The following is a 72,089-nucleotide window of genomic DNA, read 5'->3' on the forward strand; positions in this document are numbered from 1 at the left end:
GAATTACAGAAAAATTATAGATTCAAGATTAGATGTGAACTTAGTATTTTTTAAAATTTATTCATTTCTACCAAAAACAAATTATTTCTTTATCAGCTGCCGGGGTCCTGCCCTAGCGGGGTCCAGGGAGTCCTGAAGGATGAGTGGCATCGGCGAAAAGATGAGACAGGAGTCGTTCCGTTGGAGCAATCTCCAGAGAGAGAGCTCTAATGCAGCTTTCTCTGGGTCATCTTTTATTGCAATTTTTCTCATCATTATAGATTCAGAATACGTCATTGATTATACAATTTAAAACTTTTACCAAGACATGACATTTCCTTAACCATGATTAGGGGTACAAAAAATGTAACATTAATTTACATTTTTCCAGGATATGACCTTTAGTTATTTAATTATTAAAAGTACAGAATCATTAATAAAATGCATCACTAATTTACATTTTTCAGATTTCCCAAGATTTACTATTTTCCCCAAGATATGCTATTTTCTTATTAACTAATGCCAAACTACGTAACCAGACTCTATGTCTCCTAACCTATCATTAACCTTTAAGTTTAAAGTACACCTTTACTTTATTTCTAATCTAAAATTCCGATCTAAAAAAGTCCCCTTAAATCTTATACTTAAAATATCCTAAAGTTTATAAATCATTCTTAAAACATATCAGAAACCCATACAACTAGAAACTTAAGAATTTCTAAACCCAAAAATCGAAATAGGATAATATTTCTAACATGATTCTAAAAATATATCTTATAAAGCTACTTTAATTAATTCCTAAATTTATTCTCATAAAACTGGTTGATCTGCTTTCTCAAAGAGTTTCTTTGTTTCTCAGTCAAGGTGCACTAGTTCTCATATCTTTATAATCTTTCTCAATAGAAAGTAAGTTCTAAACATCAGTCCACTTTCCGCCAATATTAATTATAGTCATCATAAATCCCTATGTAAAGTAAAAAAGGGCTTATAAAAAGAGAAGAATATATCTTTATATGTTTTAACTTTCCTAAGTGTATAATATAACTTTCCTCAATCAAGAATGAGACTACATATGGTGGGCTTTGTAAAATAAGCGTAATGATTAGGTTTTCTAAGAGGCTGGAAATATGGGCTTGGGTTCTAGTTGATATAATCAATGTGGTGCCTAAAATTCTCGTGACCTTTCAGAGGATGATTGTTGTCCATTATCAGATTTGTCCTCAATGTACTGAGATAGAAGAACAGCCTTCTACTTTGTCCTTGATATGCTGAGGGGTAGTAGAACAGCCTCCAAGGCATGAACTACCTATTATGTTCTAGCCATCTGAAATTTAATTTGTTTGGCATTTAACATGTTCATGCCTCCTGTCAGAAACATAAGCATGAAAATGAAAAGTCCCAATTACATAAAAAAGGGTCTCATGGTTTCGGTTTCCCACCAACCAGCACGGCTTTGCCAGCATTCATCCTCACTGTGACCCTGTCAAGACAGCGGGAGAGCGGCTTTGCCAGCACTTATTTTCACTGTGACCCTGTCAAGACAGTGAGTGGGGGATTGCCTTCACCAATAAGCTAATAGATTCCTGGTTTGGGGCAGATCTTGAACCCAGTTAGGCCTTAAATTTGAAATCGGATGCCTCCATCCATGGTAGTGATACAAAGCATAAAAAGCATCTAAGGCCTAGGTAACATGTTTAGCTCTTGCTATGTTTTCTGTCGCTGAAACATAGTTCCAAGCTGCTTCTGGTTGTTGAAATAACTTAATTCAGCTACATGATCTGGAAAGCTATAAATGACTGATGTTTAAGGAGCTATGGAGTCATGTTCAAATGGATTATATGCTGGATTGTCTGGGCTCCAACTTAGAAACATAGGGAAATAGAAAGAGATCTCATGGGATAAAATGCAATCTGGTTATGAGAGCATTGATCAGGAATTTGTTTTAATGTGTCTTACATTGGCAAGGAAAAGAAACAAGTATGTCTATTGGAAATTTCGGGATTTTCAGATAACATATCTTATACTACCCACAAAGGAACACATTTGAAAACGCATATGAAATTCTCTTGCTCTAGACATTTCGTTCAGGATGTGTCCCCATATCCATATTCCCAGTAAAGAGACGAGAAATGGCTCTTAATGGAAGAAATATAAGGATATGGCACATGGAGAACTGTCCTTAGCCTTGGCTAATAGCATACAGTTGTAATTAATTAGAGAAATCAGTGAATCACAGAGGACCACAGTAACATATCAGCCCTTGGGGTGATGGGATGAAGAATGAGGTCATAACTCTTCCAGGAGTTGGGGGAATTTATTTCTTGGGCCTAATTAAGAGAAACCCATCCTAAAAAGAAAGGATTGCATGGTCTAACGTGGAGAGTTTTAACAATAGGGCATATGGTATTCTTGTGATATTAATATGTTGAAGCAGCAAACAAAGCAGAAATGAAATAAGGAATACAGTAGTGGAAAATTATGAATGAGACCCCTCTTATGGAAGAAACTTTTAGGAAAACACTTATAAAAGGTAGGTAGATGTCATGAGGGTGAAATGTTGATCAGAAAGAGAACCCAGGGAGGGGCATGCTGGGTTACCCAAAAAAAAAAAAAGAGTTATGTTACCAAAAGGAAGAGAAATTGTTTAAGTGAACCAGACCTTGGGGTGGAAGGGAAATAAAAGAGAAGAGAATGGATAACACTTTGGCTACAAGAGAATAATTGGATAGTGTTAAGGACTTGATATATGTTCTGTTTCTAGTTGCCATAAACTTGGATCTTGGTTTCATGGAAATAGCATTAAAATGGAAAAATGCAAATAAAGTTACTTTTAAAAGCAAGATCACATGGTTTCCCTTTGGAAGAAGGTCTGAAAAAGTTTTATGCTCTAAGACAAACAATGTCCAAATGGGAAAGATGTGAATGTGGTTGTGGAAAGGGTCACTTGCATCTAGGAACAGAAGAGCTTCCAGGTCCTACACAACTTTTCATCTATAGACTACTGGCCTCCATTTGTTGGTTTCAGATGCAAGAAACACCATCTATAGTGTTCTGGTTACAGGAACAAACACATTCATTTGGTTCCTGCAACCAGAACTGGGGCCATTCCTCTGGAATTTTTATCATCCTGGAGGTCTAGGCTTACCTAGACGGAAAACTACAGGGGAAGGTCAACAACTTCTGCATACACTTACTCAGAGACCAGTTTTACCTAAGATTGCTCCTTAGTCTTTGGTAAAATGAGATGATCAAGGGAGTCTCTGAGGCAAACACTCCCCATCACAATCCATCAACTACCTTGCTCAAGTCTCCTCCATCTTAAGTAAGCAAAATAAAATCATCTCTAATGAGTACAGTACACCTGAGTACATCCTGACCCCAGAAAGGAGTATATCCAAATACTGCAGACACTTCAAGTGATGGTGTAAAGGACCTGGCAACCAGGGCTACAAAGAGTATACCCACGTGGGACATTCATATCTCTGCCTGGCTGTATGTAGATATTTTTAGTAATAAAAGTTGGCAGACTTATAGCTTTCACCTCCATTGACTCTCATCCTTCTTTCTTGGTTCTCACCTTACTCAAGGAACACCTCTATCTCTAACACCAGCAGTAGGTCTCTATCCATGTTTAGATGACAGCCATGAAAGTACTAGAATCTTATGACTATCATGACCAGTTCCAGAAAAGAGGTCAATTGAAGGACAAGAGCGGAAAACTGACCTGTAACTTCAGAAGACCCAATAATGCTTTAAGTTCCTTAAGACCTTTCATTAAGCAGACTTTGGAAAATTTTTGACCCCAGCTCCCATCAAAGAATGAACTCCAATCCGTAAATGGCTCTAATTCTTTCACTATGCCATTTAGGTATGTTTAGACCTAGTTTAGATCTCCATCCCAAACTCCCATCTCTACCTTCTGCTTCCTAATCTACAGTGAGCTCTTCAGTTCTCTACAGTCACCCCACATTTTCCATATACATGTGTGTGTATCTGCACCTTCTTTCCTTATCTGACCTAACATACTCTCATAGATATGCCACAGTATACAGTTGCACTGACTATGCATTTACGTAGTGTTCTTTGATATTATTGACACAGATTCTCTGGATTCCCACATTCATGGCTACAGAGAAGATGAAGTCTGACTTTTCACATTGTTTCTGTGAGAACTATCCAATCGGAGCTTTCCCCAACAAGGAGGAGAGGCTCAAGCTGAGTTCAGAGAGGTAAAGAAGAAGCCAATGAGACATAATCACCCCATTGCCTGCAGGTTACATGCAGCCTCAAAATGAGACTTGGGATCTAACTTCAGAATCAAAGATTTGAAATCTGCCTTTGGGCTGTTACTTCTCAAATATTAACATTTTCTTAACTCAGAAAGCAAGCCAGTTTTCAATTTTCTCAGTTCTTTTATCTTTCAGGATTCAAATTTACAAATTCAGTTGAATTATGTCTGTGATTCTATCTAGATTTACTTCCCTCTCCATTCCCCCACCATAACACTCTTCTGAAGTAGATGAGTAGCCATTACAAACATGCACTGTGCTTTCAAGTTATATGTTAATCATATAAACAATACATTGGGGTTTTCAGTTATTTTTAATTTTACATAGATGGTATTATAAGGTATCTTTCTGTACCTTCTCCTTTTTTAAAACTCGAAACCATATTTTGAAATTTATCCACAAGATTAGCATCTTATGCCAAGTTTTGTTTGGTTGAATTCATTTTTTTAATTAATTGTAAGAATTTTTTTATACATTCTGGAAGTTTCATTTTTCAAATATATTTTCACTCCTTCTGGTCTAGTGTTCATTCTCAAATTTGTTCACGGTGGGTGTTCTTTGTCATACAGATTTTTTTTTTTATTTTAGTTTAGTCAAATTTAGCAAATATTTTCCTTTCCAACTTTTCTTTAATTTCTGTCTAAAAACTACTATTAACATTGTAATAAAAAAATGTTCTCCATTTTAAACATCACTTAATATATTTATTAATCTGCTTCACTTCACACAATATAGCATACAGGTTGTTTTTTTTTTTTTTTGCATGTAACATGCAATAACTTCTCTCTCACTACCAAATTCAAATTCCCATACGTGTATATTTATGTTTCTTGACTTGTGTTTCATCCACTCATCTATTTTATTAACATGTCATCAATACCTTATTGTCTTAACTACAAAATCATTTTAAAGCTTTAATATTTGATATATCAATATGCCTTTTGTTTCTAATAACATTCTTCATAGAACTAAATAAACCTAAAATTTCCATAGAACCATAAAGGAAACTGAGTAACCAAAGCCATCTTGAGCAAAGGTAAAATTCAGGAAGCATTATGCTACCTGATTCAAAATACACTACAAAGCTCCAGTATTCAAAACAGCATGGCACTGGCATAAAAACAGACATGTGGACCAATGGAATAGAATAGAAAGCCTAGAAGTGAACTCGCACATCTACAGCCAAGTAATCTTCAGTAAAGATACTAAGAACCTGCACTGGTGAGAGGACAGTTCCTGTATATATCCACACACAGAAGAATGAATCTAGACCCCTATCTCACATGTCTACAATAACTGATTCAAAATAGATTAAAGAAACTATGAAACTATTTAAACACACACACACACACACACACATACACACAAAGTGAAACACTTCAGGACATTGAATTAAGCAAGGATTTGGGGGGGGGGCATTATGAAAAATAGTATGAAGATTCTTCAGAAAAATTAAAAATAGAATTACCATATGATTAATCCGCTACTAAATATGTATTAAAAAGAAACCAAATCACATCTGCACTCATGTGTTTTATTACCTTATTTACAAAAGCCAAGAAATGGAAAAACTGAAGCATTCATTAGCTGATAAATAATGGATGAATGAAGAAAAGGTGATACACACCCATACTAACACATACACATAAACAAACACATGATGGAATATTATTCAGCCATAAAAAAGGATAAAATCCTGTCATTTTTGACAACACAGATGGAACTAAAGGTTACTATGTTAAGCAAGCCAGGTACAGAAAGATATATAATGCATGATCACACTCACACGTGAAATCTTAAAATGTTGATCTCATAGTAGTAATCATATCAACCTTTGTAGCTAGAAAATATTTGCCATCAATATGAAATGTTAATTTAGCTAGGTATAGAGTTCTAGACAAGCATTCTCTCTCAAACTCAGGAGTTATTTTATGGTATATATTTTGGAGATCAGTATTTATTTTTAGGCCAACTTGGGGGATTTCTTTGCAAAATTTGTATAAATTTCTCTGTTCTTTAAGTTTTACATTTTCATTATGATATGTCTGGTAGTGAGGTTGTTTTGATTTTCTAGTTCAAGAATTACGTACCCCTCATCTCAATATTTATTTCTTTCAATTCTGAGAGGTCTGGTACTATTAAGTCTTCAAATATTGTCTGTTTCACATTCTTTCTGCACTGTCTTTATGAGGTTATCATATAAAAGTGTCTCATTTTACCTTTAATATCTCTGAGCTTTATTTTTATATTTTTCATTTATTTACCTCTCTGTATGCACCTTCCAAATGATTTCCAAGGTGCCTTCTATTTCTTTTTCTTTCTTTTTTTTTTTTTTTTTTGAGTTGTAGATGGTCTTCTATGTCAACTATCCATGGAGGTCATTTCAAAGTGTATATTATCCATTTCTAAAAATTTCCATTTGTTTTTTTCCAAATTATTTTATTTTTTTGAGAATATCAATTTTTTGTTTGTAATATCTGCTTTATTATTCTTGAGCTTGTAGTTAATGAGGTGTGAATTTTGCAGTTTATTTGACTGGGTGCACTTCATAGCTTTTAACATTCAAACACTCAAGTAGAAGTTATTTTCCAAGAGGTTTCCACATAATTTGGGCTAGGATGAGTTTGTGCTGAAGTTTTCTGTTTGTATCTACCATTGTACGACAGACTCCCTAACCATTTGATAAGCTATTCAGTTATTACCACACCACACAAGGAATGGGGCACTGGGCCCTCACATCTATAATGGATGAAGTCTTTATGTTCTATTTCCCCTGTGTCTCAAGCATTGGCTGACTTCCTAATCACACCACCTCTCAAGCTGTTAATTGTGTGGACTTAACTCTCCCCACTGCACAAATGGTAATATCACAACAGACACTGCAGATAATTAGAAATTATCATGAAAACTTATACTCCAATGAAATAGAAGACATTGAAGGCATCGACAAATTTCTTAAGTCATACGATGTGCCTAGGTTGAACCAGGAAGATATACACAATTTAAGCAGACCAATATTAAGTGATGAAATAGAAGATGCCATCAGAAGCCTACCAACCAAGAAAAGCCCTTGGATACACAGCCAACTCTGCAAGATGTTTAAAGAAGAACTAATATCAATATTCTTCAATTTATTTCAGGAAATAGAAAAAGAGGCAGCACTTCCAAACTCATTCTATGAGGCCAATATCACTCTGATTCCAAAACCAGGCAAAGACACATCAAAAAAGAAAACTTCAGACCAAAATCTTTAATGAACATAGATGCAAAAATTCTCAATGAAATTGTGGCAAATTGAATACAAAAAGATATCAAAAAGATAGTGCACCATGATCAAGTGGGATTCATCCCAGGGATGCAAGTTTGGTTCAACATACGGAAATCAATAAATGTAATTCATCACATCAATAGACTCAAAGATAAGAATCATATGATCATCTCAATAGATGCAGAAAAAACATTTGACAAAATGCAGCACCTCTTCATGTTCAAAACACTAGAAAAACTAGGGATAACAGGAACATATCTCAACATTGTAAAGGCTATCCATGCTAAGCCCCAGGCCAACCTCATTCTAAATGGAGAAAAATTGAAGGCATTCCCTCTAAAAACTGGAACAAGACAGGGATGCCCTCTTTCCCCACTTGTATTTAACATAGTTCTTGAAACATTGGCCAGAGCAATTAGACAGACGAAAGAAATTAAAGGGATACGGATAGGTAAAGAAGAACTCAAATTAGCACTATTTGCTGATGATATGATTCTATACCTAGAAGACTTTGAAAGTTCCACCAGAAAACTTCTAGAACTAGTAAATGAATTCAGCAAAGTAGCGGATATAAAATCAACACCCATAAATCAAAGGCATTTCTGTATAGCAGTGACAAATCATCAGAAAGAGAAACAAGGAAAACTGCCCCATTTATGATAGCCTCAAAAAAAATAAAATAAAATACTTGGGAATCAACTTTAACAGCAGAGGTGAAAGATCTATACAATGAAAACTATGGAACCCTAAAGAAAGAAATCAAAGAATACCTTCGAGGATGGAAAGATCTACCTTGCTCTTTAGGAATAAATGAAGCAGTCTTGAGTCACTCCCAGCCTTGCTCTAATGCTCTGGATTCTAATTCTTCACTTTTATCAAGCTTTATTGAGATCTTTGCATTTTAAAAAACATTCCTCCATCATTATTTACATCTAAAAGAAAGAAAAAAAATCATTTTTGATGACTAGTACAACCAGAAATTAGAAAATTGAGGCTTTTTAAAAATACAGGAAATAGTAATATAGGAAGTAGAGTTTGACTTCACATTTTTTTCTGAGCAAAATTCTATTTCTAGGAGTATTCAGACAAAACAGGGAGATGGACTAAAAACCAGCAGCTGAATGAGAGGTAGGGAAAGCTGGTGGGCTATGGAGCCAGGAACTCCAAAATTTAGGTCTGAGACTCTTTGGGCTGTGAAAATTTACACACTAATTGGTTTCACAGTTTTTCAGCTTTCTATGTGCCAAGTCAAAAAGGTTAAAAAAAAAAAAAGCCATTCGGTTTCAGATTCTTCTATGAAGGTGAATTCCTTCAGGATAATGCATACAGCAATAATACAGTTTTTTTTTTTTTCATTCATACTTATTAATGCAGCAGGAAAGGTTCTGGGGACACTCAGATCATAAAATTCAGCCATGTAAAATGAAGCTGCTTTAGGCCATCTGTCCCCTACAGACTTTTTGTTCCTAAACTGCCACTTATGTAACTGGATTTAGTCAGAGAAGAAAAACATCATTTTCTCAACTTTGGGGACTGCAGTCTTCTGCCATTATTAATACCTTTCAAAGACATACTATTACCATGCCATTTATAAGCTATTGTCTTGCTTCCTCTGGTCACAGAGTAAAAACTGGTCTAAATGTGTCCTTTTGGGTCAGCCTTAAAGGACAGATTACCTACACACTTTCCTCTTTCTGGAAGACCAGCTTCCTCGTGGGAAAAAAATGGCTTTGAGATTTTAGAAGGTATTTCTTATTTGATGGAAAAACCGCAAATCAAATGTAGGTTCATTGTATCAAAGCAAAAAAACACTAATGAGCATATAGAACCAAAGAAACATCAACAGCCTAGGAACATGTGAAGCTCAAAGATAGTAAATGTTTCTTCTGTTGAAAGGCGGCTAGGACTCATCTGATGCCATAAGTTATCCTAGAGTAAGGGCTTAGTTTGGGACAGACTTCCATTCTGCCTACCTTTCCTTCTCCCAATTTAGCAACCAAATATGAAAGTCAGCAAAGCTAAGCCTTCCAAGTGAAATGGCTCACATTTCTGACCTTTCTGCCTTATTTACAGGGTATTTTAATATAATAAGACACACGTCTTTGAAAGAAAAGCAGATAAGGTCTTCCAGCGAGTCCATGGCTGCAGACCCTCACTGAAACCTTATATCTTAACAGCATTTTCTTTCTAAGAATGCAGTCACCTTAAAAAGGCTTTTCAGGAGCTGGGGTTGTGGCTCAGTGGTAGAGTGCTTACCTAGCACACAGGAGGCACTGGGTTCGATCCTCAGAACCACATAAAAAAAAATGAGTAAACAAAATAAAGGCATTGTGTCCATCTACAACTAAAAAAAAAAAAAATTAAAAGGCTTTTCAGGCAGACACTCTGATTTGAGACCTACCAAAAGGGTCTAGCACCGAGCCTAACTCTCATTTCCAGTAGATGGAAGGAATCCAAAGATCCTGTATGTACAGAGAGGAAAGATAATATCTGCTGACTGGATGGTAAACACAGCAGAAATGAAGGCATAATTTGAAATGAGCAACTTGGACAGTTTTTAAATGTTTTCACAATTACCCCTGTTGTCAGCTGGATTTTCAGCTCCAGATGTTGTTTCTTGATAGTCCCATCTGCCTCGAGTGTAAGTGCATTATTGTTTTCCGTGGTCAGGCCCATTTTCCAGATGTTTCCGCCTCCCGAACAGTTGTTGGAGTGAGGAGAGGGAATGAATACAACCAGGCACAGAGAAGGCATCTGGCCCATCAGCAGCTGAACTGGGAGACTGGCCTTCTAAAACATGATGTTCTACTTTCCTTCCTCTGCAGTAGAGGAGGAGTTATACCCTCAGTCAAAAGAATGCCATTCTGCATCACATGGAAACAGGTAGGACAGCAGTCCTCCTCAGATGTACATTCCAGTGGGAGAAAGATGGAGAACAAACAGGTGAACAGATAACGAGTGGTAAATAACAAGTAGGTAAACACGTGTTATTGTTCGAATCTGAATTGTTCCCCAAAAGCTTTTGTGTTGAAGGCATGGTTCCCAATGCACCAGTGTTCAGAAGTGGACATCCATGGACTAAGCCATTGGTAGATTCATAGCTTAATAGGCTATTGGAAGGTAGTAGAAATTTTAGGAGGTGGAACCGAGATGGAGAAAGTAAGTCACTGAAGGATGCCCTTAAAGTAGTTTGTCCCTGACTCCTTCCTTACACCCCTCCTCTCCTGTTTTCCAGTCATCAAGAAGTAAGTGGCTTTGCTCCACATGCTTGTTCCCTACTATGGTGTTCTGCCTCACAACTGAATAAGAAACTACAAAGCCAAGTGACTACAGACTGAATCCCCTGAAACCTTGAAAACTTTTTCTTCCTTTAAGTTGAAATTTTTCTCAGATATTTTGTCATAGCAACAGAAAGCTGACTGATACATTATGTTGGGAATAAGTGTTATGGAAAAAAGAAAATAGGGTAATGAGGCACATTAAAGTAAATGAGGTAGGTGGCTATTTTAGACAGGGTGATCAAGAAAATCCTCTTACGAGAGGCAACATTTGAGATGGAACCTGGAAGATACATAGTAATTCTTTTTAACACTTTAGAAAGTTTTTATCCTTTTAGCTATATGGGTTTTATAACATGATATTTATTGTCTATGATGTATTTCTATTTTTAAATAGTATAAAAAGTATTATCATAATATAATAATTATAACAAAATAGAAATGCTCCCAAAGCATACTTTTATTACAGTAAATGAACCCACCAAGAAATTAGATGTCACCCATAATCCCACCACTTTAAAACAATCAAGCAATGAAATCAAAGTTCTCCATTCTTCTGCCTCTTCCATTTTTCCAATCCCTCTGTCTCTCTCCCTAACCCCCACAGTTGTAGTACCAGAAGGAATCATTAGTAACAATGTGGTCGATGGCAGAATTACTCACATGCATTCTGTATTAGCGTCTTCATACTTAATTCAAGTGTGGTCGATAATTTTCAAAGCCTTAGGAATTCTCTCAGTCGTTTGCCTGGACATGACTTTACCTGACCTGTGCAAAAGCCAGTTCAAATCCCAGTAAATACAGCTCCCTTCTAATTGCTTGAGTCAGATGTAAGCACTGACAGGTCCTCCCTCAGTGACAGAATCAGTGACAAATGATAGACCATGAACCATGTGCCCAATAGTCAGCAAAAGATTTTACCTATGTTCTTATTTTATCTTTACAACCACCCTATTCTACAGTGCTGATATAAATCTCCCCTTTTTAAATGAGGCTCAGAGAGAGTAAATAGATTGCCCAACACCACATAGTAATTGGCATGCAAAGTTTACCTTCAGATCTGGCTAATTCTGTCAGCCCTGCTCCAGATTAGGGTTTTAGTAATCGATAGCCCACTACTTATTTTTTTACAACCTTGTTTTTGTACAGAAAATGGATTCTGGGAGACATTGGCCCAACCTTAGAAGACAGTGGTGATTATGTGTAAATCTAACAACATAACTTAGCATAGGGCCCAAGAATGACTTTTAGATTTTTTTAATGGTAGGAAAAAAAAATAATAGTCTTTCATGCCACATAAAACTACATGGAATTCAATTTTCAAAGTTCATAAATAAAGTTTTATTGGATCACAGCCACACGCATTCATTATGGTTATGCATGGCCACTCTCACACTATAACAGCATAGTTGAGTAGCTAAATGATTTCAACAGAGATCAAATGTCCCAATTAAAATATTTCGTATCATTTAGGAAAAAATGTTCCAATCCCTCCTCTAGATAATCAAGTACCATCTTGGCAGCAATGAGTAATAGGTGGAATCATTCTCACTTTGATCAGAAAAACAAACCTACTGCAACCTTGTGGTATTAGAGAGTTTGATATAGGAATCGGCTTACAGAAAGGTGGAAGGAGCTACCAGACTGTAGATAGCACACCAGGAAAACAGCATGCTAACCTCAGCTTGAAGCACGACAGTGGGTGGAACAGGCAGAATCTGCAGGCAACTACAAGAAACCACTACCTCTGGCTGCATAACCTCAAAAAGGGAACTCATGGACAGCTCTGCAAAGCCACTGTGTCTGGTAGTCATGATCTCCCAAGAATGATGGTGTCTCCTTTACTTCTACTTTTCAAATCTCTGCCAGTTCCTCCCAATGGTAAACTCTTAAAGAAAAGAAAAACTGTAGAGGAAAATGGATTCTGGGAGACATTGGCCCACCCTTAGAAGAGGTTAGAAGAAAATAGCAATGTGTAAATCTAACAAGATAACTCAGCATAGGGCCCAGCCAATGCTTGGTAATACCATAGGCAATATATCTCCAGTGGTAACTGGTACCTACAGAGTCTGCCATCTTGCCCATGGTGATGGGTTGTGGATTGGTATCCTAGGGTGCCATGGGAGGTGAGCATGCATTCCTAACCCATGCCCACTAGGTGTGACAGGTTTTGCTGCTTAGCTTTCTACCATACCCCTTATTTATATCACCTACTCTGCTTCTTTTGGGGGTTTGGGATCCAGACTTGAACCTCCAAGCAGTCAACTAGGGATACAGTGTTATATCATGAGGATTCTCTTCATGGACATGAAAAGGCACCGTGATTTGAAAAATGCTTAATTCCTGCTTTTAGCTGTACTGGGTGCTTTAAAAACTTTATCTCATTTAATCTACTTAATAAATAACCCTTTCAGGTAGAGCCGTTAGCTTCTTTTTACAGATGAAGAAACTAACATTTGAAGAGGTTAGGAAACTTGCCCAGTTTCACAGTCCAAATGGCTGAGTCTGGGCCAGAAACCATTCTGTGTGATTGCTAAACCAAACAGGCTGAATCTCTTCCTTCCACAGCCAAGTCCTTCTCTGGCCCTGCTTTTGATACCCTTTAATTCACTCTGGCCTACCACCTAAAGAGACCTGTTTGCTGGTGATCTAATGACCCACCATCATGTTGCCATTCTTTCTCCCTCTGATTAGACCCTTGAAAAGTCCCAGATTCAACTTGATTTCACTAAACCTCTTAGATCATAATATGAACTACTGACTTCACCCTGGTCAGAGCTAAGGATCAGATATATTGTCCTTCTGCTTCTTTTTACCACCCCTCCACAGTATAACATCAGTCAACTGCTCTGCACAACCAGAGGTTATCAACACCGATAGTCCAGGCATTCCCGACTATGACAACAAAGATCTGTCTTAAGAAGTAGCCTCCTCTCCTAAGAGCACAGGGTAAGAGCTCCAGTGTGTGCTCTGGTGCGAACTGCTTGTTTTAACCTAGGTTCTATTACTTATAGTCTGTGCTTGACCTGACCTGTGTGTCTCAGTTTTTTTTTATCTATAAAATAGAGATAGTGTTCATAACTCCTTCATAGAGTTACTATGCGGAATAAGTAATTAAGACATACCAATAACTTACTACAGTGGGATGCTTAATATAAGCATTCAGTAGTGACTATACTTATTATGATTATCTTCATAAAACAAAGAGATCAGAAAACACTTGCCTTTCAACATGATACACAATATACTTTTCTACTCAAGTCAGCCAATCTGAACAATCGTTTCTGGTATGATGAAATGATTTCTCAATATGATGATGATAAAAATAATTAATAGTGGTTAGCCAGTATGGTGCCTTGTGATTTTTGAAGTAGCTTTCTCATTAATCATGAGCATGCACAATCATTTTTGTTCATGGCCTAAATCTCCAGTTAATGGATTCTGAACTGGGGCTGTGTCAGAGCAGCCAGAAGGTGTGCGAATTTGCAGAGAAGCAGAGAAGGGCTTGGAAAGCTAGTATTCAATTGCTAATGCATGCAAGACCCTGTGCAGCTGATCTGCATGCTAATTGCCTTGTCAGACACCAGATTATGCAGGGCAGACACAAACAGTGTTAGTGACATCTCTCCTCCTCCCTCTCTCCCTTTCCCCTTGTCTCATTTCCTCCCTCTCTCCCTACCCCCACCCCTTCTCTCTCTCCATCATTCAATTTCTTTGTCACTGAAAAATAGAAACACTCTACACTGTCCTCAAAATGATGCAAGAAAATCTGGAAACAATGATTTTTTTTTTTAATAGAGTTTGCACAGCTTGAAAGTAATTGTCAAAATGACCCTTGAGATTCGGGCACACTAAATGGCTATAAGCATGAGGGTGACATGGTCAGATTTGCATTTAGGAAGATCCACTTGGAAATTAAAAAAAAAAAAAATTAAGAAAGACTAGCCAGAAAGCAGGGCAGATCTATTACAGAAATCAAGAGTGATTATTACATTGGCTTGAATAAGGCACTGTGAATAGAGAGAGAGATTTGGGAGACATGTAAGAATTATAACTAAACACTGTTTGGATAAGGGTTTGATAGAAAAGTACAAGTCAAGGATTTCCCCCAAGTTCCTCTTTAGACAACTGGATCCTCTGGGACTAGAGATAATCAGTAATTCAGATTGTCATTTGACTAAATGACCTAACATGTTCATTAACACAATAGGTCAATATACTCATATTAATGTTGAGAATATTTACCCATCAAACATTCCAAAATAAGGAAATCATTGCAGGGGTATTTAGGTAACAATCGCATACTATATACACACCAATACATGCATGCATACACACACACACACACACACATGCACACACATGTTATGCAAGGCACCAGGAAAAATAATATAGGGATGAGTAAGACATGCAACACATCATGTCCAAAGAAGTATTAGTAAAAATTATAATAAGGTCAAAATTTAATTCCATATCAAAATATAGGGAAACAGAAAATTAATTCTAACCTGCCAGAATGGTAACTTCAGAAAAAAAAAAAAGACATTTAAACTGGTCTTTGAAGAATAAGCAAAATTCCAAAAGGCATTTTGAATTTCAATTGAAAAGATATTTCATATTGAAATGGTTAGAGCAAAAACCCACAGGTGCGTGAATGTGCTCACTATATTCCAGGAATAAACTATGTTATAAGATACACTAACAACATAAAAGGAATTGAGAGGTATTGCAGAGAGATGCTCATTAAATGTACAGATAAATTTTGCAATAAACTGTCAAACATCTCTTGAAATTGATTACAGAAAGCCAAAACAGAATGATTGTATATTTTTATACCACCATGAAATAAAAACATCATAGCATGTAGTAGTAGATAGTATGTCCCATCATAAGTTGGGAGCCATCTATACACACAAACATACACACACAGGTACTCACATATATACAAAAATATATATGTATACTACATATACACATATAAATGTACATATATATATATTAAATATAGTATATATACACTATGCACTATGGATAGATACATATATACATTATATATACATACACATATAGGTACATATGCACTTATACTGTAGTGTATACATATATGCTATAATATACACACATATACATATATCCATACACACACATATGCCTATACTATCTATCTAGCTGTAGCTATATCTACATCCATATTTGTATTCGGTTTATTTACAAGGCCAAAGAAATAAGTCTGGTATGATTTCAAACTGCCAATTAATAAATCAATTTATGGTTCCTACATTTTTTCTAATATTACCTGGTTGCGAGAGAAAGTGATGCTTCAATCCATTTAATCCACTGGAAATAAAAACGCCTGCATGAGGTCACTTTTTAGACAGAACACATTTCCCAGAAGAAAAAAAAAATCCATTAAATTGATCAAACGATTGGTTTTCAGATAATTTCATATTCTTGTGAAAAAAACAAGTGAGCAAGAGGGCCTCATAATGGATTCATTGGCACTTGGCCTTAAGTGAAATTATATTGTACCTGATATTCAGAAATTATGCTGGGTTTCATTATATCTGGACCTTTTGAGTCTCCAACCAGGACCTTGGCATTTGCATGCTTGACAACCTCCCCAAGGCAGTTTGATAGTCACCAAAATTGCAATCACTGTTGAGTGCATTGCCTTTAGAATGACCCCCCCCCCCCAAAGAAACTGGTTGTTCAGGTGACAGAAATGAAAAACAGAAATGGGAAATAATGCATTCGCCTCAGAGTGGATTCAAGTACTCGTCTTCAAAAGGCAAGTGTCTTTATGTTCAATGGACCACTTGAAGCCTGAGAGCAGAAATGTTTGCAGGGTACACGGTGCTGGACTTCGGTGCATGAGACATGAAGGAAGCTTATTTGGATCCTGTATGGGTGGGACAGAAAGGAAAAGAGGAAACAGAGGAGGAGGGAGAAAGAAGAGCAGAAGGAGGAGGAAGAGGAAAAGGGGAAGGGGGAAGAGGAGGAGAGGGAAGTTAATTTGTGATGTTCAACTTGTTTGTATTGCTGAAAAAAATAAACTTCAATTCTGAATCCCCAACGCGATCTCCACTCCCAAATCTTCAGTTAAACCTACTGGGCAGAGAAATCACCTAGTGAAAAAAAGCCTTTGTGGAAATTAAGAAAGTCACAAAGATTTGTGTCTGTGTTCACATGCTAGAGAGAATGGCACTGGTAGGACCTTGCACTGGTCCATGAAAAGAGGGTTGGAAACTTTGAAAGCCAAGATTTCTAGATAACAAAAGAGCCTCTGGAAAGTCACCAAGCTCCAGAGATTGCCATAGGCTGACCTATTTAAGAATGTATTTAAGGTTTGGAACAATTTTTTTCTAGATCTGAAGGAGGAGGAAGACTACAGCCAATAACTGACAGCTACAACAGACCAGCACCCTGATCCATAGACGCTAAGGAACCTGTTGAGATGCCGTAGCTTACAGGATTGTTTTGAATCTGGATTTTGCTGGCATAAATTGCCTTTTGGACCATCTGAAGGACAAACTACAAAAAATATCTGTAATAAATGTGCTGGCTACTCGTATGCACAAAAATCTACTGCCTGACTGTTTAACAGATGACATGAAGAGGGATAAAGGCACCAGCAAGGCATCAATTTATAGAATAAGATTTTTAAAATAAATACAGTTGTGAAGATTGACAAAATAACCGAAGAAAAGGGTAGGGAAAATAGCCCTCAACACTCCTTTGGGTTGAGCACTTCTGTTCCCCAGAGTGTTTGGCTTTTCTTTTCCCTTTTTTATGTGTCATTTGGACAGCCCTTAGGTGCAGCTATTTTAAACTGACGTATTTCATGATCGGCTGAAGCAACCCTCCTCATGCAGAGCATATCCCTAGAGCAGATTCATACCACAGTACATGACCCCGAAGCATTTAGCAACTGCAGCTTCCTACAAAGGAAAACATGTAGCACAGCGGATTTTGTAAAGGTTAAAGATATTAAACTCCGTTGAATAATGGTGAGAAAATCAAGCACCACTGATCAATCCACTTTAATCAATGTTTCAAGTTCCCCCAATGTTTAATTATGTGAAGACTTTCCCGTAGATCCATATTCCTTCTGATACTATTTTAGAGTTGGCAAGGAACCAGGGTAAATCAGTATCAAAAAATGGACTTAAAAATAGTTATAAGTACTTGAAAAGATTCGTGCAAAAACTTCACCACCCACTTACAGGCCTGTGTGAAATCATTGTGTCCTTAGAATGTCCTATAATCCCAGGACAGCACTTGCCATGAATTCCCCTCCCAGAAAACCTCTAGAAACAACACAAGAACAAAAGACCTTATCACTGGCCTTTAGAAAAGATAAAAATGCAACATTGTTTTTCATGACACAATCAGAGGTCTTTGCTCAAGGTCAGGCATTTCCTTCTGCTCTTGATGAGTTTGCTGTAATTGCAGCTGGCACCATAAAAGCAGGTGCAACACTCCACAGCCCCAAAGCTGCAATGTTTTTCAACCAAGAGGAGAGGAAAATCGACTGAGACAGCTTTGTCGTGTGATAGCCCTCTGGTTTCAAACTGTCTGAAGTTTGTCAAAAGGAAGTGTGTGTGTGTGTGTGTGTGTGTGTGTGTGTGTGTGTGTGTGTAGAGAGAGAGAGAGAGAGAGAGAGAGAGAGAGAGAGAGAGAGAATACTTTCCCCAAACATAAATCTCATCTGGCTCTTAATGTACTGAATAGATAAAGTATTTTTTATGCAGGCTTCCCTTGAACCCAAAGCATATACTTGACTCCCTAACAAGAGAAATTCTTGAAACAACCTGGCAACAGAATAACAACTAGGAAACATGGGAGTTAGATGAGAAGTGGCCCCTCCCCAGGTCCTGCTCCACTACCTTAACTGATGATGAAATATCAAGACCAGAAATCAGAACTACAGGAAATGCATGCTATTGTACCATTTGATAGGCAAAGGTTTCCTAAGCAGAGAATTTTTGTCTCTACTTTCCAACTCTATTCTCCACTGTCCTGATGACTGACTCACCAACTTGGGGTAAAAAGTGGACAAAATTCTTTGCTTCTTTTAATAATCTCTCAACTTGCATGTGCATTATTATCAGAAGTGTAGATTCCCTCCTTGGGGATCTCCATTTCTATCCTGAATTGCATACATACCCAAAGGAGATGAGTTCCCTTTATAATGAGTTCCCTTTTAATGTCTAAAAAAATAGACATTCCAGTCAATCCACACTACCTGTGGCGCATATGGTGGCTCCATATCCCACCAACTCTTGCTATTTTTCATCTTTTGATCATAGTTGACCTCTTGGTGTGTGTAAAGTGGCTTCTCATTGTGGCTGTCACTTGCATTTTTTCCCTAAAGGTGAATGGGGTTGAGCAACTCCCCATGTGCTTAATGGCTATATGTATATATTCTTTATATCAATTTTGGGAGTACTACCATCTTAACATATAAATGTCTACTTAAATGTTTTGCCTAAGTGATAATTGTTTTTATTGTTGAATTGTAGGAGTTCTTTATATAGTCTGGATACTAGTTCCTTATATACTAATTTGCAAGTATTTTCTCCCATTATGTGGGTTGTCTTTATACCTTCTTTCTAGTGTTCTTTGAAGCAGAAAAGTTTTGTTTGTTGTGTGATTGGTTTGAGGCTTTTGTTTTATTTTGGGGGTTTGAACACAGGACCTTGCACATGCTAGGCAAGTGTTTTACAACCGAGCTCAGGCCCAGGTCAGAAGTTTTTATTTACTGTTATATATTGAATGTTTGTGCCACCATCCCTCAAAAGTTTACACCTTGAAATCCTAACCTCCAATGTGATAGTACTAAGAGACAGAGCTTTTGGGAATAATTTGGTCATGAGGATAGAACCCTCATGAGAGGGGTCAGTGACCCAGAAATCTCTCTTGCCCCTTCTACCATGTGAGGACAGTCTGAGGACAGCTGTCTACAAACGAGGACACAGCTGAGATTTTGAAAGGAATTACATTGAATCCATGGATCAATTTTGGAAGTACTACCATCTTAACAGTATCATGTTTTCCAGTTCATGAATAAAGGGTGTCTTTCCATATATTTAGTTTTTCTTTAATTTTAAAAAAATGTTCTGACAATTTCAAGTTCTGAACTTGTTCAGTTTATTTCTAAACATTTTATTCTTTGGGATGCAATAGTCCATGGAGTTGCTTTCTTAATTACATTTTTGGGTTGTTCATTGTTAATATATAGATATTCAACTGACTTTGGGAGGCTGACCCTGTATCCTGAACTTTGATAAGCTGTTTGTTTATTAGCTATAATATAGAGCGCACATGTGCATTCCTTAGGAGTTTCTAAACAAAAGATCTTTCATCTGTGAACAGAGATGTCTTTAATTCTTTTGATCCAGTCTGGATGCTTTTTATATCTTCTTCTTGCCCAATTGCCCTGGGTAGAACCTCCAGCGCGATATTGAACAGAAGTGGCAAGAACAGCCATCTTGCATTGTTCCTAATCTTGGTGTTAGCTCTGGGCTTTGCATGGAAACTTTCTAACAGGTTGAGGATATTCTTTTTTCTTACTAGCTGGTTGAGTGTGTTATCAAGAAAGGGTGTTGGAAGGTGTTAAATGTTATTTATTTATTAGCAAGATCATGTGAGTGGGCTGGGGTTGAGGCTCAGTGGTAGAGAACTTGCCTGGCATGTGTGAAGCACTGGGTTCAATTCTCAGCACCACACATAAATAAATAAAATAAAGGTAGGTCCATCAACAATAACAACAAAAATTTTTAAAAAGATCATGTGAAGCTGGGCACAGTGGTGCATGCCTATAATCCCAGAAGCTAGGGAGGCTGAGGCAGGAGGATGGCAAGCTCAATGCCAGCCTCAGCAACAGTGAGGCCCTAAGCAACTCAGTGAGACCCTGTCTCTAAATAAAAGTACAAAATAGGGCTAGGGATGAGGCTCAGTGGTTCAGTGCCCTTGATGTCAATCCCTGGTACAAAAAAAAAAAAAAGAAATCATGTGATTTTTCAATCCTTTATTCTATTACTATAGTGTTTTATATTTATTTTCATATTTTGAACAATTTTTCCTTCCCGGGATAAATCCCATCTCTTCATGGAGTTTGATTATTTTCATGTCTTGCTGGGTTCATTTCACCAGTACTTTGTTAAGGGACTTTTACCCCTATGTTCATAAAGATTATTAGTCTGTATTTTTCTTGTGATGTCCTTGTCTGATTTTGGTATGAGAGTAATAATGAGTTCATAGGATGAGTTGTCAAGTATTCCCTCCTCTTGTAATTTTTGGAAAAGTTTGAAAGATCTTTAAATATTTGGTAGAATTCACTATCAAGTTTTGGTCTTTGTAGAGAGTTTTTTTCTTAGTCATAGTTCAATCTCCACTTGTTAACAGGCCTACACAGACTTTGTTTCTTTAATCAGTTTTAATAAATGTGCACTTCTGTTCATTTTGTGTAGATTATCTAATTTATTGCCGCATGTTTTTCATAGTATTCATTTATAAGCCTTTTCCCTTCTGTAAAATCAGTAGTAACATAGCCTCTTTCATCCCTGACTCTACTAATCATCTTGCTCAGTCCAGTCTAAGGTTAGAAAATCATGTTCTTTTCAAAGAGCCAACATCAGTTTTTGTTAATTTTTCACTGTTACCTGTTTTGTTTGTTTCTAATACTTTTCATTTCCTTTCTTCTGCTTGTTTGGGATTTAGTTTGCTCTTTGTGTTTATCAGCTCTCCCTCACAAGAACAAAATACCTGAGATAATCAACTTAGGAGGAGGATAGATTTATTTTGGCTCATGGTTCCAGAAGTTTCAGTCCATGTCCAGTTGACTCCATTGCTTTTGAGCCTACAGAGAGGCAGTACATAACAGGAAGTATATGGTGTACAAAGCTACGCACCTCATGATACCCAGGAAGTGAAAAAGGAGAGAGGAGGAGCTGGGGTCCCAATATCTGCCTCAAGGACCCACACCCCAAGGACTTCATTTCCTTCCACTAGGCCCCACCTCCTAAAGGTTCTACCACCTTCTGATAGCACCATGAGCAGGAAGCCAAGCCTTCAACTCATTCTTTTTTTTTTTGGGGGGGGGGTATTTGTTTGGGGTTTTTTTTTTGGCATCTTAAAGTGAAAGATTTGATTATTGAATTAAAATCTTTATTCTATTTTTTTAATATAAACATTTATAATTAAAAACTTCTCTCTAAACACCATTTCTTAGTTCTTTCCCAAAAGTTCTGATATGTTTTCATTTCCATTCATTTTATTTTCCAATTTCTTTTGGAAATACTTCTTGACCTATTTGTCGTTTAGGAGTATGTTATTTGACTGACAAATAGTTGCAAATCTCAAAAATTTCCTTCTATTTCTGATTTCAATCTATTGTGGTCAGAAACAATTTTAATAATCTCAACTTTTTAATTTATTGAGGCATGGTTTATGCTTTTGCATTTGGTTGGAGCATGTTGCATGAGCACTTGGGAAGAATGTGCATACTCACTCCTGTTGAGCACCGTGTTCTGTCAACATCTGTTGATACTGGCTAGTTTATGTAGGGCTCAAGTTCTTCTATTTCTTTGTTATTGTCTACTTTGTCTATCCATTATTGAAAATGGGATGTTGAAGTATCCAATCATTATTGTTGAACTGTTTATTTCTCCCTATAATTTTATCAGGTTTTTTTTTCCTTGTGTATTCAAGGACTTTGTTGATAAATGGAATTTTTTTTTATAATTTTGATATCTCCTTGATGGATTACACCCTTGTCTTTATAAAGTGCCCTTTCTTCCTTGCTTCTTTGTCTTTAGTAACAATCTTAAAATCTATTTTTTCTAATACTATAGCTACTCTTGTTCTCTTGCTTGCAGATTACATAGCATATAGTTTTTCATTCTTTGGCTTGCTTTCATGTTATTAATGTCTTTGAGTATAAAGAGTATTTCTTGTAGACAAAATTGTACTTAAATAGTTTTAATCCATTTTGTCTAACTCCTCTTTCTCCCTACAATGTTTAACCATTTGTATATAATGTTATTACTAATAAGGGAAAATTTGAATGTCTCATTATGACATTTTCTTTCTATATTTTATGTGATTTTTATCCCTTTGTTCCTCCATTATTATCTTCTTTTCTATTGAATAGATACTTTATAGAGCACCATTTTAATTCCCTGCTGTTTTTTTTTTTACTATACAAGTTTTTTTGTGTGTGTGCATTACAGTTATATGTAATAGTGGGGTTCATTTTGACATGTTCACAAATGTATATAACAGTTTTCTCCATTTCAATCATCATTACTACCTCTTCCTTCATCTCCTTCTCGCCCTGATCCTCTTCCTCTATTCGATTGGTCATCTATTTATTAATTTCTATTCTTAATTGTTGCATTATAATTATATACAAGATTGGAGTACATTGTGGTATACTCATACATGCACCTGGTATAAGTTGGTCAACTTCAATCCCCAGTTCTTTCCTCTTCCCATCCCTTCCTCCTCCCTTTTGGTCCCCACTTCTACTGTGCTGATCTCCCTTATCTTTTCATGAGACACTCCTTTTTAATCTTTAGTCTCTTTTAAGTTATTTTCTCAGTGGTTCTCCGAGGATTATAATTAGTATCTTAAATCGTAACACTATCCAGATTAATCACAAGTTTCAATAATTTTCAAAAATATTGCTCCTTTAAGCACTGTTCTCTCCTTCCTTTGTAATAGTATTATATAAAGTACATTTTTACACATTATATAACCATCAGCACAGATTTATAACTATTGCCTTAAAAAGTTGTATTTTAAATTAGATGGAGGGGGAAAAAAAAGGAGTTACAAACAAAAACTAAATTACCCTGACTTTTACATTTATCTGCGTATTACCTTTTCTAATGTTCTTTATTCCTTCATGTGAATTCAAGTCACTATCTCGTGTCCTTTCATTTCAGTATTCCTTGTAGAACATGACTGCTGGCAAAAAAAAAAAAAAAAATCTGTGTTTATTTAAGAATGTCTTGATGTCACTTTCATTTTTGAAGTAAAGTGTTGCTGAAATAGAAAGCATAGTTGAAACCCTTTTTCTCTCAACACATTGTATATATCATACTACTGCCATCTGGGTCCGTGGCTTCTAATGAGAAGAGGCCTGTTAATCTGATGAAGGATCCCTATACAAGATGGGCCATTTTTTTCTTTCCAATTTTCAAGATTCTATCTTTGGCTTTGGGGTTTTGGCTGTGATGTGTTTAAGCGTAGAACTCTTTTGAGTTCATACTACATAGAGTTTATTGAACCTCCCAGGTATATGGATTCATGTTTTTCATCACATTTTCTGATTTTCTATTTGCAGGATCTCTGTAAAAAGTTTTGCTTCTTCTTTTCTAGCCTGAATGCTCTTTATTTGCCTACTTTTCCTACAAGAACCATTAATTCTTCAAATATACTTTGTATGTATTTTTCTCCTCTCCCCTTCTAAAATTCCTATTATGTATGTTTTGTTACATTGATAGTGTCTACAGACTCTGTAAGATTCTATTCTTTTCTTCATCCTTTATTCTTTTCTTGAGACCTATCTCATACTGACCTATCTTCAAATTCACTTTTTAATCCTGTCAACTCAGATTTTCCATTGGACCCCTCTAGTGAGTTTTCATTCCACTAGTTATGTTTTTCAGCTGTAGAATTCCTATTTAGTTCCATCTTTATGGATAATCTGTATTTGGTGAAACATTATCTTTATACTCTCCTTTAGTTCCCTTGATATGGTTTACTTTCCTAAATTTTCTTTCCAGATATGTTCTTTGAATAGGTTGTTGATGAATAAAACCTTCATCTAGTATGTAGAACAAGCTTTCTCCATAGTAGTTTCTATTGGCTCTATGTGTTGTACTTTATTTCTTTGGATATCTGGAGTTTTGTTGAAATTTAAATCATATGAAGTGGCAACACTGGAAATCAGATCCCTCCTCCACTGCCGCATGCCGCAGTCTGGCTGGGCACAAATCACGAGCCACTGAAGCAGGAACAAACTTTATTTTTGAACTGCAGGAAAACACTTCACACAGCTCCCAGGGAATCCTCCCCAACGCCACGTGGCTCGTCCAGGAACCCCCAGCCGGAAATATCTCTCCCGGAAATCCCTCCTCCTGCACTTCCCCAACCAATGGGAACTCTCGGGGAATCCCCGGAAATCCCCACGAGAACTCCAAAATAGTGCGAGAACTCAAAAGTTGCGGCAGAGGCGGATAGTAATGCCTCGCCTGTCAATCAATACTGTTGGCAAAATGCCAGGGGCCATACAGACTCCGCGGTGGCTCTCAGCAGCCACAGTCCGGCTGCAGCAAAATAACTGGGGGNGCAAAATAACCGGGGGGTGACGAGCAACTTGCGAACATTGATACAGCAGGAGTGGGAGCCGTTTATTGTAGGACAAGAGGGGTATATATACATTCCACACAGCTTATCTTAATTAACATAAACTAGATACAGCAATCAACCAATAAGGAATCTCCACACTTAATGGCTCGCTGGTGTTACTTCTCAAACCACTCCCTCTGGCAAAATGCCAGGCGCCATCTTGACTTGTTTATAGACCCTAACACTCCACAGAGGTTCTTGTTGTTGCTCTTTGTTTTTATTATGGCTACAGTGTGTTTAGTGACTTTCTTGAGCTAACTCTGCTGATCAGTCTATATTCTAACTCAACTTGTATTCGTTATTGTGTGTGGCACCCAGCTACCTTAATGGTCATATCATAATTGGATAAAGATGTCCTTAAATATCTGGAACCAATAAGTCTCCCAGCTATGCACTGACTGGGTCACATCTTTGACACTGAGGCAGGCGGTTCACATCTCTGTCTTGGCATTCACTTTGTTCCAGTACAGAGCCTCAAGCAGGAGATGAGAGCATAGATTTTTCTCAAGTCTTTCCAGGGCATGGGCATAGCCCTGATCATCTACAAATCCCTAAATATGTGTTTGTCTTTCTATTTCCCCAGGAATATGTTGAAGCATTTGAAAACTCCCTATGTACATCCAATTTTCCAGATTTTCCTTTAAACTTTTGGGGCAACATGTTGTTTGTTTCAATTGCAACCACCACCTCAGGCACCTGCAATGTTTAATTAATTACCACTTGTTGAGAAAAATGCCCCTTGTGAAAAGGCAGTTTGCTCTGAACCAGCTTTGAGTCATGCCAAAGTCAAGCATGTGAGTGTTCCAAGGAGCAGCCAAGCAAGTCACATAAGGACAGTCACATGATGTTGGGCTTGGAGGAGCTCCGTAGGTTCACACTCATGGATTTTACCAGGGGTTTTACCATGAATGTGAGGCTATTGATTTCCAATGGTACTAAAACCTCACAAAGTTTGCCGTTTCTAAGATTCAGACTTTTTCTAGAGGAAACACTCCCTGGATTGTTGCCATTTCTAAGATTCAGACTTTTTCTAGAGTAAAAACTCGCTGGATTGTTGCAATCATTTTGTTAATTTCCAGAATTTGGGGGCAAGTTGATTTTTTTTTAATATTTGCCAATGATCTTACTTTTATGGGGGAGAGAATTTTTGAAAGTTCTCATTCTACCATTCCTGGTGATGTTGTTCCCTCCCATAATTTTTAAGAGGACTTTTCAATGAGTTTAACATTTGCAATATTATGTACCTTGTTGCATGCTCTTCCTTATCCTGTGACAACTAAAAAGCTATCACAATCAAATTGAAAGGAAAAGCATTTCCAAACAAATCAGTAAAAGAATCCAGGGGTTCAGGGTTATGGCTTAGTGGTAGAGCACTTGCCTCGCACATGTGAGACACTGGGTTTGATCCTCAATACCACATTAAAGTCAATGAATAAAATAAAGGTATTTTGTTCATCTATAATTAAAAACATTTAAAATATCTATTTTTAATATTTTATATTCTTTAATATAAAAGAATTCACTCAGCATTACTCTTCATTCTGTATGGACCTTATAACATTGTTCATACTTCATTACCAGATTCACGCAGTGAGTGGTCATATAGCCAGTGACTTTTTCCAGGCCAGGAAGCCTGCCCTACCCATTTCTCTCTCCTCAGAACTTTTTTCATTTAAAATATTTTAGTTTTTCCATCAAATTAAATCATGCGCAAAGTTTAAATAGTGAACACACTCCAGAGGCTAATGACAAAGAAGCAACATTCCACAGCCTCCACCCTTAGAGTGAAATACTTTGTGTTAGTCAGTTTTTCGTTGCTGGAACAAAATACCTGGGAAAAATGAACTTAGAGGATGAAAAGTTCATCTGGGTTTAGGGTTTCAGAAATTTCAGTCCGTGGTAGTCTGGCTTCATTGTTTCTGCGCCTGTGGTGAAGTAGTACATCATGGGTATAGAAGAGCATAGCTTCTGGGTTCATGGCAGCTGAGAAGCAGAGAGAAGAAGGGGCAAAGGACAAGATATGATACCCCAGGGCACACACTCAGGGACCTATTCCCTCCATCTCCTGCAGTTGCCACCACCTCCCAATAATCCATTTAGCTATGAATCCCTCAATGGATTAATCCACCGTTGAGGTCAGAGTCCTCATGACCCAATCACTTCCCAAAGGACCCACCTCTGAATAACGATTTTACTGGGGACAAAGCCTTCAACACATGAGCCTTTCGGGGGGGGGCACTTCATATCCAAACTGTGCCATACTTTGAACAATGTCTATCATGAGCTCTTCAAAGGAGTTACTATACATTTGAGTTTATATTACTACTTCTTTTATAAAGTCTAGACATTAATTTTCTTATTGTTATGACAAATGAAGGTTTATTTTATTACCTTACCTCAACTCTCCAAAACGTTGATATCATTATTTTTAGTTTTTTTCAACGTATCGCCTTTGTATGTTCGATCATTACTGTAGTACATTCTTTTCCCACCACCATGTTTCCTCCTCCTTTCTCATTCTCTAACGAGGAATACTTTTACCTTTCTATTGTTGTTGTTAGTAATTACATTGTTCTGAAACATTTCTATATATCACACACTCATCTATAAGTTAACCCTAAGTATACAAAAAAAACAACATTCAGTATTTCCCTTGTTATTATTCTATTGCTCACAGCATCGCTAAGTAAAAAGGTATCCTTCCTTGAGGTTGCAAAATCCCTATCTCTTTTCCATTTTAAAAGCAGTGTTCTGAATAATAAGGTCAAATGAGTTTTCTATTCTTTCTCCTCCCACCCCCTATTAATTGATCAAACCCTATTTAATTTGCAACTTATGTGACCCTAACTTTCTTATACTTCTTTTGAAATCTGTTTTGCCTTTTATTAGATTCTGATGACCTTAAACTATAACTCATAGTAAGTTTTTAGTAAATGTTTATTGAAATTAAATTATTGTGAATTGCTAGCCTGGCCTGACTAATAAGATAAATGTTTCAATATGGTCATTTCCCAGGGATTTTTTTAAGTTATTACTTGAAAAAGAACAAAAAAGTTATTCAATATGTCCCTCAGGATAAATTAAAACCCAATTTTTAGAAGCACCAAGTTTTTTCAAAATGTTTGTGAGCAATATTGATGACATCCCATGAAGCAGGGCTTTCAGAAATCACAGTGACTTTACTATTCTCAATATTAAATGCTTTAAAGGGGCAATAAATATTTTATTTTTCCATAATTATGCTAAAATTGTTTTGTCAGTCAGTTTCTAAAATAAAAAGCATCTGCTGCAGTTAAAGAGTTTACCTCAGGTGTTTGCTCCCAAAGGTTGTGGACAAAATGAAGAATTACAATAATCAAATCCAGAGAAGGATAGAAGGACCCATGAGCAAAATATTGACAGTGATAAAAAGAAATGCCATTGAGAAAAATAAGCAGACTTATTTGTCAAGAAAGTGAATGATTCCCAGCCTCCTAAGCCAAACTTTATAAAGCCACCTTTCCTGTTCAAACACATACCTACCCGAAGACTCTTAGAGCACAGATCCATTTACCTCTGTCAATGAGCCTCAGCAAGTTGGTGCAACCTTTGTTCCATGTAAAGAAATTTATGCTTACAATGTTTTGGGGTAGAGGGTTTATAGATACAATTATATTTGTGAGGGTTCCAGGACATGCAGCTTGAGATCATTACCACAGATTTTATAGGCTCCTTGACTTCATGACTGTTTTATATCCACAATGAAAAGAGTAGCCCCTACCTATGGTATTTCATTCTGTGTCAGAGGGAAAAGAGACAAAGTCAAAGCTCATAATGGCCATTTAGTATTTTACTTGGATATGTTTGTCACATTTCATTTGTCCAAAGATGTTACCGGATCAAGCCTAATCAATGCCCTTTACAAATAGGCTATATAATTATTTCATAGAAAGAGTGAATAGTAATTTTTTAAAAAGTAAAATCTACCATAAGCAGTACGTATGATTGTTTTTACTGAAAATTTTTAAAAAGACTAATCAGAGTATAGTTTAAAACTAATTCACAGGGAGCAGCTGATTGTTTAGCTGGAAAGAATTATGTGCATAGAATACTCAGAATGGAATGAGGGTGTAAGGGTACTGTACCCATGTGAATCCTCACCAGAGGGTGTCACTATGAAGAAATTTAATAATCAGAAGCTCCACCTGGTGCATGTCAGTCAGCACTTGCCTTCAGCCAATGAACTTAGTGATGGCAACAGAGACCGAGTAAATCTCCCCCTTGAAAGTCAGCTGGTCACTACCATCAGTTAATGCTCGAATTGCCCGCAACAGCAACCAACTCTGAATGCTGATTCATAAAACCATTTCATTAGTGTAAAGGCAGGGCAACCACACAATTATCTTGTAACAGACTAATTGCATAGGACTCTTTCAATACAGGTAGAGACTTATATTTTGCCTCACTACAAGAATCACCATTTCTGGATTTGAGTTTGCAGCAGCATGCAGTGATGAGGCATCTTTACAAATTATGTCTGCAGTCTCCCCAAACTTTCAGAGCCTGGTTCTCCAGCCTTCCTAATCTATGTATGGCCCATACAATCCTTTTAATAAGTCCCTTTTCAACTCAAACTTTTTGCTACTGGCTACTAACAATTCAGAAAGAAAAACAAAGCCCTTGGGATTTCTCACAGTCACTTTCCTTATAAAATAAAGCCTTAAATTTTCACCTTATCTAGGAATGAAGAAGAAATCTCCTGTCTCTTAGAATTATGGGACTAACATCAAAGCTATAATCAGATTAATCCAAGAGCAATTTTCTAGAAATTCAAGTTAGGCTGCCTAGGCAAAATGAGGGTAAAATTGAGCAGTTTGCTATTGAATTTGCCAATATAGACAGCAAATCTGTCATTCACTTTATTGAAGCTTCTTTTTTCTTAAAACCATGGTATATTTCCTTGCATTTTCTTCCTATTCACTCACCTTATCCCTTTTTTTCCACATAAAATAAGCCAAACTAGGCAGCTCTGTTCAAATCTAGCAATTAACTACTACCATGTCTGTAAGTTTTTCCAAGGCATCTTTCCTAAGGATATATATGCCTAGAAATTTCCTAAAGACCAAAATAAGAATGAATTCAGGCAACTTCAAAACAAACTCTTGGCCACTGTCTGGATCTCCTGGATGTTCACTTTTAAACATCTCTATGCTGCACACTCTTGTCTGTGTCAAATCCCACCAGTCTTATTGCAATGCCTTAGTCAAGACAGACTAAACTCTGAAATTTTAGTGACTTAACTAAGATTGACTTCAATTGTATTTCATTCATTTTTTTTTTAATGTAAGAGAGCTTTTCATGCAGAGACACAAGAGATCCAGTCTGCTCACATTTGTATTCCCATGATCTTGATGCATAATCTCCATAACCCTTTGGCCAGAATGAATCATATGTACTCAACCCAACTGCTAAGGAGGTTATGAAATGTGTCTGCTAAGCTGAGACATTTGCTCTAGTATTCAGAAAGTATTCTTTCCTTTAAAAGCCAGTGTGTTTCTGATGCTACATATGCACTAAGACTGCTATGAACTTGAACTATACATGGGCATTCCTCAAGAAGATGGCAGTTCAGAGAAAAGGGAAGAGGAGACAAAGAAATCAATTAACAACATCAGGTCATAAGTGCAGCACAGAACACTAATGGAAGGGGAAAGAACATTTTAGGTAGAGAGACCAGAATGTGAGGACACTTGCAAACCCATAATTGTATGATGATTTCAGAGACAAACTGGATCAGAGAAGAGATGGAGTAATAAAAATTGAATTGAGAGTAGTCTTTCCCAAAAGATATTCATCAGAATTATAAGTTTTTTGAAATGCTTTACGACAAAAGGGCTGAGTGGATAAATATATAATAAGTTTGAGAAACAGCACATTATATTCACATTTTAGAATACTGAAGTTTCCAAGAAATACTGTGATATCTATACCAGCTTGAACTTTTTTGACTATCATTTACTAAACATGATATAAAATCCTAACAACTCACAGAATTGGTATTCTAGGGAATAAATATGGGGAAAATCAAAGACTAGATGTGTAGATGCTGAATCAAAAAGCGTAATCTAAAGAGATTGATTCTTATTCTGGACGTTATGGAAGAGTAAAGGATTCAAAATACAGTAAAAATATGAAGGTTTTACTATGGTATGATGATCCAAGCAAGGAGTTATTAGGAGCCTGGATTAATGATTTTGTTTTGTTTTAATCATATCACTGAATCTACTAGATCACTTGATCAAAGTCATAATTTACAGTTTCTTTATCTCTGTATATGAACCTTTGTAGCATAAGGATTTATACACAGTAAAGTATCCATAAATCAGAGTGGTTATGTGTAGTAGGCAACTTCTAAAATGCTTACTGAGGTCCCTGGCCTCCTAATATTTATGCCCTTTGTGTAATCCCCTCCCCTTGAGCATGGGATGTACCTAAAAACTTGCTTGTAACATGATATGGCACAGGACATCACTTCCATGAATGGGTTAGAGAGGACTATGATTCCCATCTTGCTTTCTCTCATTCTCTCTGGTCTCCACTCTTTCCATCTTGCTTGCCACTATTTTGTGAGATGCCCACAAGGCAAGGAACTGCGAATGACATCCATTCAACAAGCCAACAACTCAGAAGAATCTAAGACCTCAGTGTAACAAATCACAGTGAACTAAATTCTGCCAATGCACTTCAGAGTGAGCTTGGGAATAGATTCTTTCTGGCCAAGCCCTGGTGTGACCATAGCCTCGAAAGACACTCCATGGCTAGAGCACCCAGGCAAGGGTACCCATATTCTTGATCTACAGAAACCATAAGATAATAAATATATATTTTTCTAGCTGCTATCTTGGGATATTTTTTATGTAGCAATAGATATAAAATAAATGAATAAATAAATCAATAAATATATTTTTTCCATTTTATGTCCTTGATACTTATCAAGTATCTTCTTCCTACACCTTTTTATGCTTGAATGACACAATAATTAGGTGTTTGAAAGCATGATTGGCCTCCCTTATGCATCTTTTCCTATAAAAATGTTATAGGAATTTTCCCTATCTTTTTGCTCCTTCTCATAGGACTTTGCCATTTTTCACATTAAAGAAGTAAAATTTATTTTCTTATCCCTCAATATTGGAGATGGCTATATAACTTGCTTTGGCTAATAGAATAAGGTAGATGTAACACAGTGTCAGTTACAAGTCTAGATTGAAAAAGCCTTGAATGTTTTCACTCATTTTTCTTATGGTACTGCCCTGAAAAGGATAGGTCAGCCTCATCTTCAAGTCGCAAGAGAAGGTTGAAAGACACATGAACCTGAGCCACACAGCCAGCTTAGTCTTGGCTAACTCCCACACGATTGTGAACTAAATGGATGGTTACCTATATGTGCTATTTGGATTCTGTGCTCATGTCTGTGTCCGTGGTTGACTGACATATGCTGTGTTTAGAAAAAGGGGTTGGGAGACTTCTTACTGAAGAACTTGTCCAACTAAGAAAGCCCCAAGTCTTAATATTCAATCAAATAAAGGAAAATGCATATAGCTACACTTTCAGGCGATTTCAAGTAATTTGACCAATTTTTCTCAACTCTTGATGAATTCTTTGATTCTGCTTTTAGTAGTTTATTAACACTCTTAAGTTCTGGGAAAGAAAATGGATTCCATGTAATCATTTGTCTTAATGAATTATAGAAATACATAAAACTACTTAAAAGAAAATTCCCTGCTTCTTTTAGGTAAAATTACTTTTTAGAATTTCTTTTGGTCTGGTTGGTATCGATAGAGGAAAAAAAAAAAAACTTATTTCCAGATTTCCTATTATCATGGTTCATAAATTTGGTGCTTTTGAGGAACTCATTAGCTCTTTAGGATCATAATTAGCTAGAGGCCATGAAAGTATAGAGTCAGTCTGATTCTAACAGATAAGGTTTTTTCCCATTAAATTTGTGAACATGGGGAGAAGAAAAGGGTCAGCTGAGGGGAAATTTAGTTCATGAATATTTTATACATAGTCTAAGAAATTTCAACCTTTGGTAGACTGAATTATATTAGAGCAAAAAAAAAACTTCTATTTGAGTTTGATTGCCTTTAAGTTATTTGAGAGAAATTATTATGGTTTGCATGTTACTGTTTTTCTTCCCAATTTTTATTCCATTATGTTTATTTTTTTTAAACTGACCTTCCGATAAAAGAGCATTTCTTACTGCTCTGCTTAAATTGCAAATCCCTTCCTAAGACACTGAACCATCCTGAAACACTTCGTACAGTAAACCAGAGCCTTTCTGGTTGTTTGTATCACAACCAAATGCATTTTCATAAGCTACAAACTCTGCAGATTTCTGTAGTACTGATAGTAGAATGTTCTTAAAATTCAAAACATTGAGGAAAATGTTTACCACTCAAACTACATGGCAAATTAAACCAGTTTTAAGTATGATGTGAAAATACTGCTTCCTTGAAATACTAGTCTAGGATTTAATTGCTGTAATTATGCCTCAGCAGGGGGATGGTATAGATCTCCCAGCTGCACCAGCTGTATGGCGTGCTGAGACTGAGAAGAAGGACAAACTGAGGGGCTCATGGGGTTTCTAGAAGAAACAAAAATGCAGATCCCAGGAAGGAGATGATCCAAGAAAAAAAAAAGGTCCATATTTAAATAGAGACATAGGAAAATAAAGCTAGATTCATCACTAAGGAACTGAGTGTAAGTAAGAATAGGATGTGCCATTTGGGAATATAGAGATCTTATCCACGCCAATTGCCAGATTGGGTCTTTCCAAATTTTCCATTAAAACAGGACATAGAAAAGCAAATGTGATCCAGACTCCAGGTGTGATAGGATACTAGTTCCATGAAGAGTTATTTTATGTATCTCATTCCTCATGCTCTTTAAGAGTGACCTTATTATCCCCTTCAAATCCCCAGGATTGAGAAATTTTCAAACAAACCCAGACAATAATACACTCAATGATTTGCCTTTAAATATTTAAAGGTCAAAGCCAAGTACAAATCCAGTACTAGAGCCACAGATATGCAATCATGCAGAATGGATTCTTGACCACAGCTAACTGAGCTGGGGACTGAGAAAAGAGGAGATGAATGTTCAGGTGTTGGTCCATCTTTATGCCCATTCCCTCTCGCTAAGACCTAGAACTGGGAGAAGTGATGGAGTCTTCTAGACAGGTTGGAGGGATACTGAAGCCAAGAGACCTGTGTCTCACCTGTCGTTTCCAAAACATGATAAGGCTGCCTTACTAATATCCCATACACAACCACAGCACGGGGTCAACACAGAGGGAAAAGTGGGTCAGGTGTCTGTGGCAAGCTAGGTGCCAGGTGAAAACCCTGGCTTTTCCCTGGGTTCACACTCAAGAGAAAAACGGAAATGTCCTTATGCTTGTGAGAATATCAGGTCAGACCTAAGCAAGGGCTAGCAGAAATACCTTTTCTTGTTCAGAAGAGAATAGTCCTGGGGTTGGAATGAGAAGGAATCCAGGTGACCAATGTAGGTAGGATGGCAAGTAGCCATGGAAGACTAGACATCTAAATTCTCTACAGTATGATGCTTTTTCTCTCAGCGAGCACATTATGGAGGACTAGACTGGGAGGTGGGGCCTGGAAGAATGAAAGATGGAAATGAAGAAAGAGGACAATAGAAGAGATATGGAAACCAAGGAAGAGGGAGAACCCTTTCCACCAGTGCTGTGGTGGCCTTGGAATAAACCTCATGAAGGTATAGACAAGACTAAACCATTAAGGAGAAACAGGTCAGATTAATGAGTTTTAACTTTAGTTATAAGCTGTGAAAACACTTTAAAGATATACATTATCTTCACAAATTACAAAAAGTCAAAAATCTATAGGAGGCAAATTCTGGGCTGGTACAGGGACTAAAAAATGTCACCAAGGACCTAGGGTGTCTCTAGTCTCCTGCTTCATTATCCTCAGTGTGTAGTTGTCATTTCTGTAAATGCAAGATAGGTGTGATGAGCATCCGTGGATAAAGAAAATATGAATGATGCACTATTCAAGACCAAGAAGGGAGTCCTACTATTTGCAACAACATGGATGTATGTGGAGGTCAGGATGCTTAGCGAAATAGGTCAGACTGAGAAAGACCAATGCTGTATACAGAATCTAAGAGTAAAACTCAGAGAAACAGACTGTAGAATTTCATAGAATGGAGGTACAGCAGAAAACCACCATTCTGAGCAGCAGCAGAATGGTCTGTTGTTGTGGCTGAGGTTGGAAGAAATGGAGCATGTCAATCCAAGTGCAAACTTCCATTTGGAAAATGAATAAGTTTTGGAGACCTAATGTATAGATAGCATGGTGGTTATAGTTAATAGTAAAATATAGTCTACTTAGTATTTGCTAAGAAGATGTTAAATGGCATCAATCTAAAGTGATGCATGTGTTAACTAACTCAATTGCAGTCATTTCACAACATGGATACATAGTAAGATACTATATTGTACAACTTAAACACAATTTTATCAATTTTACTCCAATGAAGTTTTTTTCAAGGAGAGTTGCAACACCTCCAGGTATCAATCCTGGGTTCCAGTCAGGAAGAAGGAAGAAGGCCAAAGATTGATAGGAACAAATGAGTTTTCTCCCTGTAGGATGTTTCATTTTGCTTTATTTTTATATGCTATCATTATAAATATGGGTTACTTTCTTGTATTCTACTAAAACACTTGTATTCTACTAAAACATTTTCAATGTTTCATTTTCTTCTTACTTTGGGACAATTTTCTGAGGTATAATTTATATACAATTAAATATACCCTTTTGGGTGAACTGACATTAAAATCCAATGTCAGAGTATGTCTATCACCCCAAAAAAGATTCCTTATGCCCATCTGCACTCTTTCACAATTCCCTTCTCCAGTCCCAGGGAACCACCATATACTTTTTGTCTCTATGGATTTTCCTTTTCTGGATATTTCATATAAACAAAATTATATAATATGTATTCTTTTTATATCTGGTTACCTTGTTTTCACACAATGTTTTTGAGCTTCATCAACGTTTTTGAGCATATATCACTAGTCTTTTACTTCTTATTGGTCTTCTATTCCATGGAAATATCACATTTTTTAATTCATTCAGTAGTAATGGACATTTGGGCTTTTCAGTAGTAGGCTATTATAATAATGTGCTAGAAACATTCCCACATGAGTCTTTGTGTGGACGTACATTATCATTTCTCTTAGGTAGATACCTAGGCATGGAAAACTGAGGCGTATAGTAAATGTTTGATAAACTTTTTAAGAAATTGACAAACAATGCTTCCAAAAGATGCACTATTTTAAATTCTGCCCAAATTATGAGGGTCCCTATATTTCTACATCCCTGTCAGCACTTATAATTGACTATCTTTTCAACATGCCCATTCTAGTGAACAGAAAGTGATCTCCCATTTGTGGGTTTCCTTTGCATTTTCCTAATGACATGATATATCTTTTTTACATGCTTGTTCTTTGTTTGTTTATCTTCTTTGGTTACATGTCTATTTAGATTCTCTGCCTATTTTTCGTTTAGATTATTTGTCTTATTGAGTTGTGAAAGTTCTTTTTTATTCTAGATGTAAGGCCTTTATCAGATAGGCAGTCTACATGTTTTTAAATTATTTGACAAGCTTGTGGCTTACATTTTCATTTTATTTTATTGATGTCTTTTGAAGTACAAAAGATTTAAATGTTTTTGAAGTCCAATTTAATGCTTTTTTCCCTTTTGGATCTTTCTAGTGAAGTTTTTTTTATCTTTTTATTTGAGGAAGAAGTTTCTCTCTAGTTATTTCTACCTGTATGTCATTGACCAGAACCACATCATAAGTCAATATTAGCGGTAACTAACAAAACTTGTCACCAAAAAAATCAGATCCATTTACAAAGAGAGGAAAAACAATGGCAGAATGGCCATTTGATATGAAATTAGCAATGTCTGTCATAGTCACTTCAAGCAAGATTAGGATTCAGATTCTACTTTAGAAAAGGTAATAGTTTCTCTTCAAAATACTTCACAGCAACAACCAGGAAACCTCTGTGGCATACCTAAAAAATGTTACTACCCATGCATCCAGACTCTGCCAAGCCTTGACTGGGCAGCTCTGCTAACATTGGCTGCCTCTCACATGTACCTGGCAGCAGGCTGGAGGTTGATTCGAGGCTGGTTTCAAGGTGCTCTGCCTCCTTAGTCTCTCAGCCTCCAACAAGGTGGCCTGACCTTGCTGTCATGATGACAGCCAAGGTGCAAGAGAGCAAGGCATATCCCAAGGCCTCTCAAGGCCCAGGCTGCAAGGTGGCATTCCCTCACTTCTGCCGCATTCTACAGTCCAAAGCAAGTCATAAAATCAGATCCGACTAAGGAGAGAAGAAACAAATTGATTGCTCTGCTTAGTGTAAGAATTGCAAAGTCACAAGGGGAATATGAAAAAAAAATTGGAGCCATGAAAGCAATCAATCTAATGTACAAAAATGTGAGCCTGCTAAAGGTAAAAATACTAGTGAGACTGCTGTTACAATAGCTCAGGGGAGAAGATGGTAACTTGTGAGGATGGAGAGAATAAGACCAACTCAGAAGCATTTAGGAGATAGCCAGACCCTGCATCTTCTGCACTAACTCATGAGGAAGGAGGGAGGACAGAGAATGGAGAAAGGAGCTGTCGAGTATTTAGTGTACTATATCTTTTTTTCTGCTTTGCAATGTTGTCAAAGAGAATGACTAGAAGGAGAAAATAACAGTCACGTAAAGAACTCTATGACATACATTTGAATTTGCTTATTGTCACAACTGACCCATTTTTATTTTAGTTTCATCTTATACTGATCTCTTAGGAGAATTGGAAATGGAATAACTTGTGACACATGCCTGTCACTGAGATCTAGCTTAATGAAGCATTTTATTGTAAATGATATCTTGTGGGCGAGGTGAGAACAGAAATGTTTTCCCAGAGCCATACGGATATAAACTTTTGGTTGATTAGCCCTGAAAATTGTCCAAAATAAATTAGTACTTGATAAAAGCAAGAAAGCCAGATGTCAGGTTTAGTGGGGAATCACAGAGTAGTGTGATAATGGTGACACAAAAGAGCTGAAGGGGACTGTGATCAAATGTTGCAAGTTGTTGTGATTAAATAATACAAGTTTCCTGTATTGTCAGGGATGCAGATAAGCTTTACAGAGAGAGATGGTGTTTCTAAGGCTTATAATCATAAATATAGTATTTCATGGGTTTCCTGTGATCATGTTCTGGAGAAGTTCCAGTTTGAAAAATCAAAGATAGATGAAGACATTTTCATGGATCTTGATAATTGTATTCTCAACATTAGTGGAAATTTTTGAATTACACCATATAAGAAAAAAAAACAGATTTCTGCATGCCCCCACAAAAGCCCCACTAATTCTAAGAACAGAATAATAAGAAAGACAAGATCCCCTCTCCAAACATACACACACTTCATCATTTGTACCTAGAAGCAAAAGAAGCAGAATTGGGAAAGTGACCATATTAGCCCCCATGACAAGGTCCCTAGTGGACACTGCTATTTGCTCATTTGTTTTTTCACACAGTTATTATCAAATGCTTAACTAGTATTATCAAAATCAAATAATGAGTTCTACTGAGTGATATGAGGAGACAAAGAAAATAAGACAGACTGCCCTTCCTAAGTTGAGGTAAGAATGACAGTAGTCTCCAGTGAAAGCTGGTGATATAGCAGCCAGGTTGCATGTTTATATTTACTTCTCTGAATTACCCCAAAATGTAGATAGTACAGCTCTTATTTGAATTGTAAAGAAACTGACATTCCAAATGACTAGGTATATCAGTCCATACACCTGGAAAAGCTGTTTAAGCCAGGATGCCATCTTCTTCTGTTTGGCCCTTAAGTCCCTTGCTCTTAACCATGCCCAACTTAAGTCTAAACACGAAGACAAAACATGGATAAAAGCCAGTATAATCAGGATAGATACAACGATACTTTTAATGCTTCCTTCATGCCCAGCATTATTCTCAATATTTTATATACTTTAGTTCATTTAACCACAAACAACAAAGCCATGAGAATCTTACTGGTAATATCTTCATTTTAAACATGGGGAAAATGAGGCACAGAGACGTTAGTTTATCCCCATAAGGCCGTATAGCCAGTAAGTGACTTGAACCTAGGGAGACTGGCTCTAAGAGTACATGCTACCAACATCATGCTTTTCTGCCTCTCTCAAAGAAAAAAAAAAAAAAAACAGACACAGTTTAAAAGAGGGAGTAACTTTTGAGGCTATAAAGGTTAAATGCATATGGTTAAAAATGAGTTACATATTTATAGGAAGATGAAGATGTTTGCTGTGTTTTGAAGAAGGGGTGGATATGTGGAGGTAGGGTGGGGTTTAAGTGGAAGAAATACTACCTAAATAGATTTTTCTCTAGCACTTTCCTCTATTGTCTATCCTCAGCAGTATTTTCTCCACAGCACTTTGTGGCTTGTGATTACCATGCATCACTTTACTTCCTTAGAAAACGACCATGAGAACAGGGACAAGATGCTCTTCATCACTCTATGCCCCATGCCAGGCACTCAGAAAGCACACAACAATCACTTGTGCAAGGAGGAGGGAAAGAAAAGAAAATTAGCAAAGTTTGAAAATGCGTAATGGACTGAATTAAAGGAATTTAAAAAATCACAGCCAAGATTACTCTAGGGGAGCTTGATACAGTAGGAGAAATTTGAGCCAACTGTTTTTAAAATAGATCACCAGGCATTATTTCTAAGATTTATGTGTTTTCACCTTTTTATCTCTGAAATCACTACCCATATTTTAATCAATGGTGTATTTGAGATTAGTTGGCATTATTTTTTCTACCTAAATGATATATTAAAGTTACAGTTCATTATTTGCCACAATTGATGGCATCGTAGATTCAACAAAATAGAGATGTAGAAGTGACTCCTTTGATGATATTTGTCAGGAAATGAAGGAGGGATAGAAGCAGAACAAGGAACAACTGGAAACCAGTCACATTCTAGACTTGGCAGCAGAAGCATTAGAGAGCCATAGAGACTTTGAGAGGAGTAACTTTATGGGAGTGGTATCTATAAAAGAGGTGACCAGACACCACCTGAAATGAAGAATGGACATGGGAGAGAATGGCACTGGTAAGGCCAACCTAGAGTTGAGAAGGTAGAAAGAATGCCCTGAGGTCCAGGTCAGGAGTACCATTCACATCTCTGCCACTAGTGCTTGTGATCTATACACGGCCCTTTTACCCTTCGGGGTCTCAGTGTCTTCATTAGAAATGGGAGGCTCAAAGAGAGGAACTCAGAGCCCCTTCTGAATTCTGAAACCTGATGATCATCCCAGGTGTGAGGCAGCAAGGCCCTGCTGTGGGCTGCACACTGGAATATGGAACATTAGAGTTAGACCTGAGAAGTATTTTGAAGGCAGGACAGTGCAGGCAAAGATGTAATATTAGGAAAGAAACCAATGCAGTATGGCTGGACCATGCATTATGGAGGGCAATGGTACAGAAAGGCAGAAAGAGACCAGGTTGAGTAAGACCCTGGGGCCATGTTGAACAGGCGAACCATAGGCCAAGAACAGTAGGAGACATCATACACTGGCAGGACTGTCATGATCCAATTTCCACTTAAGTGGACATTTTGCCTGCATTGCAGAGAGAAGATGTGGGAAGACCAACACCAAAAAGAAGCCCACCAGAAAATCAGATGCTGATGAAAGAGGTGAAATTAAAGTGGGTAGCCATAGGGACAGTCTTCAGGATACTCAGAAGACAGAATTAGCAGGATTTAAGTGACTTAGTTCTGATGGAGAGAAATAATAAGAGTAGTAAATAATAATAGCAACTATACAAAGTGCCCACAATCTATTGTCTCACTTTTCACTGTTCTGGATTACATACTTTTTAAAAAAAATTTCATATCACAGCCTCCCACACACCTATCCATCTGCTAGCTCACCTGCCCTCCCACTGATGTCCTGCTGCTCAGAGTCCGCCACTATTATAATGGTCACTGAGCCACATGACGTTAAACTCAGTGGTCTTCTATCCTAATACCACAGCATACCCCTTATTTCCCATTTCCCTCATTTGATCTCACCTCCACTGATTAATCCAAATAAAAGATAACTGCCATCCAAGTACCTCTGTAGCAGTCATTGCATGCTTTGCTCTCAATACTCCCTGTGTTGGTACACAGCCTCCTACAGAAAAGTACCGAACTAGAATAAAATATATTGCATGCTTATACAATTATATCAAAATGGAATCTACTGTCATGTATAACTAGAATGAATCAATATGTTAAGAAAGAAGAAGAAGAAGAAGAAGAAAAAGAAGAAGAAAAGTACCTGTGATGCTATCTCAGTAGAAGTCCACAAATCAGAGAATTCATGCCATCCCACACTGGGTTCTCCCGGAAGCAGACTTTGAGATGGAGTTGAGTGATCAGGGTGTGTGTTACAGAATTCCTTTGGGATTCACCCCATGGAAGAGATTGGAAGGAAGCTGAATAAAGCAGAGGGAGAAGTCAGGTTATAATGCATGCCCAGTGATAGCTTCAGCCAACACTATGGAGTACTCTAGAGCTAAAGTAGAATTCCCCAAGTTGGTCTAAGCTGGCCATCATTCAATGTGACCTTGGCAAGGAAGCACTCAGCAGCTGAGGCAATTACTGAATGGACTGGCACATGGAATTGTCCACTGACAGCACCCATAGGTGTTGGGCAACAGCTCCTTCCTTACAGGGCAACCTGGGTGGCGTCTCATGATGTCCTCCACGACATGCCAGAGAACAAGCCTCAACCATTGAGAGCTGGAAACTAAATACTGCAACTTCCTTACCTCTTAGGTTTGGGGCTGATGAGGCAATAATTCTATGATATATTCTATATCATCTCTCAAAATTTCTTGATTAAATTGAGGTCCAGTTACCCAAAATAATAACTCATTCAATACCATACCATTGATTGGATTCAGTCCTTTCCTTGTCTCACTTTATCACTGTTTATCAGTCTAAATAAACTATGTATATTCAAATCCTTATCTCAGATCTGGTTGTGGGAGACCCAAACCAAAAAATTCCCAAGAAACTTCTTTAGCCACCTCTTCTACAATTAAAACAAACATTTTTAAAGGAACGACCCGTCTCTCTAGGCTGTGCTGTCTCTCTTTCATTGTAATTTACACTGGGTTTTTTCCCCCTCTTGAAACAGTTACTTGAAGTAGTTGTGAATGACCTTGGCATATGTTAATGACTGTAAAGTGTAGGCTGTTCACAGAAAGGGCTGATTCCTCAGCATGATGTTCATTGTTTATTAGAAAGCCCCATCCATTCAACGAGAAAGCATCCTTAGCACTTCCCTTCGACTTAATCAAGAGCAGGTCAGTGAAGCACATTCCCCAGTCATAAACTGAGCCCATAATAACATCAATCTTCTCTGAATGGTTAGGTCTGACACCTGCTCACAGCAGCTTGTTGGCTGCTCGAGTGCCCACATCTGCATTCAGTAGCAGCCATCCAGGGAGATGGTCTCCATGTACCTCAGAGATACCTGCTGTTGGCCTATTTGCATAGGCAGACAAACTAGAGAATAGCTCCTCCAGGCAAGGGATGGCAGATGGCTAAAAACCCCAGGGTGCTTGGTTGCTATGCCATGAGTGGCAGTTCCAGGTGGGGTGTGACTACACAGATACCCTTAACCAAGAATAGGTCGTTTGTTTTCCAGGTAAGTTGCCCTGGTTGACAGATATGTTTGGCAAGAAGAATGTTTAGTTTTGCTTTTTCTTGCTTTAATCTATGGCCCTTGGCCTTTTGGTTTCCATTTGAGTTGTCAAAAAAGGAATAGAGAAAAAAAATTACTTAGCTTTTTAATAAATGTTCAAAGGCCTAAGACCAGCTATCATAGCAAGACATCAAGGAATACATGGAAGAGAATTTTCCCCATACCTGGAAGACCTTGCTGTTGTATACCTGAAACAATGACCTGGGTGAAGTCGTTTATTTAGGAGATGTGTCCAGAAAGCACAGTAGGAAGTCAGACAGGGAAGGGAGAAGTTCAATAAGTTGGGTGTTAATGAGCTGGTTACCCACTGTGGGCAACTAACTGGAGCTAATTCTCTTTGGTAAGACTCGGAGCAACAGTGGAAGGCATCCCTCTGAATCCTCCTTCTGCGGGAAAGGGGCTGGGACACCAAATTCCATCACTCACTTCCAACAGCTACACATAGGAATGTCATTATGTAATTCTGGGCTATACTTGTGCAGATGATCAAGATTTTCCATGATACCAGAAAAAAATCCCTAAAGCAAAAAAAGACAAGTCCTGGACTATTAGGTAGGGATGTGACAGTGTGCCAGGAATTGGCTAGCTGCAGCACAGGTGGGCAAGGGAATGAGGAGATACAGAGCAGGGCACCACAAATACCTGCTGTAGTGTTTGGATATGAAAGGAAGGCAGTAAGGAACAAAGCAAAGGAGAAGTGGGGCCATGAGATACTGGTGTGGCTCTTTGAGAAGGAACCCTGACCTTCATTCCTCTCCTCCAGGGAAATCCCATGTGAGGAAAGTGATCAAATCCACCAATATAAATTTTGGGATCGATTTAAAAATAGTAAGGACCTGTGTTCAAGTCCCTGACAGAACCCTTGAGGGGAAACGGTTGTCAGCTTTCCTTACGCCTTGCTAGCCAGGAACAGTAACATGGGTAGTGGAAAAATGACATGCACAAGTAAATTCAGGTACATATAAAAATGCAAAAAAAAAAAAAAGAGGAGAAATTGACTTTTAAAAAGGTGCAATGCCATGATGAGAAGGAAACAGTTCATGAACTGATAGCCAAGGTCAATGAGAATGTGGACATCTCAGCAGAAGTCAAAGTGGAAGGTCGCCATGGCAGAGAACAAACCGCTGAGACCACTGCAGGGCATGGCAGCAAAAACTAGATGCCAGAGAGTTCCACATTCCTCCCTCTACAGGCAGATACTCCCAACAGTCCCTAAAATCAAATGCTTCTCAGGGTATCAGTCTTCTTGGGTTGCTATTATAATAACAACAACAATCTCTCTCTCTCTCTCTCTCTCTCTCTCTCTCTCTCTCTCTCTCTCTCTCTCATACACACACACACACACACACACACACACACACACGATGATGTCAACTATGGAAATTTATTTCTCACAGATCTGTAGGGTGGGAAGTCCAAGAACACAGTGCCCCTCATTCAACTTCTGATGAGAGTTTTCTTCCTGACTTACACATGGCTGCCTTCTCACTGGGCCCTCCCTTAGGGGAGAGAGTGAAGCAGAGAGGGAAGGAGAGAGGGAAGGAAATGGGAAGGGAAAGGAGAGAGAAATAAAAGGAGGGATCTCTTCTTGTAAGCCATCTTACAGGGTGGCTCTTCTTATAAGGACACTAATCCTAATGTATTGGGGTGCCCTAGTTATGAACTGATTTAATTGCTTCTTTATAAGCCCTATCTCTAAATGCAGTCACAGTGCTAGTTTGAGTTTCAACATAGGAATTTGAGGGAGACACAATTCAGCTCAATTCATGATAAGAGGGATGGAAATATCTGAATTGACTGAGGTTAAATCTAAAATGACTATGTGTCTCAGACTGAGTTTCCCACAAAGGAAAGCCTGAAACAAGGATTTGTGTGCAGGAGTCCACCCACAAGGACTGAGGGACTAGAAGCATGAGACTGGGGAGGAGAGAAATCCAATGTAAGGGAGTATTATGGAGGAAGTCATTCTGGGCAACAGAAGCTCAACTCCTTTGGGACCCAATGGGACCCAAGAGTCATGGAGAATTGTCCAACTGAGTATTGAGCACCTGAGGCTTCTATTCCCCACTGGCCAACGGATTTCCTCACATAGGAGAGAGGGAGGATTTTGTAAGGATTGGCTCACATAGCGAGGAAGGGTGGTGATCCATTTTGGCAACCTGAAGAAACAGAAGAGCCAACAGCATAGTCCTAAATTCCCAGGAATCAGGAGAACCAAGGTGTAGTCTTTGTCTGAAGGCCAGCTGCTCAAGACCCAGAAAAAAACTGATGTTTCAACTCAAGTCAGAAAGCAGGAAAAATCCGATGTGCCAGTTCAAAGGTCATTATGCAAGAAGAAATCTCTCTTCCTCAGGGGAAAGAGGGGCTTTAAGTTCTCCTAAAAAGTCTTTCAATTGACTGGATGAAACCCATCTACATCAGGCAGGGCAATCTGCTTTGCTCAGTCTACTGATTTAAATGTTAATCTTACCTGAAAATATCTTCTTAGAAACACTAAGAAAAATGTTTGACCAAATGTTCAGGCTCCCATGGCCCAGGCAAGTGGACACATAAAACTATCATACACTCTAAGATGTGAAATCTGTACTTCCAAACTGCATGTGCACTACAGGCCAAGTAAGTGCCCGCTAATGTTTGTGGATTTAGAGGAACCCCTGGGGGGGAAAAAATCAGAGACTCAGCACATAGACATCTGATGAGAGGCTGAAAGGCAGGAGTGAGTCAAGGCCCACGTGGAAGAGCGCACACAGCCAAGGCTTAACTCAGAAGCGAGGCAACGATGACGTGATACCAGGCTCCAGAGCATCTTATATGTTAGAGTTTTCAGAATTGATTAAGCTTTATTATTGCCCTCACCAGAAGGGAGGTTCAGAATAAGATTATATTGAGTCACAGAAACATTAAATTTTCTGCATAACTCAATTTTGTAGTCTGGGATATTCATATCTACCTTATATACATAAAAAATCTTAATAAGCTAGATCAACTTATTAAATCTTGGGCAATCAATGGATTGATGACGAATCACTTCATATCTAGTACCTATAACTTATTTTCCACATTAATTTATCCATTAAAATTTTATTGAGTGTATAAGCCATTATGCCAGTTAGGAACACAATATGTGGAAAAGATTAATTTTCTGCTCTCCAATAGCTTCCCCATTACTTGCCTTCAAAAACAAAAGATTGATTTTGCGAAGGCTGGCAGCTGTAGTGTTATTATGACTTCAGGCTTTATTTGGGTGCACTATCTCTAGATGGAAAAACAAATACATGCCCCAAAAGTCAGAGGTCATGGACATTCACATTAGCCAAATGTCATTTACACTCCATAGCAAATTGACCTCAAACATTGAGGTATGACTACATCTAAATTTACAAAGATAGAAGTGTTTCTATCCAATTATTACCACTACAACTCTGTAATTTACTCTTGGCAATAAAGAGGTCAAACCAAACATGTATTTTTCTTAAACTCTAGATCACAAATAAATAGAAGCAAATATCTTCAACTTTTCTCCTTCATTTCCTTCTCACTTATTCTTATTCATTGACTTATTTTTGGTCTAGTTTTTCTTCTTCCATTTTTTCCCAAAAGTCCAAAGAATGTGAAGCCAATAAAGAAAGAAAAAGTGACCAAATTAAGAAGAAAAAAAAAAAGAACAATCTCAAATCCCAAGTAAGAGTGAATTCTTATAAAAGCCCAATTTATTCATTGGAACAAAGTAGACAGACTCCAAGTGTAGTCCATCAGTGAGCCACACAGGTCCTCCGAAGAACCCACCAAATTATATATAACTGCAACTTCTTTGGTTATTATAGATGAGTGAGGCACAATTCCATAGGCTTTATTATTATTATCACCTGCTAGCAATATGCCTGTTAATACTGGAAATAAAAATAGCTAGAATTTATTGCTTTTCATTTCTAGGTCCTTTAATAAATACCTGTATTAATTCATTTATTTCTCACACTGAACATAGGAGATAGGTATTTTGTCATCCCTACTTACAGACTGGAAAACAGAGATACAAACATTGCCCATGATCATTTCATTTTGACATCTAGAATATCAATCATTGCTTTGGTTTCCTTAACTGGTTCCTCCTTCTATAGACTTAATAATATTAGAAGGCAACCTGATGCAGTCCTTCATTTTTTTAACCTATAATCATGTACACTTTCTTATTTAGATCCTCCGTACCATAACTTTAAGTGTCATTCATTAGTATGTCAACAACTTTCAAATTTAAAACTGTAGCTCAGCCTTCTCTTTCCTGAACTCCAAACTTGTTTACCAACTTTCTACTTATGGTCTCCACTCAGATATCTAATAGACTCCTGAAACATGACATGACCCAAGCAGAGCTCCTGATCTTTCCCCAAGACCCACTCATCCTCAAGTGATGGCAACTCCATCCTTGTACTTGCTTAGGCCAATACTCTAGAAATCAAAACAAAACAAAAAACCACTGGAGTCATTTTTAATATTTCTCTTACTTTCATGTGCTATATAAAACCTCTGGGGAAATCCTGTGGGCTCTACTTCAAACACATCCACCATCTGATCTGTTCTCAGCCCTGTCATTGCTAAGCGTCTAGTACAAAACACCTTCATGTCACCTGGATCATTGTAATAACTAGAATCCTTGCTTACATTCTTGCCTCCCTATCCTCTGTTTTCAACATAGCAGGCTAGTAAGTCCTACCATGCTGATCTGCTCAACACTTCAATTACATCCCATCTCACTCACACGTGAAGCCGATCTCCCCCACCAACCCCATCTTTCTGACATGTCTTTGGTCTTTGCTCACTCCACCCCAGTCACAAAGGCTGCCTTGCTTCTTGTCCCCAAGGCACTCTCCCAGCTTAGATCCTTTACATGAGCTGTTCTCTCTCCCTAGATGTCTCTTTTATGAGAAATTCACTTTGCAAATCCCACCAGCCCTTGAAGTCTATCCTTATATGCCAACCTCTCAAAGAGAGCTGCTTTTTTTTTATCTCCCTGAATATAAAATTGTAGTAATCCTCTTCCCCCAACAGTTCCAAATTTTCTTGACTCTCCATTTTTCTTGTTAGATATCTATTGTCACCCATTGGCGTGTAATATAATTTACTTATTTTATCTAGTTTTTATTTTATGAATTTCCTACTAGAATATAAGCACTAAAGAGCAACTATCTTTGCTTATTTTTTAATTCAGAGATATATTATTCCAAAAGTTTATTCTAGGAAAATCGGCACCTACTAGGCCCTCACTAAATATTTTTAACTTAATTGGTTAATCCTTCAATATTCAGAAAGTCCTCCTTTTTAATTGCACATATGTTGCTTTGAATTGGTTATAGTTTTTAGTTATACTCTTCTTGCATTTTATTAATCAATTACACTTAGCTTAGCTACATCATTGTGATTTTTTTATTTTTATTAACCTTACATTTCTTGCAAAGAACACATTTATCAACATTTTTTTCTCACTTTTCAGTAATTAGACTTAAAGGGTCTTGCATTGAAGCACAAATACAAATCAACCACATCTTATTACTGAAGCAAATATAAATAAAATCCCCAAGGCTTTGTGATAGGGGATATTTTGTCAGTGATACACTGTCTATGAATCTGAATTACTTAAATATGGTAAAAGTAATTATGGTAAATATGGTAAAATTACTAAGCTGTATTTCAGTTTGCAGAGTAGTAACATAATAAAAAACATATGCACAGGTTTAAATGCTGCCATAAATCAAACACAGTTATTATAAAAGCAAATAAATCATCACTTTTTAATTTTGTTTCTCTACAATTCTTTATGATAAGGCCTCTTACAACAGGAAAGTGGATCTGATGGTTGTACTGCCATCATTTATCCCAGCCTATAAGAACCACAGTAAAAAATTCATGAGTGCACCGACCCTGGGGTCACTGTGTGCTTAGAAGGCATATAATAAGGTGATTAAGAACTCAGAAACACTTAAGTATGAATTTCCAGATGTGAACTTGGGCAAGTGACACTTCCCAATAGACATTTTCTCATGAAAAACGAGGATGATATGAATACTTTCCTCATAGAACTATTGAGACAATTAACTGAGATCATACAAAGATAAGCACTGATCACAGTACCTAGCATAGAATTTGTGCTTGACAAAACATTAGTTATTATTTAAGTATCATTGTTTTATCAGGACACACACACACAATGGAATCATAACATTGATAATGAATCATGTCACCCAGAAAAGTTGGGATTTTATACAGCTACAGAATTCCAGGTTATTCCAATAGGGAAAAACAGAAACTAAACATTGGTTTCTTGGATTTAAAATGAGATGATAAAAACAGAACAAGTTCTGGGGCTGGGGTTGTGGCTCAGTGGTAGAGTGCTGGCCTAGCATGTATGAGACCCTGGGTTCGATCTGAGGATCGACATAAAATTTTTTTTAAAAAAAGTTCATTTCAACATTTTTTTCACAAAGATCAAAATTAATTTTGCTTTGGACTTTTCAAATCCCTCCTTTAATTGTTTAAACACCTGTATTTGAGAGAGGAATGAGCACTATATGTAAGTTTATTTCCTCTAGAGACAAAAAAGAAAGAAAGAAAAAACATTGAGGGAATCAAAGTCCTTTGCTTGTGTGTAATATAAAGACTTAATGGAGAAATAAATTTTCAAAAGCATTAGCTACCATCTCTTCAGCAGCAATGATGGCCTTAAAATACATATTAATTTCATAAACTGATACAAAGAAAATTAGATCTCACCAACTCTACCTTTGATGATTTTTTACCTTTTGAAGTTACAATTTTAAATGGTCTACAAGAATCAATGAATAATACACATACAATAAAGACAAGTATTTCAAATTTACTATTTCTTCATTCCATGTGCACATAATTTCTAAAAACTAATTTTATGTTAACTCCTTTCATTTGTTCCATCATGACCAATTTGCTACTGAGGAGGCATTAGCATAGGTGTGGGTAAAGGAAAGCTTCATGTTCTTTCACATTTTTCTTCATCAAAAGGTAAGATCTATTCCTGCCCCCTTGAGAATGGGTGAGCCATAAAACTCTCTTCACCCAGGGAATATGGCAGGAGTGATATCTGAATATGGAGTGGTAAGTGACGGGCAGATTTGTTCCCCTTCTCTCTGAACATTGTCTCACAAAGACCAGGTTCTGTGTAAGATCGAGCACTCCCCTGAGGTTGCTATTGCAGCTAGCTTCTTGGATAAGGACAGAAAAAAGTGACAGCTAACCAGCCTGCAGCCATTCCATTCTTCCCTACCTAGGTACCATCATGTGACTCCAGCCTTATGTACCATCTGACTGTAATCATACTAACTGGGGACCCTAAGCAAGAACCAACCATCTGAACCCTTGCACCTGCAGCTCTTTGAGGATTTATGATTATCTAACAGATAACCCGCACATCACATCCTTTCACTTATCAAAAGGAATTATCTGCAAACCAAGATGGGCTTGTTTTCATACTCTTGCTTTATAAGTTGTAAACAGAAATGAACCTAGAATGAAGAATGCAATTTTATAAGCTTTATTTCAAAGTCTTAATCCAGTGTTTTCTAATGAGAAATAAATTCTATTACTTTCTTTCTAAATAATAATAATTATCTACTTTTCTACCATCCCCCAATTCTCTTCATGTAGAAATAGCTAAAACCTTCCTAAAACAATTAAATCTATTCATCCTCAAAAGTCTGATTAAAATCAGCTTTAATGTGATTGTTAATGAGCAATGGATCATACTGTGTGTTTTCTAAGTTACAGGCTTTCATCTCTGTATTTTCATATGTGAAATACTAGCATATGGAAATGTTCATTGTCTGCAAGACTGAGCTGACAGTATACCAGGATGAGAGTAGTTCTTTGGTGAAACTCTGATCCTTATTTAAAAAACAAAAATGTAAAGTTAATTACAGCATCCCAACTCAGTTCAAATACGTCTCATTAAAGAAGACACACGTTTTCCATGGCTACCATTAAACTTACTCAAAACTAAAGTATGTCAGGACAGCATCTACTATCTATCTTCACTTCCCTTTTTTTGAGTAAGAATTTCAAAGCCATTTTATTTTTTCTCATCCACTACATGAATTAGGAAGTTAATATTTTCCTCAAGCAGTACCTCACCCTTGATGCACTCATTCTTTCAACAAGTTGGGGGTCTGCTCTTTGTCAGGCACCATGGTAGGTCCTAAGCAATATCAGGATAAATAAGACAGACTTGGTCACTACCAGGAGTTTATATTCTAGCAAAGAAGCAGGCTGTAAGTCAAAAGTAAAGTACCTCAGGAGCTATGCAGGAGAAAGCCCAAGGAACGATACACACACAAGGGAGAAGATATAACCTATTTCAGAAGGCCTGAAGGTTTCCTGTGTATCATATGCCTTGATCACAAGAAACACTATTATGTCCCAGCTTTTGAACAATTAGAGGATTAAGACAATTAGGTGCTAAGGGGAATTAAGAAGACACACATAATTACAAACTATCAACTTGTAATTGATAAGTCTTAATTATAGAACATAACATGAAAATCAATTTAAGCAAGAAGTGTGGACCCAAGTTAGGCAAGCCCAGTTACTTTTTTCAGTTCTACCAATCAAGTAAATCACTATTGAATATAAAAAGTCTCACATCATCAGAGTATCTTCTACTTAGAAAAAAGCATCATGAACAGATAAGCAGAATATATTTACACTAGAAAAAAGCCATTATTTCCCCCACTCCAACACACACACACACACACACACACACACATACAAAAAAAAAACCTGTTTTTTTCTTGCCCTGATGTTCTAACAATAAAAGAAAAATTACTCTGACAGTTGTCTCCAACTTCTGTATGGTTTCTATTAACAGAAAATACCATTGCACAAATAGCTCAAACTTTGATAAACAACACTGAGGCATAACATGGTCTTCTTGTTCATTCATCAATAATAGTGGAAATAGAGTTAGACCAGATTGGGCACTTCAAATGATTTCTCCTATAATCACCGTATGCTTTCCCAAGTACAAAGCTGAATGTCTAAGCCATGCCACTTAAAATTCAGCAGATTAGGGTAATAAATGCTAATTGAAAAACTGCTGGCAAAAGTTTTATGCTAATTGTTCTCTTTCCTACCTTCTGAAGAATGAAAGAATATTTTCTTTTTAAAAACATCAGAAGAAAAAAAATCTTTCATGAAAGTTTTGAGTGTTTCTGGATGCCTTGCGTTTTCACTCCATGCCCGTACACCAAACTCAATATTTCACTTTGTCTAACCTCTACAAATGTAAACTTTTAGTGCCAAAAAATTTCCAGAAACAGGGTCAAACACAGATACTTGGCAAAGGAGAGAGATGAGATAGTGAATGTGAAAGTGTTTTACACACTAAAAAGCATAAATCGATGTAAGAAGATTTGAAAAAAGTTGTCATCTTGTAAAAGTAATAGGATCCCTTTAATAAACTGATGAGAAGGTTCCTATTTCAAAGTAATTCATAAAACGAAAAATGGAGATGATTTTAATAGTGCTCATTTTCAGGAACTTTTTTAGATGTCTTCAATAATTATTTGTTAAACCATAAAACAAGATAATGGTGGTGGGCTGAGTGAAGAGGAGGTCCCAAATCTCTTCACACATCACATAATTCTGCCTCTTCCCATCTTGCACCCTCCATCATCATGAGTGATGAGGGAGATGCAGAGCTTGTGTTCTTGGCAAGGATTCTATCCTGTCCTCAGCACCAAGAGTCTCACCATGCTTATCTGCTTGGGAGGCCATCAGCACTAATTCTACACTCCTTCATATCAGGAAGGCCAAGATGCCAGTTTATCTCTCATCACATATGGCTCCGTGTCGACCCTAACCTGACCCATCCACCTCTTCCCGAGCCCTAAATCCTTCCACTGCACTCTCTGGAGCTCATGATACAGCATCATCAAAATCCTCTTCACCAAATGTTTGATGCTGGGTGATAAAATACAGTAGCTGTGCATGCTGAGGTTTGAAGTGGACCAACTGAGTCCAGAGCCTGCTCTCCCACTCCCTGCTCATGTGATCATAAGCAGGGTATTAACAACCCTAGATTCTAAATTCCCCATCTGTAAAAAAGGGGTAAAATAATTTATTCTTCAAGAGAGCTGGTTTTGAAATGTAAATGAACTAATGTATAAAAAGTGTCAGGTAAACCCATGGCACAGAGTAAGCAACTGTTTTTCTTCCTCCTGCTCTCAGTGAGCCCTGAATCTCCCTGAGGATGCTGCTTTTCCTCGATTTTACCAGGTGGTATCTGTTTACCCACAACATTCCTCATACTGATGAGACTCAAGTCTTCCTCACATCCCACCTTTTTTTCCTATTATCCTTCCCTCCTCCCAATCACCCTCTCTAAATTTGAATTTCATGCATCAAACCATACCACCCACTACTGCTCCTTGCAGCATTCATCCACAGACTACCACATCTCTCTCCCCATTTGTTTTAGACAGTGTTTTTGCTGCTGCAACTAAAAGACCCTACTGGAACAACTGTAGAGGAAGAAAGGTTTATTTAGGTGCTCATAGTTTCATAGGTCTCAATCCATTGGAGCAGGCTTCATTCCTTGGGGCTCCTGGCAGATGAGTGTGGCAGAGGGAAGCAGCTCACATAATGATTAGAAAGCAAAGAGAGATTTCCCCCAGCACCAGATTCAAATATATATCCCATAGCCATGCCCCCAATGAACCACTTCCTCCAGCCACCCCGCACCTGCCTCCAGTTACCACTCAATTAATACCACCAGGGATTAATTCACTGATTATGTTAAGGCTACAAGCCAAACATTTCTCCTCCAAACCTTCTTGCATTGTATCACACGTGAGCTTTTGGGGGACACCACATCTAAACCATAACATAATTCCTTGAGGATTCCAACTCCTGGATTATTGTTATTTCATCTCTACTACTGTCATAATTTTTGGTGATTTCAAGGTCCATGAGGTGGATCCTTTCGAATTACTGGCTCTTCATTTTCATGACCACTTTTCCTCTGGGACCATCTCTTTAACTTTAACCCTCTCCCTTAGTTATGTACTACAGAGTCATTAACCTTGTCAATAAATTCATTCCACTCTCATAGCCTCATTCTCTACCATCTTTCTGCTCACACCATTTACTACACCTGACTCCAAAAAGAATTCGCTGTCCAAGTTTCCTTGGTACATTGATCCTATCATCTTTTCACTCATTCCCCTATACCCAGACTTCCCTACACATTAACTCATAATTCATGGTCTATCGTTACAGTCTTGTCCTTCCATATGTCTTTAACTCCCTGTGTCTTTGCCTTTCTTTATATTCGCCTGCAAAACTCAGCCATGGGTAAATCCATCAGTTGGACATAGCTATGATTTCTTCTATCTAGCTGAATATAGCTGGAGATGTTTTGAAAAGCAGGCTATTTTATTCTCTTTACATTCATGACCACTGACCTAAGAAGGACCTCAACTGACTCTCAATAATGACTCTCTCTTTCTCAAGTTCTTTCACTTTCCTGCTTTACTTGAAGATTATTTTATGCCTTATTTCTCCTCAAATTTCCAGTACCTCCCCTGTTCTTATTCTCAACTGGGGGTGGTCCTTTTAATTTCACTGAGAAAATAGAAATGATCAGAAGGTAACTTCCATCCATTTCCATATCCCTAAACTGGACATCCTCCATTTTCCTCTCCCACCCACTCTCTCTTCTTTTCCACCTTGCTCTGTGCCCTGGGAGCAGGCATCTATGGACTACCATACCAGCAATGTTCCCCTCAGCCAGAGGAAAACCAGAGGATCGAGTGGGGGAGAAGAGTGAGATCTGGGACTTTATTCCCTCTGTTGCTCAAGGGCTATCAGACGGTTATGGGTTGGCAATTGCTATATTCCCTACACCAAAGTCGTCAGCTCCTGCCACGTGGCCCTCTCCCACAGTTGAAGCTACAACCAGAGCTCATGCTGGTTCAGTAGCAACCCTTCTTCTTGACTCCTCAGGTCTACAGTGGTTAACAGCTCCCTTTTACTGCCTGCATGAGATACTTCTCCAGCTCTCATTAGTTTCCCCACCTGTCCGCTTCTTCGTAAGTAATTGTTTTATTAACAGCTTCTCAATTACCCCATCTGAGTATGCTATCAATTTCCTGCCAGAGTCCTCCTGACTCATTCCAATCTACCCCCTTTAGTTCCCTTACCCTCTGCCAGCTCTCCTGTTACGAGAACGAACAATCTGGCTTTTTTCTAAGGCTAATCCCTGTATTTGTCTGCAACTACCTTACCCATGAAAGGACAGCCCTCTAGCAACTAGTCACTTTCCTACTTCATCATTTTTTTTCTCTCTCTGCTGGATCATATCTATCAGCCTATCAACATGCTAAAATAGCTCCAATCAAAAATCCTTCCATTTCCCCCAGCAACTGCCCCATTCATCTGTTTCATTTCAAATCTAAATCCCTCCAAGGTATATCTATTCTGTCTCCAATGCCTTTCTCTCCAGATCTCACACCAATCAGACTTCTACTACTCAACCAAAACAGTCCTCCATTAGGTTACCATTAAAACAACCAGTAATCCAATGATAAGCTCTCAGTCATCAACTTACTTGGTCCTTTAGCAATACTGGACACAGGCAATCACTTCTTTCTTGAAATTCTTTCCTCCCTTGACCCCAGGATACCCTTTTCTTTTGGTTATTTACTACCTCACTGGGCATTGCTGGTAGCTTCCTATCCAATGTTGAAATGCTCTAAAACTTAATTCTCAGACATTTTCACTTGCTTCTTTAAATGACTTTATCTAATTTCATATTGCTAAAATTCCATTTTTCCTCTTGTCCCACCACACCACACACACACACAAATGATGGGGTGCCTAATATATCTAACTGCCTAGTCAACAGACTTGGATATATATACTTGGCCCACCAAATCTGGTCTGTCCAAAACCAAACCACTCAATCTCCCCTGCCCATGTTCAACGTATGCCTTCTGAACTTCCTTCCCTCCGAAAATGGTAACACCATGCTTCCAGATGCTCAGGCTTCATCTTTGACTTCTTGCTTTTATTACATCCTATAATTATCCATCACCTAATCCTAATAGCTACAGTTCAGAATACATCTAAAATGTTCCCACTTCTCATCTCCTCCACATCACTCCCATGATTTCAGCAACACCATTCCTTGCTTGATTATTCTGATAACCTCTTAAATGGTCCCCTCCTCAATTGATATTTCCCCTGAATCTGATATAATCAATTCCCTATTCTCTTGACTCCTCTGTATATTCCTTCACAGCACTTATCTGACATAATCTCTGTGACATATTTGTTGATACGCTATTACCCCTTACCAGAAAGTGATTTCTATGAGAGTAAGGATATCTGCTTTTGCTTAATGCCTGAAGCAGTCTGTAATAACCAGTAGCCACTCAGTATACGTGTTTTGGATGAGTGGTTACAAAAGTATTAAAAGAAGGCACGATGATTTCATGATTAAATTAATGGCAGATCTAGAGTGGGAGAGACATATGATATCATAGGGGTGGGGCACTTGTTAAATACACAACTCCAAGATCAGCCTTATACCCTTGTCAAACATCAACAAGTAGAGAGTCTTATCTTGCTCTTCAAAAATTTAATACGTCACTCCATAATAAGTTTGGAAAACGAGTTCTGGGAAAGAAGTATGCAATGTTTCTTAAGGAAAGGATAAGAAGATAATTTCCCCCCTGGGATGAACAGTAAATGAAAGAGGAGACTAAGGCAGAAGATATGGGTTGTGGATAGAAAATAGGTCTCTCTTAGAAGCAATGGCATCTTGGGTATAAGGAAACTGACTGAAATGATAGTCATCAAACATTTATGAAATGCCTACTTCATGCACGATGCTGTGTTGAATACCAAAACTGAGGCACATTTAAACATGAATTAGGTAAGTTATGTCTCCAGGTGTTCATAATCAAACATAGCAAATAAATGTATGCGTAAATAAAAATGTAAGATATAGCATGAGGTGTTAGAAAGGAAGAGAAGGTGAGAAGAAAAAGACTACTAGGTTGCTTAATATTTGCTAGTGGAAAAGAAGCAGCAGGTGGAATCAAATATGATTCCAAAGCTCTAACCCAAAGTTTCAGAAGAGTTGTCATGACATAAGTAGAGTAAGAAAGATCAGATTGACAACGTTACAGGATCATTTGAAACAACAAGGAAAAGCTGAGTGAGCCATTGTCCAAGGACTTCCAAACCTGGCTGCTAACTCCTAAATCCCCGTTCACTTACTATATCAGAATCTCCAGGAGTATATGTTGTTATGTGTGCATGCATGATAGATAGGTAGATAGATAGATAGGTAAATAGATAGATAGAATATAGATACATATTTAAATGATATACATGTGAGTGTGTGATTAGCAGGCTCTGACACAGTCAGCCCGTAGACCATTGTTTGTCACCACTGCTATTGGCAGCTGAAAATACAGGACCAAAAAGAAAATGAAAGGTCATAGCAGGAGAAGTTATAATTCTTTAAACAAACCATGACCTAATTTATACACTGAAGACTGGCACCTCTTAGAATGGAAGAAAATCTAGATGATTTACAGCTTCACAGAGTAGAAGAATTAGATTGACATTCAGAGGACAAAAGGAAGGCACAAATAGGCATTCTAAAAACAGACTAAACGTGGTTCTTAGCAGAAAAAAATAATGAACTGTATCAATTCAATAAGCAAGAAAAGTAATCCTTATGCATAATAAAATATGGAGTCACTTCTCAGGTACAGCCTTGCTCACATGCATATTTCTGAATATTTTGTGTTTTGAAACTTAGCGATGTAGTGTAGCAGAGTAATTATTCATTTCCTTCTCCAAATATTTTTTGAAAAAGGGAATTGCTGTCTTAAAATAATGAATGCTGAACTGAATGCTGCAGAACAGATGCCGCGCCCGAAAAGTCAGGTCTGGCTAATTAACTCAGTACTCATTAAAGACAAACAGCTCGTGAAGCTAAAACATAATTGTGCTCTGGTTTAAAATGTATAATTAATATGAAAGAGAATGTATTATTAAAATTAAATAATTTCTTAATGAAACGGTTGGTCCGTGGCCTACTTGGGAAAGTATAATCTTAAACTTACCATCGATAGACCTATTTTTTTTTTAGGGAAATGTTTAACCAACACTTACATAGCACTTATTATATGCCAGGCACTCTTCTGAGCACATCACAAATCTTAATTCACTTAATGCTCTCAGCAAACATTGAGGAACATACTCAGGAAACTGAGGCATCATGAAGATAAGAAGATTGGCCAAGAACCACAACTAGAAAGGATTCAAATCCAACTTGCTTATCTTTAGAGTCCATGTTAAGGCAAAGTAGTTTTCATAAGAATTTGAATGTTTTTATTAATGTTGTCTGAACTTAATGTTTATCTAATAAATGGATAGTAGAAGTTAGTTTGATGTGTTTCACCATTATGCCTAATAAACGTATAAAAATAAATTTATTGAGAAACTCAGCTGACTGAAATAACCAGACTTATCCACATGTCTGATGTACAAGTATCTATTAGAGTAGGTTCCCCCAGAAACAGATCAGAGCAAGCAAGCAGCCTACTCAGGAAATGATCCCGGGAAACACTAGAGGTGACACAGGTACATAAGGCAGGAAAGGGGAAGAAGTCAATAAGGTGCACTTTGGAGCAGGTGACTGCTGTGAGCAACTATGGATCAATCCCACTGGGAAAATCTGGGAGGTAGTGTAGAACATGCAGCTCCTGGGCATGAGGGAGCTGGGGCATTTTATTGACCAGCTCCTGTCTGTTGTTAGTTGAAAACTCCTTCCAGGAAATGTTAATACCTGACATTTCTCTAGCAGCTGGAGAAAGACCTTGAGCAAAGAGCAGCAGGTGTTTCCAGTTGGAAGCCATGGGATCAGCAATCACCAAGGCTGTATGCCCAGGGATGTAGGCAACAGCATCCCTTCCTTACATGGCCTGATGTGTCCTTCCCTCACCCTGAGGAGCAAATGGTTCCCCATAAAGATGGCTATTATTCTATAAAATTATACTTATATAAAATTAGAACTTTCTCCACTTGTTTAAATCATACAACCTCCAATATAAATCCCTTTTGAATAAATATTTCCAGCCAATACAAAGTATCCTAGACATAGTATTACACTAGTGAATGTCTGTGCAACTGTCAGCACATAGTTTTAAATAGAGGAGGAAAAGTGTCTGAAAATATGTTAGATCCAGTTCTATTGAGCAATGTGATCTAGGACAAACAATTTAACCTCTCAACCCATCTCATTATGTGGAAAAATTTTTAAATGACAATATTTTCTTCATGAAGTTTACAATAGATGTCTACTCTCTGAAGTAATCTTTCCTTTGAAAAATTAGCCTGCCTTCCTTCTATCTCCTTATGGGGGAGTTGTGTAAGATATTAATGGATCACCCCGTTATATTAACAGTTACCAGGTGTGGACTGTAACCCAAGCAGGACCAAACAGAACTTTTCCTGGGGTTAAAATAATGACTCTGAAAAAGTAAATTCTTCATCCACTGCTTTGCTCAAATGACAGGGTGAAGGTATGAGTAGGCCAGCAGCCACCTTGACAGATAGAGTCTACCTGCAAAGAAACCAAGCCACAAGGCACAGCTGAAAGGAAGGGAAACAGGGCCCTGGCATCATTGTTTGAGCCCCCAAAGAAAATTCTTATCCAATTCCATTTTACTTAAGGTGCTTTGAATCCATTCTCCCTTCAGACTGAAGGAGTCCTTGTATACCTCGATTAAAATCTTGCAGAACAGTTTTTGGCATTTCATGGGTGCTTAACAAATACTAGTTCTGCCATACAACTATTACTTCAGTAGTTTCCCAATTCCTGTCTCTGACTTGAAATATTAATTCTTATACTCCTGCTCCAAAAAATGACTTCCCATACTTGGAACTCACATGAATCCGCAATCATATTCTCCAAAGAAGGATGCGCATCCTCCAACGAAGTGTATTAAATGCCATGTTTAATAAACATTACTTATTTCAGTTTAAGATATCAATTCTGAAGAATTAAAGTGCCTATTCTTAGTCCCTCTGGTAAGTAATTAATTTAATTTCAAATTAAGTGTACATGTGTCATGAGGTGGGAGGAAGAGAAAGAATTTAATCCTCACTTTCTGGAAGAAGGCCATAGATACTGCTCAGATTAATAAAATAAAATAGAAGCCAAGCACATTGTTTGTTATTATGGAGGTAAATCACAGGCACACTAAACACACAGACACACACAAAATTTTACATATTGTATCTCAGTTAAAAGAGATGAAAGCAATTGAAAATGAAAATGGCAAAGAATAAGCTGAAGGAAAACTGTCCTAACATTCCAACAGACTCTAGTTTATGTGCCTGCAAATGAAAATAAAGACTTGTAATAAGGTAACATATTCTGTATCTTGACTGTAGTAATATATATATATATATATATATATATATATATATATATATATAGTCATTTTTATATTTGTGTTGTCAAAATTCATATAACTATAAAACTAAATAGGGCAAATTGTACAATATAAATGATATCTCAATAAACATGAAAAAAGACTTGTAATAATAAAATAGAGTTTAAAATGTTGTCAGAAGACTCACTTTCAAAGTACTTTTAACACTTAGCTATTGCTTCCACTCACACTAACTAGAAAACATACTCCACCTCCACTCCCTTTTCCTACTCATTCATTTTTCACAGATGATACCATTTCAATACATGTCCACCCTCCATGCATGCGATGCATGAAGTTCCTAGAAGCATATACTACCATGTGCTGCACAAAATTGCGTTGGGTTCCTAATGCTAACCAGCTACCAGACTGAACAAACGTGATCACTTGTCTGTGGAAGAAGAGTCACAAAAGATATCAAAAGTTCCCAAACTAATGAATGTAAATAACTATAGATATTTTCTCCTGTGTCATTTTTCTTTTAACATGTGTGTAATGACTAAACATATCACACATAATTTTGCATATTTGATATCTGACATTCAAGTCTGCTAAATGGTGTCATGATAAGAAACGTTACAACACACGTTTGACAGACAGGTGTCAGTGATAGATCTAGAGTCAACATACAAATTCACATTGCAGATTATGCTGGGTAACCCCTGAAATCAGCTCTCTTTAAATGAAAGTATAGAACCTGAGTGGACAGAAGGATGATACAGTTATACAGTCACCTCCCTAACCCTTGCCATAGCAAAGAGTATCTTGGTTGGAAATAATATATATTAGCTGCCAGTAATTCTGAGTCTTACTGCCATTCTATAAGTGTATTCTTGAGTCAGAAGTTGAGCCAATAAATATTATCTCCAATATGAAGCTCTACTGTGGTAGTTGCCCTTCTAATCACTATATAAGTGAATAATTCCTCTTTGTACTTAATAAGAATGTCATAAAAAATATCAAAGTCCTCATCAGATTTTGATGGAAAACATAGTTAGGTTTTTTTAAAATTTTCCTTTTTTATTCATACCTTTTAATAGGCAAATTATTAAAGGGAAGTCTCTTACCTACGTGTGATTATTAAATTTCCTCTACGTGTCCACTGCTATTGCTGAGGGCTCTGCCTACTGCTTATGGGCACGTCAGAACATGACCCTAGGATTCCTCCACTGTGGGCCCTTTGTTTTGTCTCCATGGTGTTGGTGCTGGTGCCCCTTGTCTTTGGGAGATGACTGCACCACTGTTTGTGCACATCTGTCCTCCACTGGTGACCAGCGCTAAAGCTCTAGCTGGTTCATGGCTAAGGCAGCTTTGCTCTGCTCTTTGCTAATCATTTCTTCCAAATATTCCCAAGACTGACTTCTCTTAGAGCCCCAGGGCTGAAACCTGATAACCAAATCCCTACCTACTCACTATCACCATCTGTGTAGCTGTGGTCAATTTCCGTCCCCTGTTAACCTGAGGTCAGCCCTTCCATGGGCCCCCAGGATTCATCATGATGGAGAACTGAACTGACTTTTCCATCCCAGAGAAAGAATAAGTCTTGCTTCCAACCCATAATGGCCTGCCCACATTAGAACATTTCCTTTTCCTCACATAAGTAAGTAAGATTACCAAAGTCATCCCTTTCAGAGAACTGGCTGCTATCTACCAGAGAATAGTTTCTGTATTTTTAAGTCATAATTTTTCTAAGGTAAAAATAACATTAAACTTGGAGGAAAAAAGGAAACACATTTCTATTTCTTCAGGCACCCTTTACAAATACAGTTTAAGCAAGTATATGTATCAAATGTATACATCATAATATATAGGAACATAATGATAACTGACTTAAGTATCTAACTTTCTACTCATAGAAGGGAACACAATGTACAATATATAACTCAAAACACATTGACAATATATAACTCAAAAAGACTCCACCAAAATTTAGGAACCATTAATTTAGTTGACACCAATTAGATCACCATTTCCTCTCTAGATGGGCTTCTTCTGAGCCACAAACACTCTATTATTGTGCATGAGGTGACAGAGGGACCATCATTCAATCTTCTTAGATCTAAATCCACTTTTCATTCATGTGTCTTCACTCACAACTACTATGGCATCTCCACATCTTGTTTTTCAACTACTCCATTGTTTCTTTTATTCCATTTACACCTGCACTCTGCTTTCTGACACACACAAGGTGCTGTAGGTGAATGCACAGAAAAAGCAGCCACTCTGAAGTTGTTCTCTTCACAAAGTTCGCAGTATTGCTCTGTTCTTGTGCAGCTCTGATCACCGTCTGTATTTGTTATGTATTTTCCCATCTAGATCCATGTCCTACTCCTCCCTCTGCTCTGAACCCCTAAGGACTGGCCTATATAGAACCAATGGGCTCCCTCACCTTCTGGTTTTAATTGGGTTCAACCAACATCAAACATGAGCCAATGATGGGTGGAAGAAGAAAGAGGTTGGGGTGTTTGTTTTCTTCACTTGTTCTAGGGTGGGGGTTAACAGTGGTAAAATTTCTCTACTGAAAGCCACTGCTCCTATCTGGCTGCCTTCTACAGACAGCATTCTCTAGAGTCCCCCCTCCCCACCTTAGGCTAGAAGCAGTCTAGGTTTCCTGAAGACCACTGAAGCATCAGATCACTATTTACTGGCAAAGGTGTCTTCCAAGGCCCTGGCAAAGGCTCTAGCAGTATGTTCATAGAGTCATATATAATTTATTTGTAATTTGTATTCGTCTAAAAGAGAGCTCTCAAATTATGTAAGCTTCTGGCTCTTCAAACTCTGGCACTGGTACTTGGCCCAGCCTCTGCTAACACTGTTGTCAATCCTACCTACTTTATACTCCTTCTGGGTTCCCTTAACCCATAGCATAATGCTGCACATAATTTCCCCTTCAGAGTGCACCGTCTTTTTTCCACAGGACTCTCAATGATCCATTGTCTCTTTTCTGTTTCTCTTTGTTTGAATTCTTCCTTGGACCCCAAATCTACTCTTTCTAAGGCTAGACTGATGAGTCAGAAAGTATCAAATAATTGAGAAGAATTATTTCCCTGACTGGTTACTAACCTATAGCAAAAATAGAAAAATGATCCTGTTTCCATTGTTCTGACTTATAAATGCCCCATAAAGAGTTAAAATATTTGCAAAGTGTGGCTCAGTAGAAAGAGTATCAAATTGGAAGTCAGAAGACTTATTTTCTACTCTCAGGTCTGTCACTGAGTACCTCTGTGACTTTGAACGTAAGTATTTGAATATTCTGGTGTTTGATTTCTGGTATGTGAAAAGGGAGAGATGCATAGATGGGTTAACTAAGTTCTTAATTCTCCCCCCCAGAAAGAACACTGTAAAATTATTTATAAATTACATGTTCCACTCTGAAGAAAGAAATCCTGCTTTCTAGTAATAAGAATATATAAATTTCAGAGTTCTAATAATGAAACTGACATTGATTAGTTTGTCTCAATCTAATTTCCAGAAGCAGGATTTGGCTTCCAGGAGATTAAGGCTTCTCGTTACTGCTTCCCCACCACTTCCCCACCTCTGTCTCAAGTTCAGAATCAAGGCCAGAAAGGACATCCCAACCAAGAGGAATATCAGCTCCAATTGGGTGGATTCTGAAACACTGATTATTATATTTTCTAAATGACTCAAATTTGACATATGATCATGATTTCATGATCATCTTTTCCTCTTTTAGTCTTCCCCTCTACAGCTAATGTACTCAGAAAACTGTGGATCCCTGATCCATGCCAAGGTTGGAAACCAAAAATCCTTAGGACCTGGGGCCTAGCAAATTCAGCATAGATCAGTGTTAAGTAAAAGCATTCTCTCCTGCTAATTGTCTCTCTGGTTTCATTTTTCTCTATGATTGGCCTACGGAAGACTGACATTTGAGGTTAGGTAAAGACAGAGACTACAGGAACCTAGGGATACAAGCTAGTAAACAGCAGATCCTGGATTCAAGCTCACCAATTCTTGACTATGGAGTCTTATTATTTCTATTAAACTCCAAATAGCACTGAAGTAATATAGAGAAAAGAACATGCCATCCTGACAGTCTTCTTTGGATTAGATAAAATTAGTCCCATGGACATTTACCTTGTGCATCTCCCTATTCACAAAGAATTTAATAATAAATGCTGTGTCTCTGCTGGAAACAGCAACAATGATCTTTCAATAATTCAGTGAGTAAAAAGTGAGAAGGAAATCAACTTTTAATAATGATTCAAAATGATAAAATTATGAAAGAAACATGAAAAATAGATGTGCTGTTGCTCAAATGACTAATATTTTTAAGAGTGAAAAATTTTTATAGGAGAATAAAGAGGTTTTTTGTTTGTTTTAAAATAGGATTTTTTTGCCAAATGGCTTCTAAATAGTACATAGAAATAAAATACGATGAAGACATTTACATACATATCGTATTACACTTTATACAGCACTGGTGCTGCAGAAATAGGTGTTGCTATGAATAATTCATAGGAAGGAAATTACATATTATTTCAGTAACATTTATCTACAATTACTTTCAACCTCATTCAGGTGCTAAAGCTCTTCAGAGTGAATATATGGTGACAGTGTGGCAGCAGCATCATGACCAATAATATTCAGATCAAGGACAAAATAAGAAATCTGTGTTTTGTTCTAAAATACACTATTTTAGGAGAGATATGACTTTGTTAAAATTATTCAGAACTCACTCAGCTACATTCAAGTAACTATCATTTAAATGAATAGTGATCATAGTCCAGCCCACAAATGACAGGAAGCCATAGAAAAATCTGCATGCAAGTTAAAAACAAAACCAGAGAAATTCACAGAATTCATATGCCTTTAGCAACATCCATACATGCTACATGAAGAGGATTAGGGCATTGCTAATTGAGATATTGCATTGCTGCTTGAGTTTTATGCCATTAAACTTGGGATATATAGCAATCAAGATCTGAATTTTAATGTTTCTTTAAAATAAAAAAATAGTCCTGTACTATTTAATACATGCTGTCATTCTCTTAATAAGCAGCCAACAATCTATCCCAACAATAATGAAGTAGGAAGAGCTAAGGATGACTAATGCTGATTCATCCAAATCTCCAAAACAGAGGCACAGGTTAGTGCATTTTTAAAAGTCATGTGCTTAAATAGCATGGTGAAGGCACTCCCTGATGATAACCTACAGTTGCATGGTATAAGCTGAATCAAGGAGAGTCAATGATGGAGGCGAAGGCATCAATCAAAATTTCCTTTTCAGTGTGGTCCCGAGTGTGTCTTCAGGGTCATAAGTTGGCAATGCACTTTGATTTGAGTGTCAGAATTTGTACAGCATTAATTCCACGATGAATTTCTTTCTGAAAACATATTTATAAATTCACTGCCCGTTTCTACCTAATTCTCACCTAATTTAGAAATAATAAGATGTGAGAGATCTATTTCCTAAAGTTAATGTACCCTGAGAGTGCTGTGGCTCCTCATACTGTTGGGGCAATGTAGTGATTGTGATAATAATAAAGTTAATTTCATTAAGTCTTTCTCCCACCTGTATGAGGCAGTACCCCATGTACCTGTAGAAGTCCATTAGTGTTCTGTGGATCCCAGGAGCTGCCTCACAAAAGCTTACCTCCCATCTTCTTATGTACTTCTCGTCTGAACCCTTTTATTAAAATGGAAACAGACCACAAAGTCACCAAAAGATGGTACTTTATCATTTCCACGTATGTTCTGAGAGTGCCTTCTGTTGCGATCCCTAGTACTAAATGGCTACATGGATCCGAACTTACTGGCAAAAAAGGATCACTCTATAGGCGGAGGTGGCGGATTCCAATCACCAAGGTAAAACTGAAGTGCCACCACCCAACAGAGACACAAAGGACTCTGTTTGGAACTCAGGAGCTTCTCTAAGTTGCCTTTTAGCATTTCATTGCCCAATGCTACTTCTCAATTCAAACTTCAGCAACCACATCAAAGTTAAACCACCAAGGACTCAAATTCTTCAAGAATAAAAGTTTGGGTCACACTCTAGGAAAAAAAAAAAAAGAGGTTAGCCAGGGTACTAACAAAGGAGTAGGAGAAAAAGAAATGGGTGTGAAAAGTGTGGAAAGACATGATTATCAAACCAAATCGTATGACCAGATCCAAGAGGTGTAGACACTATGTTTATGTTAAGTCCTTACCCTATTACCTTCTAAGAAGCACTGGTCATGGCTAATGTTTTAGATTTTAGATAGAAGTACAGCTGAACCGACCCTTTGATAATACATTTGTGTTGGAATTTTGTATGTTCCTCTGTTGGAAACACATGTGGTTTTTAACCCAGAGATTAATGGTAGATGCTCAGGCACGAAGTTTCTCCCATGTGATCTTTCAAATCTACGCTTTGCTCTTCTCCAGGCTCTGCTTTGCCGGAGGAGAGATAACTCCCATCACAGCACTAAATGGCTCCCTTGCCTTCTGGCTTCTCATTAGGTTTGACCAATGCAAGATGCTAGCAAATGATCAAAACAGAAATCATAGAAGAGTGAGGCCAACGTGTTTATTCCTCCTGCAACTAACCTGCTAGATTGCCACAACTTGGCTCCATTTCTCTATCAAAATCCACAGTTCCTTCCAGTAGCCTTCTCCTACATAACATTTCTCACTCCAGGTAAAGTTATGTTCGCTCCTTATCCCTTCAAATATGACTAGAACATTTTAATGCCTGATAGTCCTAGGACACTGAACCATTTTCATTATTTTGTACTTTGTGCAAATCTTTGCAAATATTTCTTTTATCTACTCCATTACTCCATTTAGGAAATGCACTTCTTTTTCTTATTAGTTATATATGCTGGTAGAATGTATTTTGACATACAATACATACATGGAATATAACTTCTCATTCTGGTTGTATATGATGTAGCATTACACAGGTCATGTAATCACATATGCACATAGGAAAGGAATGTCTGATTCATTCTTCTGTATTTCCTATTCCTATTCCTCCTCCCTTCCCTTCATTCTGCTTTGTCTAATCTAAAGCACTTCTATTCTTCCCTATCTGCCACCCTTATTTTGAGTTAGTATCTGCATATTGGAGAAAACATTCAGCCTTTGGTGTTTGGGGATTGGCTTATTTCACTTAGCATGACAGTCTCCAGTTCCATCCATTTACTAGCAAATGCCACAATTCCAATTCTCTTTATGGCTGAGTAATATTCCATATTCATTCATTTTCCATATTCATTCATTTGATGAAGGGCACCTAGGCTGGTTCCATAGCTTAGCTATTGTGAAGTGAGCTATTGTAAACACTGATGTGGCCACGTCCTTAGAGATTGCTGATTTTAAGTCCTTAAATATAAACTGAGGAGTAAGATAGGAGTGGGATCCACATCAACATTTATTGTTTCTTGTATTATTGATAATTGCCATTTTGACTGAAATGAGATGAAATCTCAATGTAGTTTTAATTTTCATTTCTCTAACTGCTAGAGATTTTGAACACTTTTTTTCACATACTTGCTGACCAATTGTATATCTTCTTATGAAAAGTGTCTGTTCGGTTCCTTTGCCAATTTATTGATTGGGTTATTTGGGGTTTTTTGGTGTTAAGGGTTTTTTAAATTTTTTTTTTTTTTTTTTTTTTTTGTATTTGTAGCATACCTCTATTTTATTTGTTTTTTGTTTGTTTGTTTGTCTTTGTTTTTTTGGTGCCAATGATCAAACCCAGTTCCTCACACATGCTAGGCAAGCACTCTGCCACTGAGCTACAGCCCCAGCCTCTGGTGTTAAGATTTTTTTTACTTCTTTATATATCCTAGAGATTAATGTTCTGTCTGAGGTACAGATGGCAAAGATTTTCCCCCATTCTATACCTCTCTCTTCACATACTTGATTGTTTCTTTTGCTATGAAGAAGTTTTTTTAGTTTGATTCCAACCCATTTATTGATTTTTGATTTTACTTTTTGTGCTTTAGATGTCTTGTTAAGGAAGTCAGTTCCTAACCCAACATGATAGTGATTTAGGCCTACATTTTCTTCTCTTAGGTGCAAGGTCTCTGGTCTAATGCCTAGGTCCTTGATCCACTTTATGTTGAGCTCTATGCAGGGTGAGAGATAGGGAATTCATTTCATTTTGCTACATATGGATTTCCAGTTTTCCCAGCACCATTTGTTGAATAGGATATCTTTTGTCCAATGTATGTGTTTGGCACCTTTGTCTAAGATGAGATAACTGTATTTATGTGGATTAGTCTCTGTGTCTTCTACTCTGTACCATTGGTTTATATGTATGTTTTGGTGCTAATACCATGTCATTTTTGTTATTATAGCTCTGTAGTATAATTTAAGGGCTGGTTTTGTGATGCTTCCTGTTTCATTTTTCTTGCTAAGAATTACTTTGTCTATTCTGGGCCTCTTATTTTTCCAAATGAATTTTATGACTGCTTTTTCTATTTCTATGAAGAATATCATTGGAATTTTAATAGGAATTGCATTAAATCTGTATAGCACTTTTGGTAGTATGGTCATTTTGACAATGTTAATTCTGCCTATCCAAGAACATGGGAAATCTCTAGAAAATGTACTTTTTCCTGTCATCAGGACACCAACTGATACACAACCCAATAACAACAACAACAAAAACAACAACAAAGTACAATACTTGAACAAGCATACCTGAACTATTCTCCAGGAAATAGCCTATGCTGTACCATGAAACAAATCTCAACAAATTGCATGGTATTAAAATCAGACAAAGTGTGTTCTCTTGACACATAGAATTAACTAAGAATTCACAACAGAAAGGAATTGGAGACATCCTAAAATTTTTGAACTTAAACAAAAACACTTCTAAATAACCCATAAGTCAAAAAACTGTATTTTTAAATGCTTTTAACTGAATTCAAACAAAAATACAGTATGTCAAAACATATGGGATTATGGCTAATGCAGTGCTTTGAGGGAAATTTATATATTAAAATACTTCTCAAAAAATAGGTTCTCAATTTAACAACTTAATCTTCTACTTCAAGAAACTAGAAATAGAAGATCAAACTAAACTAAAAATGTAACTAGTAAGAATTGGAGGGTAAATCAAGGAGAGAGGAAAAACAAAATACATGAGAAAAATTATTGCCTATTCTTAATGCTCACAGAGAAATCAGATCTACTGTCAATATGCCCTAAACATTGCTTTTGTAAATTCTTCTTGCCAGTAGAAGAAGACAAATTAGAACAGCTTCATGTTTTCCTGATTGGCCCTAGTGAAAAGGTCATATTAGTTGGTATCTCCTTATCATATCATGTACACTAACTTGCTAAAAACTACTGAGTTTTTCTAAGTAATTTTTTGGGTCCATACTAAGGAATAGGATAAAGGCACATTTCCTTTCTTGTGAAACCCCAGAGTAATTTCTCTGTACTCCTACTTCAGAATTACATTAACATCTCCTTTCTGATGTTCCGAGATGGGCTGTTTTTTCCTGAAATACACGACAAGTTACTTTGAAAGATATAACAAAAGATGATTTCTTTCCCCATTACTATATCTTCCTCCTACCTGGGCCTCACTAATGCCCTGCAACTATGGTACAAAAAGACCTGCCAGGCTACTCAGTTCTCCTCAAAGACTTCAATCCACTTTTACAAACAAGCCCTAAGAATCAAATTTCTTACTCTTATTTTCTTTTCAGTATTCATCAACCAAGTGTTTTATCATGATGTATACCCATTCTCTAAGTTTGTCCCTATGTCATACTGGTCGCTATATAGAGTGACCCTTAAAAAAATAAAAACTCATAAATCTCAGTTTCTGCTCTCAAAATCATTAAGATCTGATTGGGAAAACAAGAGAAAGGAAACCACAGAAAATCAAATGATTCCGTTGAATGCCAGATAAGGGCAAATGGTCGACATCTTACGTGGTTTCCTAAAAAGTAAAGTGGAAACAAAGTTCTCAGTACTAGTAGTTTATTTGGAAAGCAATCTCAGCAAGCACAGTAGAGTCATGGGGAAGTGAGACAAGATGGAAAGGCTCTACCAACACTTACCTCTGTGGGCACTGACTTGTTCCTTCTTGCTTGGGAACTGGGGCAGGGGAGAGAACATCATAAAACAAAACTGTCTCACTCAATACTCCTTCATCCTCTGCTGTGCAGGTGTTAGCTCCCAATCCTTCCAGCCACCCCTGAACAGGCAGAGAAAGCCCTCCACAAAGGGCTGCAGGTTCTTTCAGTAGGCTGCCCTCAGCAGGAGCTGGCAAGGGGAATACCAGGGGATACAGGCAAAACCAACACTGCTACATTCAATAAAAACATCAAGAACAATGGCATTTTAAGGGCCCTTAAATTCCATACTCTAAATGGAGAGAGAAAATTAGTGTTCCAAGAACATGCAAAGCAACGGGCAGGAGAGCATGAACATGCTGAAAGGAGATGGAAGGGATTCATAGCAAGGATCCCAAGAAATGGCCCTTTCCATGAAGTCTGCTGTTTAGCAGGGAGATCCCTTTTATCCTAGGATCTTTTCATTTACAGTGAGTAAGCATCTCATCAAACTCAGATCTGATTAAACTGTCACTAGAAATCAAGCAGAGCTGAAGATATAGCTCAGAAGTAGAGCACTGGCCTGGCATGTATGAGGCCCAGGGTTTGATCCCCAGTACCACAAAGGGGGGAAAAAAAGATCTTGTTTAAAAAGAGGGCAACTTGGGAGACAAAAAATAATCCTAAATAAAATTAACGTGCTAACATATAAAAGTTTCATTGTATGAAAAAGAAACGAACAACATTGGTCTTTATGTCCAGTAAAATGACTGTAAAGTTCAGGGAATATTAAAAAGCTTAATTCAAGAATACATGTTAGGGGCTGGGATTGTGGCTCAGTGGTAGAACACTCACCTAGCAAGCGTAAGGCACTGGGTTCTATCCTCAGCACCACATAAAAATAAATAAATAAAGGTATTGTGTCCACCTACAACTAAAAAACATATATTAAAAAAATTTCATTTTAGATGTCTCAGACAATGGCCTTCAACGAGGTTTGTAAGCAATAATCATTTCTTTAAAAACACAGGTGCCAGTGCCCACTATCCAGATGTTTGAACTAGAATCTCCTGGGGTATATCCCAAGTACCTGTATTTTTCAGATCCACAGAAATCCTAACATGAACCACTGATGGAGAACAGAGTGAACTCCAAGTCAGGTATATATTTCATTTGACGCTGGAGAATTTTTGCAAAAAGAGGGAGAGGGAGCTAGAGTAACTAGAGGTGACTTCTGGCCAGGAATTTTTAAATTAAATAAGAAGAAAAAAATGTGGCAACATTAAAAGAAAAGAAGGCTTCTTATCCCACTTCCATGATGCCAATGGGGAGCCTGACATATACCTGCTCATTCTGAATTGGAGACATGCTCCCTCTAAGCCTAAGCCAGCAAACAAGTTAGAAATGTGCCATGGATACTAGGAAATGATATCAGCCAAACTGTATCATAATATCATGGGCA

General features: G+C 37.5%; 1 long non-coding RNA gene across 2 annotated transcripts; it reads right to left on the reverse strand.

Annotated features, from left to right (window-relative positions):
* Positions 1 to 23,480: 23,480 nt before the first annotated feature.
* On the reverse strand, positions 23,481 to 41,801 carry LOC125613807. 2 transcript variants are annotated; one of them, XR_007344401.1, is made up of 3 exons: positions 41,641 to 41,801; positions 27,064 to 27,215; positions 23,481 to 23,783 (listed from the first exon to the last, which is right to left on the reverse strand). It is a non-coding gene; the product is annotated as an uncharacterized LOC125613807 (long non-coding RNA). The 2 variants fall into 2 exon arrangements; XR_007344400.1 differs by having other exon boundaries at positions 23,481 to 23,786.
* Between the last annotated feature and the right edge of the window lie 30,288 nt (positions 41,802 to 72,089).

Source organism: Marmota marmota, unplaced genomic scaffold (genome assembly GCF_001458135.2).
Source record: "Marmota marmota marmota unplaced genomic scaffold, marMar, whole genome shotgun sequence".
Classification (NCBI taxonomy): Eukaryota; Metazoa; Chordata; class Mammalia; order Rodentia; family Sciuridae; genus Marmota; species Marmota marmota.